This window comes from Podarcis bocagei, assembly GCF_964188305.1.
Source record: "Podarcis bocagei genome assembly, chromosome: 12".
NCBI classification, from domain to species: Eukaryota; Metazoa; Chordata; class Lepidosauria; order Squamata; family Lacertidae; genus Podarcis; species Podarcis bocagei.
The window spans coordinates 53,643,580-53,715,405 of record NC_138137.1 but is presented as its reverse complement, the minus strand read 5'-3'; the positions used below and the strand labels follow the sequence as shown (position 1 = coordinate 53,715,405).

Here is a 71,826-nt window from a genome sequence, read left to right as displayed (position 1 = left end):
TTCAATCTGTTATAAATGTTCAACTGAATGCAAGACTACCATTCCCCACAAAAAAAAAAAATAGAAAAGCACCTCGCCACTTCAGTAAACAGGAGAAATTACTTTCCTCCTGCGTATTCAGCATCATTTCCCCCTCCTCCGTCCTTTTCATTCCCTTAGTACAATCATGTCCTTATAAAATGCAATCACTGATATAAAAGGCCTTCTTCATTATATCTTTTGTGTGATTCGGGGAAGGGGTGGGGAGAGAGAGAGAGCTGTCATAATTAGAAAACAGGACACTTGTTCTCCATCTATAGAGGGTTTCTATTGTTGGGCGATGGGATTTGTCTAGCCTTAGGTCTGCATTACCTGCAGGCACAAATCCAGACACTCATGCATGTGCTGGACCACAAACTCCTGGAGCCTGGCTCTGAAAGGTAGACCCCTCAGTGGATCAGGGCCATGCCAGCTGTCACAAGCTTCTGAATACCAGTTGCTGGAAACTACAGGAGGGGAAGTGGGACGCGGGTGGTGCTGTGGGTTAAACCACAGAGCCTAGGACTTGCCGATCAGAAGGTCGGTGGTTTGAAACCCCACAACGGGGTGAGCTCCCGTTGCTCGGTCCCTGCTCCTGCCAACCTAGCAGTTCCAAAGCACGTCAAAGTGCAAGTAGATAAATAGGTACCGCTCCGGCAGGAACGTAAACAACGTTTCCGTGCGCTCTGGTTTCCGTCACGGTGTTCCATTGTGCTGCATGCTGGCCACATGACCCAGAAAGCTGTCTGTGGACAAACGCCAGCTCCCTCAGCTTGAAATAGATAAATAGGTACTGCTCCGGCGGGAAGGTAAACGGTGTTTCCGTGCGCTCCTCTGGTTTGCCAGAAGCGGCTTAGTCATGCTGGCCACATGACCCGGAAGCTGTACACCGGCTCCATCGGCCAGTAAAGCGAGATGAGCGCCACAACCCCAGAGTCGGCCACGACTGGACCTAATGGTCAGGGGTCCCTTTACCTTTACAGGAGGGGACAGTTGCTCTTGCATTCAATTCCTGCTTGCAGATTTTCGGCAGGCATCTGGTTTGCCCCAGTAAGAAAAGGACACTGGACAAGATGGGTCATTGATTCAACTGGACTCTTCTTAAATTCCCTCATACAGACCTGCTCCTTCTTGGCCGTTGGACCCACTATCGGTCTCATCCACTCAATCTACCAGACCCTGTCTTCGCATGCAGGGGAAGACCCTAATTCACTGAGGGTTTGAGACCCATCAGATACCCTCACCTGGTTTAGCCGGCCAGTCAAAGCCGTTTCCTAGGATGTGGCTGCTGTCGCATGCTGACAGCTTCTCGGAGCCACAGGTGAGAGCTGAGTAAACCCCATGTAATAAAACAGATATGAAGCATACATGCACATGTGGCGTGTCCTTTCTGCCAAGAACAAGTGTAATTAAATTCACATTGTCACCTTCCGACGCAACCTCCAAAATGACCATATTTTTCCGTTTATAAGACAATGCTTTTTGCTATATAAAAAAAAGTAAAAAAAAGCTATGGCTTTCCCAGTAGTGATGTATGGAAGTGAGAGCTGGACCATAAAGAAGGCTGATCGCCAAAGAATTGATGCTTTTGAATGATGGAGACTCTTGAGAGTCCCATGGACTGCAAGAAGATCAAACCTCTCCATTCTGAAGGAAATCAGCCCTGAGTGCTCACTGGAAGGACAGATCCTGAAGCTGAGGCTCCAGTACTTTGGCCACCTCATGAGAAGAGAAGACTCCCTGGAAAAGACCCTGATGTTGGGAAAGATGGAGGGCACAAGGAGAAGGGAACGGCAGAGGACGAGATGGTTGGATAGTGTTCTCGAAGCTACCAGCATGAGTCTGACCAAACTGCAGGAGGCAGTGGAAGACAGGAGTGCCTGGTGTGCTCTGGTCCATGGGGTCATGAAGAGTCGGACATGACTAAACAACAACAAAAAAAAATTGGTGGTTGGCTTATACAGGGATGGTGAATGCTCTTGAGGTATGGTAACCCCAACTCTGGGCGAACTCTGCAAAAAATAAAGGCTCAACTTTGGTCAATGTCCCTCAATAAAGCTCAATGACTTTGGGTGACCTCCCCAATAGAAGCTCAGAGTTGTTCTGTTTGATGTTTAAAATGTTGGTTTCTAATTTTGGGTTCAAAAAAAAAGGTGGTCGTCTTATACATGGAAAAATATGGTTATTGTTTTTTTAAAGTAGCTTGACAAAGTGAATTTGGGATGGGTGGCTCAGTGGGGTAGATTATAGCCTCTTTGCAGTCTGTCTGCATGTATGGTTCATACTGGGAGAAAATGTCAGAATATCAGTGATGCTGTCTCTTGGGGACTGACAAAAGATTACTTTTATGCAGCAGGAGGTTGGGAAAGAACCAACCCTTTCATGTCCTTAAATTAGTCAGATTTGGGCACCATTTTTCCGTGCTTTGAGGATATCCCCCTAAGGATGATGAAAGCTCCTCGGTGCCCCATCTTCTGGGAGATCAAAAGCTGCTTTGAAGTTGTAAGTACTCCCAAATCCATGCAGGGACCACAAAGCTGCCCTGGGGAAATATTATTTTCATATTTACCCAAGGACATATAAATAGAAGAAATGGGCCTCGTGGGATTAGAGCAAAAATCCCAGCCCCTCCGGTGACAGTGGCCACCAGATGACGATGGCCCCTGCCTCCGAAAAGCAGGACTTCAGACATTCCGTTGCCTGAAACGAAGCAGCAAACAGGACCCGTCTGCATGGCAAGCCAAGGTAGTACCCAAAGCAGGCCCTGTCATTTTGTACGGAAACCCTACAAACGTGTCTCCATCTCCTGGCAGTAAAAATACATTTTCAGAGGCTAACAGTTTGCTGCCTTTCAACGGCACACAAAAACAGCTGGCTATGGCACCAGGAGAAAGGGGAACATGCCCCCATCCAGATGTTACTAGACTCCTCCACCAATTGTGCTTCTCCTTGGCCATGCTGGTTGGCTGAGGCAGATGGATGTTGGAGACCACATCTGGATGGCCAAGCGTTGCCCATCCCTGCTCTACCATATGGTAGGGCTGGCTCTGATCTTCCATTTTTAAACTTTTTGCTGTCACAGCTAACAGCCGTTGATGATGGCGATTTATTTATTTATTAGCCGCCCTCACCCTAAGGTCCCAGGGTGAGCCACAGCATTACAACACAATATTAAAAACAATTTGAAACAACTCACTGGGCCTGCTCTCCACAGAATGGGCTGGATCCTTTATTAATGGCTTCTGAGCTAGTGACCATTGTTGCATCCTGTGACAATGAGTTCCACCGGTGAGCTGTGCACAGTGGGACGGGGCCTTCTCGGGAGTGGCTCTGAGCTTGTGGAAGTCCTTCCAGGCTCCTGTGTTTTAGATGCTTGACTCAGGCAGTTCTCTTTCACAGGAAGGCTTGAGTGTTCGCTAGTTGTTTGTCCAATGAATTCCCTGTTCAGATTGGATGGCTCCCCTTCACCACCGCCCTGCTCACCTTATATTGAATTATATCATATATTTCATTTTTTAAAAATAAGATTTGCCAGTTGCTTTGTAGCAGAGAAATTTTGCTACTGCAGGTCCCTGGCAATACAACATCTCCCTTCTTTTCCATGTGTTTTGTGATTTTGGAGCACCTGCCCTAATGAAGCATTCAGGGTGATTCAAAAGCTTCCTTTGAATAATAATAATAATAATAATAATAATAATAATAATAATAATAATATATTTATTTATACCCCGCCCATCTGGCTAGGTTTCCCAGCCACTCTCAGCGTCTCCCAACAGAATATTAAGAACACAATGAAATATCAAACATTAAAAATGTCCCTAAACAGGTCTACCTTCAGATGTCATCTAAAAGTCAGATAGTTGTTTATTTCCTTGACATCTGATGGGAGGGCGTTCCACAGGACGGTTGCCACTACCGAGAAGGCCCTCTGCCTGGTCTGTAACCTGAAGTGCATGTAACCCGAGGTACCACTGTAGCTGTTTATTTTCTTGACATATGATGGGAGGGTGTTCCACAGGGCAGGCGCCACAACCGAGAAGGCCTACAACCTAGTTCCCTGTAGCTTCACTTCTTGTAGTGAGGGAACCGCCAGAAGGCCCTCGGCACTGGACCTCAGTGTCTGGGCAGAATGATGGAGGTGGAGACGCTCCTTCAGGTATACTGGACCGAGGCCATTTAGGGCTTTAAAGATCAGCACCAACACTTTGAATTGTGCTCTGAAACGTACTGGGAGCCAATGTAGGTCTTTCAGGACCGGTGTTATATGGTATCGGCGGCCGCTCCCAGTCACCAGTCTAGCTGCCGCTTTCTGGATTAGTTGTAGTTTCCGGGTCACCTTCAAAGGTAGCCCCACGTAGAGCGCATTGCAGTAGGCTGAGCGGGGATAACCAAAGCATGCACCACTGTGGCAAGACAGTCTGCGGGCAGGGAGGGTCTCAGCCAGCATACCAGACAGAGCAGGTAGACAGCTGCCCTGGACACAGAATTGACCTGTGCCTCCATGGACAGCTGTGAGTCCAAAATGACTCCCAGGCTGCACACCTTTGGGGGCACAGTTGCCCCATTCAGGACCAGGGAGTCCCCTACAACCGCCTGCCCCCTGTCCCCCCAAAACAGTACTTCTGTCTTGTCAGGATTCAACCTCCAGTCTTTGAAACACTTGTTGGTCCTATAAAGTCCCTTTCAGTCTAGCACCTTTTAACAGCATCCCACCGCACAAGGATTGCTTTATGTTCATGCATCTCTTAGGTGACAATCCAACATGCACTTTTCTTGGAGTAAGTTCTACTAAATAAATGGCACTTACGTAGATGTACACAAAATAGTGATATTCATGGTCCAGGAGTTTGGGAGGGGAAAGGATTCTATGTGTACCTTCCCTGCGTCAGAGATTTCTGCTGTTACCATTGCCAATCTTGTTGGTAAATGCTTTAACAGCGATTTATTGTAAATAAGTCAATCCTACTACACACTTTCTGTGGGTTAAACCACAGAGCCTAGGACTTGCCGATCAGAAGGTCGGCGGTTCGAATTCCCACGGCGGGGTGAGCGCCCGTTGTTCGGTCCCAGCTCCTGCCCACCTAGCAGTTCGAAAGCACATCAAGTACAAGTAGATAAATAGGTACCACTCCGGTGGGAAGGTAAACGAAGTTTCCACGCGCTGCTCTGGTTCACCAGAAGCAGCTTAGTCATGCTGGCCACATGACCTGGAAGCTGTACGCCGGCTTCCTCGGCCAATAAAGCGAGATGAGTGCTGCAACCCCAGAGTCGGCCGCGACTGGACTTAATGGTCAGGGGTCCCTTTACCTTTACCTTTATTACACACTTTCAATATCAAACTTATTGATACAATTCCCCCCTCTCGCAAACTCTTCCTATCACCTCTGCGAACCATTTTTAAATCAAAAATTAGGTAACACAAGATCAAAGAGACATTTCTGTAACATGGATTGTTAATCCCTAACATAAACAAATTAAAAAGACAACAATAACTGACTTGCATGTTTTGTTTTGTTTCTAAATGCATTAAGTTTATTTTCAAAATCCAATAAAACCCGCAATAGACATGGTTAGTTGCTTATTTGATTAAAGGGGGCATTAAATTCATTTTTTTTAATTACAAACAACCCTTACAAATGTGCAATTTAAGGTTAGCAGACTCTTATTGGATTAAGGATTTTGACTCTTAATCTTTTTATTTTTGATCAGTGTGGAGAGACGCCACTTTTGTCGTTGCCTAATAAGCTCGCTGTAAGATGTTTGTGAAAGATGAACTTTTGCATCTTCTCCTGCTGTGCGAAGAGCCTGACTCCCCAAGGTGATCACAGCATCCATGTTGTGAAAAGGTTGGATGCGCGCACAGGTCGAGGGCAGAGCTTTGTTGACAAGGGGACCCCAATGACTCACTGGAAAATCTGTGGCGGAAGAGGGGTCATCTGTATGTGGTGAGCGAGGGGAGAGACTGGGCACCAAGAGGCGTTTGGGTGTTCGTAGGAGGAACCGCATGAAAAACGGGCAATGTGCGGACAGAAGGTCACCAGGTTGATGGACAATATGGAATTGATAGAAAGGACTGACAGAATCCGAGACCAGGGAGAAGAGACGGTGGAAGAAGATTGGGAGGGGGGGGAAAAGCTTTTAAAAAAATTATTTAGAGAAATGTTGCAAAATTAATGAGTGTTAGAAAAATGTTGGAATGAAATTATATGGCTTTAGTAGAAATGTTATAAGGAGCTAAGTATAAAGAAGTTTTAGGGTTTTAATGGTAAGATAAGGTTAAAATAAATTAAGATAAATAAATGACAGAAAACAGTGAAAGATGGAAAGGATTTGCTGAAATAATTAATAACTAGAACACAAAAAGGGAGGTGTGAGGAGGTCGATGAAACAAGTTAATGAAAGATAAAGATATGGAAATATTGGATGTGCTTTTAATTGTTTTTGCTTTTGTTTTTGTTTTGATGTATCGTGTCTTTTGCTTTTTTATTTTATATGTACTGTAATGTATTGATTTGTATTGCTTATTTTTTCTTTTTCTTTTTTACTCCTTTCTTTAATTTTTAAACTTTTAATAAATATTATTTTTTTAAAAAGGGCAATGTGAGATAGGAAGCCTCTTGGAAGCCTGTCTTGACACGCAGAGAAGATAAGCTGCATTCCGTTCTTCTGGGCCCGGAACCAAAAATGTCGGAACCTGCGTTCAACCGAGCTCCTCCGAACTCCTCTGGAATTGCCCTCCAACGATAATTAACGACCTGAGCCTCTGATAAGGCTCCAAGCACGTTCCCATTCCGCAGAGTTTCAAAGCAGCAGAAGTGACGAGATTTATGAGCTACATCCCCAGGTTTTATTTTCTAGCTACGCAGACAGAAAAGTAAACATCCTCTCTCTGTGAAAGACAGAGAGCAACTGAAACAAACAAAGGAGCAAGGAACCAGTAACGTCGCATCCATCTCCTGTCTTCTGTGAGACTTCCAACAGTCTGGAATGTGTGGGATGTAAACAGACTCTTGTGACTCCAAAGCATTGCACAGTGGCACAAACAGAAACTAACAAACCCATGTAAACGGGACTAGCCGGCCGCGTCTGTTTCAAATGGCTTAGAAAAGAGAAGCGGGCTTGGCTCTGGAAGCGGGTGCAACCCTCCCGAAGGTGGGTAAGGTACAGAGAAGTCCTGTCCAAACAAGGTCACAGAAGAAGATTGTTTGTGGAGATGTAGGTGGTCCAAAGAGGGTTTTCCATTCACCTTGGGGAAATCAGGTGAAAGAGGAACTTGAGGAGACTAATAAATGGAGGGTGGCCGTGGCAGAGGACTTTGAGTCTCCTTGTGAAGATGGACCACCAGAACCTGCCTATCAAGGCTACCACCAAAGACCAGATATGTCTCCCACACCTCTGGAAATTCAGACAGGGTGCAGATTGGAAGGTCCCATGACTTCTGCAGATCATTTTGGGGATGTTCGGAAAATGTGCATCAAAGCAGAAGCTCTGGAAGGTTCTGGATACAAGAGCATCTGCAACCCACATCCCACTCTGGTGAAAGCCCAGAGAGACTCAGGTCAAGGATGAGATGGGTCCAGGGAACGAATATCCTTTCGAAACTCAACAGGAGGAAAACGTTAGCTCACCGCCAACCCCATTTTTCAGTGGTAAAGACACAGCTGTTCTTGAGTTTGCCAACGACCTTGCAAGAGGCGAGAAAGGTACCTCCGTAAGGAAGAGCGAGAGGCTATTCTCGTGCCCTGTGTGTGGGAAAGGGTTTAATCAGAAATCCAACCTTACCAGGCACCAAAAAATCCACACCACGGAAGGGCCTTATAAATGCGGCGAGTGCGGAGAAAGCTTCTGGATGAACCGGAAGCTTCTCAGTCACCAGAGGACACACGTGAGCGAGCCTTTCAAGTGCACAGAGTGCGGGAGAAGCTTCAAACAGAGGTCCAATCTGGTTAGACACCAGAGAATCCACACTCAGGAGGCCCCTTACCAGTGTCCGGAATGCGAGAAAACCTTCAACCAGAAGGGCAACCTTTTCCGACACCGGACAACCCACGTCCGGATGGGGCCGTGCAACTGCACCAAATGCGGGAAGCCGTTTTCCCAGAGGAGGAACCTCATCAAACATCAGAAACTCCACGTGAGCGACGGGGCCCACAAGTGCTGCAAGTGCGGGAAGCGGTTCCAGCTGAGAAAATACCTCCAGCGACATCAGAAGATCCACAGCCAGGAAGCGCCGTATAGCCGTAAATTGCGCAGGGATGGTTTTGGTCTTGGGAGGTCTCCACGTAGTTAACAAAGAGCAGAGGGCATCTCTGTCTGTGGACAGCGAGGAAGCTTGAGACTATCATGAAGATGTCTAGACCCGTGAATTCCCAGTGTAACACAGAGATGGACCAAATTTCTGATTTGGAATCAGGGATCAGGAACTTGTGTGTGATGGCCTGGGAATCTGATTCAGAGGCTGAACTGGAGGTATCCCAGCCTGCACAGGAGTCCCCGCCTCCAGGGCTGGCTGAGCCGGGGCAGGGCCTTGATTCTGAAGCGCCTGCACCTGTGCCGGATCCTCAGGAGCAGACACCAGATGAATCCACTCTGCTCCAGAGGTGATTGAGGGCCCATTGCCTACAGGTGCGCCTCTCCCAGCCCTGTCAGGAGAAGGTGAGGCTGCCTCTGGGTCCAGTAACCCTCCAGCCTCTCCTGAGCTGCAGAGGCTCAGGGCAGAGAGGCGGAGGGAACTAAGTTCCCGCAGGAGGAGTGCTCGCCTTAAGGCCAGGAGAGGCGAGTCTCCTGTGGGCCGGGACCACCCTAGGCCCCAGAGGAGATAAAGGCCAGTCAGCCCAGTCCCAGGTTGTGGGAGCAAGGACGTTGTAAACCTGTTTCTGCCAGCACCCAGACCTGTTTTTCCGGAGTTCCCGACCACGCCCGGCTTCTTGCTTTGGATCCCGCTTCCCCCTTGGTGGACAGTCTCCAGACCCTCGGCCCAGGACCAGACTTTGACCACGCCTCACGGTAACCCCACCCCCCGGGACCAGCACACTGTGGTTCTCTAGCTCCCATCATAAGAACTTAAGAGCAGGACAATGGCCTATCTAGTCCAGCATCTTCTACTCATGGTGGCCAACCAGAAGCCTATGGGAAATCCACAAGAGCCCTCTCCCCTCCTGCCGTTACCAGGAGCATATACTTTCAGAAGCATAGTACCCACAACAGTGGATCATCTCTGGCCATTGGCCTTTTGGGCTGTGGATGATGGGAGTTGTAGTCCCGCAACATCTAGAGCAGTGTCTCCATCTCTTTTTGGAGGACAAGTCCCATCATCCCTTGCTCGCAAGATCAGTGGGTCCGGGATGATGGGTTTCGCAGTCCCAAAATAGATGGAGACCCAAGTTTGACTAGAGGGACATAGGTTCCCTGCCCAAATTGCTCAGATCTGCTGTTGAGAAATGTGTTGGGACTTGGGAAAGAGTGGGTTTGGGCCGGGTAGTACGCCAGCCTTCCCCAACCTGGTGCCCTCAATTCCCATCAGACCCAACCAGGTTGCCAAAGGCTGCAGTTGGGCAAATTCTCCCAGCTTTGAGTGTTTGCTGCAAGGATGCAGAAATTTGCCTTGGGCACAGATTCCAGCTATAACTTCCTGCCTTTTTCTAACTGTGAAGAGATCCTTCAAAACATGAATTCGCCAAAGCGGGGGTTATTACAATACCACAGGGGTAGCCAAAACAGCGGTTTCCAGATGATGGACTCCAGTTCCCATGAGCCTCAGCCAGCTTGGCCAGTGGCGAGGGAGGATGGGGGTTGGAGTGAAAAACAGTTGGCTGGTCCTACTGTATTAGCATCTTAAAAAGCAGAGACATCACCTTGCCAACAATGGTCCGTATAGTTAAAGCTCTGGTTTTCCCAGTAGTGATGTATGGAAGTGAGAGCTGGACCATAAAGAAGGCTGATTGCCGAAGAATGGATGCTTTTGAATTCTGGTGCTGGAGGAGACTCTTGAGAATCCCATGGACTGCAAGAAGATCAAACCTATCCATTCTGAAGGAAATCAGCCCTGAGTGCTCACTGGAAGGACAGGTCGTGAAGCTGAGGCTCCAATACTTTGGCCACCTCATGAGAAGAGAAGACTCCCTGGAAAAGACCCTGATGTTGGGAAAGATGGAGGGCACAAGGAGAAGGGGACGGCAGAGGACGAGATGGTTGGACAGTGTTCTCGAAGCTACCAGCATGAGTTTGACCAAACTGCGGGAGGCAGTGGAAGACAGGAGTGCCTGGTGTGCTCTGGTCCATGGGGTCACGAAGAGTCGGACACGACTAAATGACTAAACAACAACAACATCCTATCTCCTCTCATTCTCCTGTTTTCCAATCTACGAAGAGTCGGACATGACTAAACAACAAACAACAACTGTATTAGACTTTCATCAGCTAGGGGACCTGTGTCTTCACCCTCTTGCATAACTCCTTAACTCTTCCCCCCCATGGCTAGCAAGAATGGAATAGATTATGCAAATGTTGACGTTTATACAAATGTGCCCTGTTTGCATAATTTATACAGGATTGGCCAGAATTTGATTTTTCTTGGCACGCACTTTGGATGGCACAGATGCAGCATTTACATTTTAAAAATAATAATAGATGAACCACTGCATACACAAACATTGCTGCCCATTTACCAAGTGGTATCTATGGTGCTAACCGCTTGGGAAGCTAATTGCCTGCGTTGTCCTGCTGAAGAAGCAAAGAGGATTTCATTTGCCTCAATGCAAAATGGTCCTTGACCATTGACAGCAATATTCAGTGCCAAGGTGAGCTGCAGGTAGCTGTCCGGGTGAGCCAGGATCCGTGCCAGAGACTCAGAAAGCCAGGAGTCTAAAATTAAAAATATAATTAAAATAACCATTCCGCTCCCAGCGCAACAATTCCCATAGTGGTTTAACCGTTAATTGCACTTCCCAGCAAACTCGGAATTGTAGCTTAATGGAGTGAGGTTGAATCCCAACAATACAAAATTACCTTTTCTGGGGGAGTAGGCAGGGGGGTGGGACTCCCTGGTCCTGAATGGGGTAATTGTGCCCCTAAAGGACCAGATGTCAAACAGATAAATAACTCAGTGACTTTTAGAAGACATCTGAAGGCAGCCCTGTATAGGGAAGTTTTTAATGTCTGGTGTTTTATTGTGTTTTTTAATATTTTGTTGGGAGCCACCTAAGGGGACTGGGGCAACCCAGTCACATGGGTGGCATATAAATAATAAAATTATTATTCTTGTCGTCGTCGTCTTTGTGAGGTGGCATATAAATAATAAAATTATTATTCTTGTCGTCGTCGTCTTTGTGAGGGAAACAGGGGTCTCCTAAACATCTCTCAGGACCCTTAACAAGCTACACCTCCCAGGGGAACACCATAACTGTGGTATCGTGGTGCTTTAAATGTACAGCGGTACCTCAGTTTTTGAACGTCTCCATTGACGAACATTTCGGTTTTCGAACGCTGTAAACCCAGAAGTAAATGCTTTGGTTTTCGAACATGCCTCAGAAGTCGAACATGCAACATCTGCTGAGTGCAAGATCCTGAGGCTATTGAGTTTTCGGTTTTTGAATTGTCTTCCGGATTGGATTAAGTTCGAAAACCGAGGTACCACTGTAAAGTGCAAAGGAGGCCCTAGTCTGAAACAGGGAAAAGGCTTTCAGCGTCATGCATGCTTCCACCATGGGAGAACCATCTCTGACTCTATATTGAGAACCCTTATGCTTCTGTTTAGCCAGCTAAAGGCTCACCAATGCGATATACAGTGGTACCTTGGTTTTCAAACTTAATCTGTTCCGGAAGTCCACTCCAAAACCAAAGCGTTCCCAAACCAAAGCATGCTTTCCCATAGAAAATAATGCAAAATGGATTAATCCGTTCCAGACTTTTAAAAACACCCCCTAAAACAGAAATTTCACATGAATTTTACTATCTAATGAGACCATGGATCCATAGAATGAACGGAATAAACAATGTACTGCAGTCACACAGTCAATCAATCAGTAGATGAACTGGGTTCCACATGGTCACAAAAACGAAAGAGCTGCAAAAACAAAAACGCAAAATAAATAGCAAAAACAGACAGATCTCAGCGTAACACTTAAAATGGAAGTGTGGCACTCAAAACAAAAGTGTGCCACTCAAAACGGAAGCGCAACAGTCAAATTGGATGTGTAACACTCACAATGGAAGCATGGCACTCAAATCAGAAGTGTAACACTCAGAACAGGGCATGTTCAGCTTTTGAAAAAAGTTTGCAAACCAGAACACTTCCAGGTTTGCAGCATTTGGGTTCCAAATTGTTTGAGTACCAAGGCATTTGAAAACCAAGGTATCACTGTATTTGAACAGCAAGAAACCTTGTTGCGCCTTCAAGACTTAACAGGTTTATTATTATAGACTCTGGAATGGACTCTAGTCCACAATAGCTTGCTCCCTAATACATGTGTATGTCTTTAAGGCCACAGGGCTGCTCTTTGAGCTTCAACAGACAACGCCTCTAGGAAATGTTTATATAGATGAAGAACGTCTCCAAAGCACCCCTTGTGCAAGGCTGCCGTGGATTCCTAGTCCCTTCATAAAACTATAGTTCCCAAGGTTTCTTTGTTGGGAACCAGCGCCAGTTGAAAAATCTGGAAAGTGTCTTACATTTATAGTGTGGCAGTAAATTTCATTTAAGGGATGCAGGTGGCGCTGTGGGTTAAACCACAGAGCCTAGGACTTGCTGATCAGAAGGTCGGCGGTTCAAATCCCCACGACAGGGTGAGCTCCCGTTGCTCAGTCCCTGCTCCTGCCAACCTAGCAGTTCAAAAGCACATCAAAGTGCAGGTAGATAAATAGGTACCACTCCAGCGGAAATGTAAACGGCGTTTCCGTGTGCTGCTCTGGTTCACCAGAAGCGGCTTAGTAATGCTGGCCACATGACCCGGAAGCTGTACACCGGCTCCCTTGGCCAATAAAGTGAGATGAGCACCGCAACCCCAGAGTCATCCGCGACTGGACCTAATGGTCAGGGGTCCCTTTACCTTTACCTTTAAATTTCATTTTACGTTTATGGAAGCAATAACGAAAACTGCCGTTAAAAATCCTCACATCATCTGAGGCCACTGATGCATCTAGCTCAGTCTAAACCACACTGAGCCTCTTGGGCTTGCTGATCAGAAGGTCGGCGGTTTGAATCCCCACAACGGAGTGAGCTTCCGTTGCTCTGTCTCAGCTCCTGCCAACCTAGCAGTTCGAAAGCACGCCAGTGCAAGTAGATAAATAGGTACCACTCCAGCGGGAAGGTAAACGGCGTTTCCGTTACTTAAGAAGAAGAAGAAGAAATCCAACTCAAAATAAGTCCCAGCACAAATCTCACCCTGGTTGCAGAAAATGTGAATATAATTCCTCTCCCCCCCCCCAAAAAAAGCACTTCATTTTTCACTTTCCAATATGTTCTTATGCAAAAGTTTGACTCATCCCTCAAGGGCGCGTTCAGTTTGTGAATAGTAAAGATTGTGCATAGTTTAACAAAAGGCCCAGGGAGAACTAATTAGCATCCAAGACACAGTAAATGGATGACTTGTTCAATCAAAGGGGGTCGAGAGAATCTCGTTTGCTAATTCCCCATCTGATTTGCAAAATAAATCAGCTGCACAACAGGTTGTGGTGAGCGGTGCAAGCAGTCAGATATCAAGCAAATAAATATGGAGGGTGAAAACCCAGGATCGCTAATGCCAGCAGATCAGTTGTGTAATCCCTCCCAACCGAGAATATTCGATGAGCGACGTGCTCTGTCCCATTCTGGCTCCTTTGCTTACGGAAACAGTCTCATGTTTGAAAATAAAGGTTGCCTTTATGTAACTTCAATCATGTTCTATAGATAACGGAGAGGACAAAACTGTTCGGAAACATTTTGTCCTCTGAGCACAAACGTTGGACAAGATTAACATTAGATTAACGTTGGGAACATCATAATCCATCATCTAGGAAGAGAGAAAACTCTTATTTCCTTGGCACTTGTCAATTTGGAATTTAGTCATATTTTACTACAGCAAATACATCTTGCTGGCTTTCTCCACAAGTTTTCTAGAGCCACAGTCACTTTGCGGTTTGAGTAGGATTACAAACTTTCACATATTAACTAGGGTGTTTGATGAAATCAAGGATGGAGAAGTTGGACAACTACAGCTCCCATATTTCATCATTATTGGCCCTGAACGTTGAGGCTGATGGCAGCTGGGAGTCCCAACAACATCTGGAAAGGTCGTTGTGCAGATGAAGTGGAATAAATCCATATTAGCAGTCTGCATTTGAGTTGTTGTTGTTTAGTCGTTTAGTCATGTCCGACTCTTCGTGACCCCATGGACCAGAGCACGCCAGGCACTTCTGTCTTCCACTGCCTCCCGCAGTTTGGTCAAACTCATGCTGGTAGCTTCGAGAACACTGTCCAACCATCTCGTCCTCTGCCGTCCCCCTCTCTTTGTGCCCTCCATCTTTCCCAACATCAGGGTCTTTTCCAGGGAGTCTTCTCTTCTCATGAGGTGGTCAAAGTCTTGGAGCCTCAGCTTCAGGATCTGTCCTTCCAGTGAGCAGTCAGGGCTGATTTCCTTCAGAATGGATAGGTTTGATCTTCTTGCAGTCCATGGGACTCTCAAGAGTCTCCTCCAGCACCACTGCATTTGAGTAGCATGTAGAACTATCGTGAACTATCACTCCCAACAGAGTTGATTACAATTATCTACATCCTGCATTTGAGTAGCATGTAGATAATTGTAATCGACTCTGTTGGGAGTTATAGTTCACGATGTCTAGTGGCCACCAGAGTGGGGGAGATTGCACATCCATAAGGCGGGGGGGGGGGACAGAAAGCAACTTGGGTTGACCTCTTAAACGTAAAGGGTAAAGGGAGCCCTGAACATTAGGTCGTGACCGACTCTGGGGTTGCAGCGCTCATCCCACTTTATTGGCCAAGGGAGCCGGTGTACAGCTTCCGGGTCATGTGGCCAGCAGGACTAAGCCGCTTCTTTTTTTTTTAATAAAATATTTTATTAAGTTTTCAAATACAAAATAAGAAATGTACACACAAAATCCCTTCACCAAGAAGATAACAAACAAGAAAACCAAAACAAGTACACCAACGAACAATATAGAAAAGAAGAAATAAAAAAGAAATAAAAAACCCCAACCATTCAAAACATTTTTTTATATAACTAACTGGACTTCCTCACAACTCCCATACCCTGCGTTCTTTATAATAAAAGTATCAGCAAATTATTACCTTGTTTCATACCTTATTTTATACTTTTCAAATGTTATACTTCTGAATTTTAAAGTAGTTTTTATCAATTACTTGTACCTTAAATTAAACATAATATTACTTTAAATTTTGACCTTTTCTTACTTATAACTTAATTTTCCGTTTCACAAAATTTAATTGCTGGAGCCGAAGCTTTCTGGATCGTGCAAGTTCTTAACATTCATACAACTTATATTGTTTTTGTAAATAGTCCTTAAATTTTTTCCAGTCCTCTTCCATTGTTTCTTCTCCCAAATCTCGGATTCTGCCGGTCATTTCAGCCAGTTCCATATAGTCCATCAGTTGCGTCTGCCATTCTTCCAGTGTGGGCAAATCTTGTGTCTTCCAGTGCTTTGCAATAAGTATTCTTGCTGCTGTAGTCGCATACATAAAAAAAGTTCTGTCCTTCTTTAACACTTTCTGGCCGACAATGCCCAAGAGGAAGGCCTCTGGTTTCTTGACAAAGGTATATTTAAATACCTTTTTTAACTCATTGTAAATCATTTCCCAGAAGGCCTTCACTTTTGGACAAGTCCACCAGAGGTGAAAGAATGTCCCTTCAGCCTCCTTACATTTCCAACATTTATTATCAGACAGGTGATATATTTTTGCAAGCTTGACTGGGGTCATGTACCACCTATATATCATTTTCATAATATTTTCCTTCAGGGCATTACATGCCGTGAATTTCATTCCGGTGGTCCATAACCTTTCCCAGTCCTCAAACATAATGTTATACCCAATATCCTGAGCCCATTTTATCATGGCTGATTTGACTGTCTCATCCTGTGTGTTCCATTTAAGCAGCAAGTTATACATTCTCGAAAGTACCTTAGTCTTTGGTTCTAGCAATTCTGTCTCTAGTTTCGATTTTTCCACCTGGAATCCTATTTTTTTATCCAGTTTAAAAACCTCTTGAATTTGAGCGTAATGTAGCCAGTCTCGCACCTTATTCTTTAATTTTTCTAAGCTCTGCAACCTCCAATTATCTCCGATTTTTTCTATTATTTCCCAATATTTCGGCCAGCCGGCCTCCATATTGAGTCTTTTTCGGGCCTTAGCCTCTATTGGTGATAACCATCTCGGGGTCTTGTTTTCTAGTAAGTCTTTGTATTTTGTCCAGACAATAAATATTGCTCTTCTGACAATATGGTTTTTGAACCCTTTATGAACCTTAACCTTGTCGTACCACAAATATGCATGCCATCCAAAAGCATTATTAAACCCTTCCAGATCTAAGCCGCTTCTGGAGAACCAGAGCAGTGCATGGAAATGCTGTTTACCTTCCCGCCGGAGTGGTAGCTATTTATCTACTTTGATTTATTTTATTTTACTTTGATTTATTTTTGATTTATCACACTTTGATGTGCTTTTGAACTGCTAGGTGGGCAGGAGCTGGGACCGAACAACGGGAGCTCACCCCATTGTGGGGATTCGAACTGCTGACCTTCTGATTGGCAAGTCCTAGGCTCTGTGGTTTAACCCACAGCGCCACCCGCATCCCCAGGTTGACCTCTTAAAAATAAAAGACAAGGTGCGTGTGAACCAAATTTCTATGATAGGCGCCACATTTTAGAGCTGGCCACACAGAAGTTGGTGGACACAATCAGAAGCCTCCAAGTGCCTGTAGCTGCTGCTGCCTGCTATCTATAGATCGATCTTCTGTCTCTCTTAACAATGCCTGATGCCTTCCACTCCCTCAGGAAGTACCTGGTCTCTTGCAGCCAAGCAGAGCAAGCAAATTATGGCTCCCCCGGGGTACCAGCTTCTGGGAGCTGAGTTGTTTTGGGCCCCCTTGATATCTTTTGAGAGGGGGCCATGCCCTTCCAATGTTGAGGGGGTGGAGGAGGCTGGGCGGCTCCAGGGGTTGGCTTTTTCTCCTCCTCCTCCTTCCCCCAAGGGGAAGAAGGGTGGAAGAAATCACCTGCCAGTAGCAGCACCAGGAAGAGGAGCCTCTGGCCAGTGACACATGGCTAGTGCCAGTTTTACGTATAAGCTAAACAAGCTATAGCTTACAGTCCCACTCTCTTGGGAGCCCCACAAAAATGTAAAGGGGGGAAAAACTGGATGTACATTTCCAAAATATAAGATAAAAAAGAAATAAAATAAAACCTACATACAGCAAGAGTGTTTTGTGTTGTGTAGGCTCCTATGAGGTAAGTCATGGGCCCCACCTGCTAGCCTGCTCCCTAAAATATCACTGATCTGCTCATTTCTCTATATAGGGTGCCTACATTCTAGGTTAGAGCTTAATGATGATCTCACTACAGTGGTACCTCGGGTTACAGACACTTCAGGTTCCAGACTCCGCTAACCCAGAAATAGTACCTTGGGTTAAAAATTTTGCTACAGGATGAGAACAGAAATCGTGTGGCGGCAGGAGGAGGCCCCATTAGCTAAAGTGGTACCTCAGGTTAAGAACAGTTTCAGGTTAAGAACGGACCTCCGGAACGAATTAAGTTCTTAACCAGAGGTACCACTGTATTAATATACTTCTTCTTAATTGTATTTCAGTTCAACAATTACTTTGATAAAATACATATTTTGTTATGTGCAAATGGCTTTAGATACCTATGAGGTCCATAAATGACCATATAGCATATATTCGACACAAAAAACAGCGACAATTTGTTGTTGACGAAGGACAGCTGGACATATAAAGGGCCCCATTACCTTCAGTAGCTTGGGCCTCATCAAACATAAATCTGGCCCTGCACATGGTCACCGCATTCGGCTCCTCCCAACATCTTGATGTCATGCGCGCAACAACGGTACAACACGTCACGCAAGTGACATGCCCTTCCCCCAAGCTTTTGCCTCTGGGCCTCTTTTATTCCTCTTTGCTTCCATAAAATGCCACGTTGTGGTGAAGGAAACGTGAGTGGATGCCGGTGCTGGTGACAGAGACTGAAGATCGCTGGGTGAAGCAGCAACAGCCAGCACCAAGAGCTGCTACAGGCCACTTGAGGCTTCCTAACACAGATGGGCTTCTGCCTGACTCAGCCATCACCATCTCCTTCTGAGCAGCGCACTCCTGTTTTCGGAGGAGCGCCTGTCCTTTTTGGCCGTTGATACATTTAATCCTTCCGTGGCTTTCTCCGAAAAGAAGGAGGCGAGGACTGAACGGGCGCAGTCTCACGCACTCCGAGGGGAAGCCAGCTGCGGATTAAAGCAGACAGCAGACATGCTACACAGTCGCCCAGCGCATGAATAAAGAAGGGGTGCATTGGCAGGAGCGCACTGCACCGTCTTGAGCCTCTTATGCATATGGAAGAGTTCATCCCTCCCCTGAGCGGGGACAGGAGCAGGCTGAGCAAATAAAGGAATTGAAAAGGGATTACGGTTGAGCAAACCTGGATTTCCAAGGTACAGCTTGCCTGTTTTGCGATGTTCCCCTTTGAGATCGGTAGCATTTCATCCCCTGGCTCCAACGATGCTCTCCGGACCAAGAAATACACCGCCTTCGCCTCTTATCGCTTTCCCGGGAATGCATGCTTCTTATGCGCTGCCAAGCACACCAGGACATTGTCGGTGCTCATTTCCTTCTGAAATGGCCCGAGAGAGCATCAGATGCCACTCATGGGGGTCCCCTGCCTTTCTGGAGGGGCTTTCCTTCTTTTGAAATAAATTTTTGATTTACAAGAATGTTGTTTAGTCGATTAGTCATGTCCAACTCTTCGTGACCCCCTGGACCAGAGCACGCCAGGCACTTCTGTCTTCCACTGCCTCCCACAGTTTGGTCAGACTCATGTTTGTAGCTTCAAAAAGACTGTCCAACCATCTCATCCTCTGTCGTCCCCTTCTCCTTGTGCCCTCCATCTTTCCCAACATCAAGGTCTTTTCCAGGGAGTCTTCTCTTCTCATGAGGTGGCCAAAGTACTGGAGCCTCAGCTGCAGGATCTGTCCTTCCAGTGAGCACTCAGGGCTAATTTCCTTCAGAATGGAGAGGTTTGATCTTCTTGCAGTCCATGGGACTCTCAAGAGTCTCCTCCAGCACCATAATTCAAAAGCATCAATTCTTCGGTGATCAGCCTTCTTTATGGTCCAGCTCTCACTTCCATACATCACTACTGGGAAAACCATAGCTTTAACTATATGGACCTTTGTCGGTAAGGTGATGTCTCTGCTTTTTGAGATGCTGTCTAGGTTTGTCATTGCTTTTCTCCCAAGAAGCAGGCGTCTTTTAATTTTGTGACTGCTGTCACCATCTGCAGTGATCATGGAGCCCAAGAAAGTAAAATCTCTCACTGCCTCCATTTCTTCCCCTTCTATTTGCCAGGAGGTGATGGGACCAGTGGCCATGATCTTCATTTTTTTGATGTTGAGTTTCAGACCATACAGTGGTACCTCGCAAGACGGATGCCTCGCAAGACAAAAAAAAAGTGGGTTTTCAGTTGGAGAAATCGAAACTGGAGACGGAGTTACTAGAACCAAAGACTAAGGTACTTTCGAGGATGTATGACTTGCTGCTTCAATGGAACACACAGGATGAGACAGTTAAATCTGCTATGATAAAATGGGCACAGGATGTAGGACACAACATTATGTCTGAGGACTGGGAAAGGTTATGGAACACCGGTATGAAATTCACGGCATGTAGTGCCTTGAAAGAGAACATTATGAAAATGGTATACCGGTGGTACATGACCCCAGTCAAGTTGGCTAAAATATATCATCTTTCTGATAATAAGTGCTGGAAAATGTAAGGAGGCAGAAGGGACATTCTTTCACCTCTGGTGGACCTGCCCGAAAGTAAAGGCCTTCTGGGAAATGATACATAATGAGCTGAAAAAGGTATTCAAATATACCTTTTCTAAGAAACCAGAGGCCTTTCTCCTGGGCATGGTGGACCGGAAGGTGTTAAAGAAGGATAGAACTTTGTTTATGTATGCAACCACAGCAGCAAGGATCCTTATGGCAAAGTTCTGGAAAACACCAGATTTACCCACACTGGAGGACTGGCAGACGCAGCTGATGGACTACATGGAGTTGGCAGAAATGACTGGCAGAATCCGAGATCTGAGCGAAGAAACAATGGAGGAGGACTGGAAAAAATTTAAGGACTATTTGCAAAAACACTATAAGTTGTTTGAATGTTAAGATTTTGCACGATTATGAAACGTTATGCTTCTGCAATTTATTTAAGTAAATGATAAAGTAAATAATGACGGAAAAATGAGAAAAATTGGAAACAAAATATTATGTTTATTAAAAATATAGAAACTAAATTACAAACTTCTGAAGTTGGTAACATAATAAACTCAAAGATATAATAAGATTTGAAACAAGATAACAAATTGCTGAACTGGCTAGAATAATGAATGCAATGTCGAGAGGATGTGAGGAGGTCCAAAAGAAAGTGAATTGTTGATGTTTGACTTCTGTTTTTCTTTTCTTTTCTTACTCTTCTTTATATACATAAAAAAAAAATGTTTCCTGCATGTTGCTATGTAAATTAATCTGTTAACCTATGGAAAGAAACACAATAAAAAAATTTTTTTAAAAAAAAAACAAAAGCATCAATTCTTCGGTGATCAGCCTTCTTTATGGTCCAGCTCTCACTTCCATACATCACTACTGGGAAAACCATAGCTTTAACTATATGGACCTTTGTCGGTAAGGTGATGTCTCTGCTTTTTGAGATGCTGTCTAGGTTTGTCATTGCTTTTCTCCCAAGAAGCAGGCGTCTTTTAATTTTGTGACTGCTGTCACCATCTGCAGTGATCATGGAGCCCAAGAAAGTAAAATCTCTCACTGCCTCCATTTCTTCCCCTTCTATTTGCCAGGAGGTGATGGGACCAGTGGCCATGATCTTCATTTTTTTGATGTTGAGTTTCAGACCATACAGTGGTACCTCGCAAGACGAATGCCTCGCAAGACAAAAAACTCGCTAGACGAAAGGTTTTTCCATTTTCGATTTGCCTCGCAAGACGAATTTCCCTATGGGCTTGTTTCGCAAGACAAAAACGTCTCGCGACTTTGTTTCCTTTGTCTAAAAACAAAGACATGTTTTGTTTATAAAGTTAATTTATTTTCCCTTCAATTTTTGAACTGCTCTTTACAGTATGTGTGACTTTAAAGAGCAGTTAAGAAACTGTTGTTGTACCAAATTTGGCTTTGTTTGGACTTTTTTTGACCATAGGAACGCATTAATTGATTTTCAATGCATTCCTATGGGATTTCGTGATTCGCAAGAGGAAAAATTCGCTAGACGACAAAACTTGCGGAACGAATTAATTTCGTCTTGCGGAGCACCACTGTATTTTGCACTCTCCTCTTTCACCCTCATTAAGAGGTTCTTCATTCCCTTTCCTGGATCACTGCCTTGCTGTGGCGAAGGGGCTTGAATAACTCAGAGAAGCTATGAGCTATGCCGTGCAGGGCCACCCAAGACGGACAGGTCATAGTGGAGAGTTTTGACTCAACGTGATCCACCTGGAGCATGAACTGGCAAGCCAGTCCAGTATCCCTGCGAAGAAAACAGTGATCATGGATCCCAAGAAACTGAAATCTATATAACAAAATCAATTCTGAATCCAAATATCGAGATTACTCGGAATCTCCTTACTTCCCCCCATCGCTTCCATGGATCCTATTGATACTGTTTTCCACTGCATATCAATACTTCTCCAGTTTTTAATCTTTCTAAAATATCCGTACATTCCGTTACAAGTGTGTTAAAAATCCTGCTAATGTTTTAACCTGCTTGCAATGATCTTGTATATAAATTATAAACTTTCCCCATTCTTTTTTAAAGTTCTTGTCTTCTTGGTTCCCAAGTTTCCCAGTTAATTTCAGCATAGTCCATCAACTTGGTTTGCCATTCTTCTCTAGTCATGGTTCCCTCTCTGGGCTAGTAGCGTCTGTGCAGCTGTTGTCACGAACATAAACAGTTTTTTCTGGTCCTTTGGGATCTCGATACCTATAATTCCTAATAAAAAAAGCTTCTGGGTTTTTTTTTAGCAAACGTTATTTTGAACATTTTTTTCATTTCATTGCATATCATTTCCCAGAATTTTTTAATTCCTTTACAGGTCCACCACATATGATAAAAGGTACCTTATTTTTCTTTGCATTTCCAGTATATATTTGTACATGTTCTACACATTTTTGCTCATTTAACTGGGGCACATCATTTTCATATAGTTTTCTTTCAGTAAAGACCACGCCGTAAATTTCAGATCTGTTTTCCAGAGCATCTCCCAGTCTATCTTTTGATTGCTCGGCGGAGATAGCTTGACTACAGTAGTTCGGGCATTGGTGGTTTCAAGACAGGGTTAATGCAATATACTCTTTACGTGGGGCTTCCCGGAAACTGCAGTTAGTGCAAAATGGCACAGCATGGTTCCTGACAGGAGTGAGACCTTGTCAGCATGTGCCGTCTCTGCTCAGAGACTTACATATTTGTTACTGGCACATGTTTAATATTGAGCCCTGACCGGCTTATGCAGTGCAGGGAAAGAACCCAAGAGATAAGGATTTAATCCCCAAAGGAAGTCCAGCCTTCAGGTATATGTTCTCAAATTCAAAATTTAGGACTCCTGTAATGTTCTTTTATTGCTTAGTGTTATACATTTAGGTCTGCGGCCCCCTCTGCTGGAAATATAGATTTACTACACTTCTCAACTTCAGGCATCCTTTGTCAATTAGGATGGAAACTTTGAAGACAATTAATTTGCTTGCTTTGTCAATTGAACATTTTGAGGGGGTTTTTTTAAAAAAAATCTAGGGTCACCTTTTAAAATCAAGTAGTTTATATTACTAGTTATTACTGATAGTGTTTATTAGCTTGGCCTTGTTTTTTTCAGAGTGTGCTGCTTCTTAAAAAAATAATTATGCATGCTAAACATGAATGCTGGGCACTGTTTCACTTTGTGCAACTGTTGTTTGTCTGGTCGGCTGTCTTTGATTTTGTGTTTGAGCATATACTTGAAATTCACTTCTCAGAAAAACAGTTCATCAGTGGAAATTGTACAGTGGTACCCGGGGTTACTTACGCTTCAGGTTACATATGCTTCAGGTTACATTCTCTGCTAACCCAGAAATAGTGCTTCAGGTTAAGAACTTTGCTTCAGGATGAGAACAGAAATTGTGCTCCGGCAGCGCGGCAGCAGCAGCAGGCCCCATTAGCTAAAGGGGTGCTTCAGGTTAAGAACAGTTTCAGGTTAAGTATGGACCTCCGGAACGAATTAAGTACTTAACCCGAGGTACCACTGTATTGCAATGTTACCAGAGAGCAGAGGAGCACTGAATTCCCCCAGAAAGGGGGGAAGTTGGCATATAATTGATGTTGATGTTGACACATAAGTGAAAGGCTCAGTTTCACAATTTTGTTGAACTAAGAGGTTGATGAGGTTGAGTTTTGGCAAATTCCTGTTTCGGAGTTTGTGTCAGCACTTACATTTGGGAATACCCTGCCTATTGCTACCAGGCACCTAAAACATTTTTGTTTAGACCAGCCTACCCAGATATTTAGAAAGTCAATGACAGTTTTTATCTGCTTTCAGTCCATTGTTATTCAAACTTTCTGAAAGTCTTAGATTGTTAATTTTTCTCATTGATGCTTTTCTTATCGATCATTTTATCGTTTTTTATGAGCCACTTGAATGTTTGCCTGTTTTTACAGCCAAGCAGTGTATAAATTTTATGAAATGAATAAACTAGATAATAACATAGCCATTGGGCTGACTGCTGGGATAAATGAGAAACTGTTGCTGAAGAATGTACTGTAAGTAATCAAGTTAAATTGCATGATTACGTCCAGAACTTACATTTCCCAAAAGCGGCCTGTTAGCCAATTGCAACTCAGAACTGCACACAATGTAGTATTTTGCTCCATTAATGGACTGGGATGGGTAGGCAACCTAAGGCTCAGGGGCTGGTTGCAGCCCAATCGCCTTCTCAATCCAGCCCATGGACGGTCCAGGAATCAGCATGTTTTTACATGAGTAGAATGTGTCCTTTTATTTAAAATGTACCTCTGGGTTATTTGTGGGGCATAGGAATTTGTTCATATACAGTGGTGCCCCGCAAGACGAATGCCTCGCAAGATGGAAAACCCGCTAGACGAAAGGGTTTTCCGTTTTGGAGGTGCTTCGCAAAACGAATTTCCTATGGGCTTGCTTCGCAAGACGAAAATGTCTTGCGAGTTCCTGCGGGGGGGGGGTTTCCTCCCCCCCTTTCCCCAAGCCGCTAAGCCGCTTATCAGCTGATCCTAAGCCGCTAAACCGCTAATCGGCTGATCCGCTAAGCCACTAATCAGCTGATCCGCTAAGCTGCTAATCCTTCAATGGGCTTGCTTCGCAAGATGAACAAACCGCAAGACGAAGAGACTCGCGGAACAGATTCTTTTCGTCTTGCGAGGCACCACTGTATTTTTTTCTAAATATAGTCTGGCCCCCCACATGGTCTGAGGAACGGTGGACTAGCCCACGGCTGAAAAAGTTTGCTGACCCCTGGACTAGGACAAGAACAAACCTGAGTGTGAAATCACCAGAATGAGGACTAAGCTATTGAGAGGTTCGAGGTTTGTGCCATCTAGTCAATCTCCTTGAAGGTGGATTGAGACCCATGTTTTAATCTGTAGCTGGTGTCACTCCCAAGAGGGAAGGAAAATCTCCCCCAAATTATGGCATTTACCTGCTTGAAACCCATCTCAACATCTCGAGGTGCAAACTCAAGACCTATCAAAGCTCTAGTATGAGTTTGAATTTGAAGGATCTTTGCATTGAAACTGGTGTTTTTTTTACAGTTTGACATGCTCAAAACTCAATTTAAGTCCATATGTGTTAAGATCCATTCCAGTTTTAGTGAACCACTGGAAGCTGAAGAATATAGCCCTCTATTATCTGCTACATCTGCACATCTGAAACAGTCATTTCGGCTTCCTGAGCAGAAAGAATCAGTGTGGAGGGTGTGATGTGTTTAGAAAGGAAAGGAGACAGAGGAATCAGAAACTATGAATAAAATACACAGTAACCATGGTACTGGCTTCAGAAAGTGTGTTAAAGAGTTTGGGACAGCGGGTGGCGCTGTGGGTTAAACCAGAGCCTAGGACTTGATCAGAAGGTCAGCGGTTTGAATCCCCGCGATGGGTGAGCTCCCGTTGCTCGGTCCCTGCTCCTGCCAACCTAGCAGTTCGAAAGCACCTCAAAGTGCAAGTAGATAAATAGGGATCGCTCTGGCGGGAAGGTAAACAGCGTTTCCGTGCGCTGCTCTGGTTCGCCAGAAGCGGCTTAGTCATGCTGGCCACATGACCCGGAAGCTGTACGCCGGCTCCCTCGGCCAATAAAGCGAGATGAGCGCCGCAACCCCAGAGTCGGTCACAAATGGACCTAATGGTCAGGGGTCCCTTTACCTTTAACTGATGAATGCACTGACCCCAGTACACAGCATAAACACAACAAGCCCTAGATTTACACATCAGTTCAACCAGTGAGGTAATGAGATGAGCTCTATTTTGGGTATCCTATCTGTAAAATAATTAAATGGATGTTTGCATAAGACTGGGTAAAGGGATGGGTGAGCAAAGGAGCACACATTATTGCTCCCAATTCTTTATAGTTCAGAGAAAACCATCCATGGCTATGGTTGGTTTAACAAGTCACGAGTTAACCACGGAATTCTCCCACAGATGAACAAAGCATGGCTTCTCCAAAGCTTGGGTTTTCCCCCATCTGCTCTTACCTTCTACCTTTGTAGCTTGGTCAAGTTCTGGGGTGGAGTGACCAAATAAACCATGGGTTCACACATCATGTCAAGCCTTTGTTACAACAAACCAAGGTTTTGCAAGCCAGTAACAAACCACAGCTTCAGACCATGGATTGTTGGCAGTAAACAAACCATAGCTGAGCTGCTAACCAGGGCTCATTCATCATGGTAAGCCACGGTTTAATGAACCATAAAGTAATATAGGTAAAGGTACCCCTGCCCGTTTGGGCCAGTCTTGCCAGACTCTAGGGTTGTGCGCTCATCTCACTCTATAGGCCGGGAGCCAGCGCTGTCCGCAGACACTTCCGGGTCACGTGGCCAGCGTGACAAGCTGCATCTGGCGAGCCAGCGCAGCACACGGAACGCCGTTTACCTTCCCGCAGGTAAGCGGTCCCTATTTATCTACTTGCACCCGGGGGTGCTTTCGAACTGCTAGGTTGGCAGGCGCTGGGACCGAACGACGGGAGCGCACCCCGCTGCGGGGATTCGAACCGCCGACCATGCGATCGGCAAGTCCTAGGCGCTGAGGTTTTACCCACAACGCCACCCGCGTCCCACTATAAAGTAATATAAACCATGGTTTAATATTATCTGGAAACCAGGCCACTGAATATCTGATGGTGACAGCACCAAGGAGAAAGGAGACAGAGAAAGCAAGCTTAATGCGGCAGTGTTTTTAGTCTTTTAACTGTGTTTATTGGAGCTGGGAGTTAAAATTAGGCAGCAATTGGAAGTGAAGGGGGAAATAACCAGACGGTCCCTGTTTTGAATAATACACATGATAAATTTCATATTAACATGAACAGTAAAAAGTCGACTTCTTGTTAAGTTTCCGGGGAGTTTGTTTCATTCCTCTATTGTCTCCTTTTTGCCAGTCTCTTGTCCCTCGAAGAGTGGATACTTGGCCTCCACGTCAGCCCAGGTTATGTTGCCGTTTGCAAGGTCGCGAACTATGGTGGGAAGCTCAGAGATCTGGAAGCAGGAAGAAGAAAGTGCACTTTCAGACTCCAGGATCAACACAGAGCTAATCAACTTTCTCCGAAGAACCGCCGGGCTCAGTCCCCTTGAGACGGCACTGTTGCAGAATGTAGGCAGCCAGTTGTACCCAGCAATAGGTGAGCTCCTTCTTAGAATTGTACAGTTGGAAGGGATCACGAGGGTCAACTAGTCCAACCCCCTGCAATGCAAGAATCTTTTGCCCAATGTGGGGCTTTAACCCACCTCCCTGAGATTAAGAGTCTCGTGCTCGACCGACTGATCTACACCTTCAAAGGCGCATTGGACAGGATAAACACACACCAGACCACAAGTTAAGATTCTTGCGTGCATTCTCTACTTCACCTGGCAAAACTCCCATCAGTCTCACTGCGTGGGCACTGCTTCCTTTTTTCTCAGCATATTTCTGGATTATAATAAGGAGCCCAGGAAAATCCTATCCTTACCCTTGAAATAAAGGTATCTATTGAGGCTCAAGTTATAGGCATGTTGCAGCTGGTGTTTGCTCCCCCACGAACACAGAAGGGTCATGGTTCAGAGGTATTAATAATAATAAATATAAATATAAATATAAATATAAATATAAATATAAATATAAATATAAATATAAATAATACCCTGCCCATCTGGCTGGGTTTCCCCAGCCACTATGGACAGCTCTCTACAGAATAATAAACACAATAAAACATCAAATATTAAAAACTACCCTAAACAGGGCTGCTTTCAGGTGTCTTCTAAAAGTCAGATGGTAGTTTATTTCCTTAACATCTGATGGGAGGGCGTTCCACAGGGTGGGCGCCACCACCGAGAAGGCCCTTTGCCTGGTTCCCTACAACCTCACTTCTCACAGAGGGAACTGCCAGAAGGCCCTCAGAGCTGGACCTCAGTGTCCGGGTAGAATGATGGGGGTGGAGATGCTCCTTCAGGTATATTGGGCCGAGGTCATTTAGGGTTTTAAAGGTCAGCACCAACACTTTGAATTGTGCTCGGAAACGTACTGGGAGCCAATGTAGGTCTTTCAAGACCAGTGTTATGTGGTCTCAGCAGCCGTTCCCAATCACCAGTCTAGCTGCCGCATTCTGGATAAGTTGCAGTTTCTGAGTCACCGTCAAAGGTAGCCCCACGCAGAGCGCACTGCAGTAGTCCAAGCAGGAGATTCTAGAGTATGCACCACTCTGGCAAGACAGTCCATGGGCAAACAGGGTCTCAGCCTGCATTCCAGACGGAGCTGGTAGACAGCTGCCCTGGACACAGAATTGACCTGTGCCTCCATGGACAGCTGTGAGTCCAAAATGACTCCCAGGCTGCGCACCTGGTCCTTCAGGGGCACAGTTGCCCCATTCAGGACCAGGGAGTCCTCCACACCTGCCCGCCCCCTGTCCCCCAAAGACAATACTTCTGTCTTGTCAGGATTCAACCTCAATCTGTTAGATGCCATCCATCCTCCAACCACCTCCAGACACTGTGCATGCAGGAGCAAGGACCCCAGCATTTCCAGGCTGGTCCAGAAATGGACGCAGCCAGAAACCCTAGAGAGCTGCTGCCAGCCAGTGTAAGCAATACTGGACTAGATGGACTAATGACCAGACTTAGGATGAGAACATAGGACAGCTGCCTTATACTGTCTTCCCCACCATCAGTGGTTATAAGAGGGGACTTGTCTCATTCTCTCCATTCAACGTGGCGTGTTTTTAGGTCCTTCTGCTTCTACCTGCACCCACACAGATCCTGGCACCAATCGGGCCACAGTTCAAAGCAAGCAGGACTTTCCACATCTTTCTCTTCTGGTTGCTTGTCTCGAACCTCCAACTTGCCCCCCGCCCCAACGCAAAGGGCACAGCCTACCTCAGCTCGTATCTGGCGCATGGAGTCGCGGTCTCGCAAGGTGGCCGTGTGCGGCGACCGGTTAACCGTGTCAAAGTCAATCGTGATCCCAAAAGCCACGCCGATCTCATCCGTCCTGGCGTAGCGCCGGCCGATGGATCCGGAGGAGTCGTCCACCTTGTGGGAGACCCCGTTTCTTGTGAGGGCTTCGGCTGCGAGAGGAAACAAAGGTGAGCATTGTTTTATTGAGTCGGCCGGCTTTATAGCGAAATGGGCGCAGAGAAGAAATGGGCATCCCCCAAAGATTGCCAGAAGGATGACTGGAAACCTCAGCTGATCCAAGGCAAGCCCAAGTTTGTTTTATTTAAAGGGTTGGATATTTGCGCAGCCCTTGATAATTGGGTGGATTGTCTAATTTAAACCACATATACCCAGAGAGAGAGCTGCAACTGCAAACTAAATTCAGCAACGTTGCCATGAACTAGAATACAGTGGTACCTTGGTTTACAACCATAATCCGTTCCAGAGGTCTGTTTGTAAACCAAAACAGGTTGTAACCCAAGGTGCATTCGCCCATGGGGCCTCCCCCCAAAAATTGTCCGTAATCCAAAAAAAATGGGTTGTAATCCAAAAAAAGTTTGCAAACCGGGACACGCACTTCCGGGTTTGACATGTTTGTAATCCAAAACATATGCAAACCAGACTGTTTGCAAACCAAGGTACCACTGTACAATATATGAGACCACGAAGCCCTTTGGATACATTATGCCTTCCCTAATGCCAAAAGGAAAAATCATAGAATTGTAGAGCTGGAAGGGACTGCAAGGCTCATCTGGTCCTGCAATGCAGGAATCGTTTGCCCAATGTGGGACTCGAACCCACAACCCCCGAGATTAGGAGCCTCGTCCTCTAATAACTGAGCAAAGGGCACCTGAAGCCAAAAGGGAAGCGTATATCCTAAATATGAATCAGTTTCCACAGCCAGTTGTGGTTTTTTCCTGTCGGGGAATGCTCAACCACAGGCGTGGGGAACTCTTTCAAGCCCAAGGGCCACATTCCCTCTGGGTTAACCTCCTGAGGGCCACATGCCAGCAGATGGATGTAGGGTAAAGGGACCCCTGACCATTAGGTCCAGTCGTGGCCGACTCTGGGGTTGCAGCACTCATCTCGCTTTAGTGGCCGAGGGAGCCGGCGTACAGCTTCCGGGTCATGTGGCCAGCACGACTAAGTCACTTCTGGTGAACCAGAGCAGCGCACGGAAACGCCGTTTAGCTTCCCACCAGAGCGGTACCTATTTATCTACTTGCACTTTGATGTGCTTTCAAACTGCTAGGTTGGCAGGAGCAGGGACCGAACAACGGGAGCTCACCCCGTCGCAGGGATTCGAACCGCCGACCTTCTGATCGGCAAGTCCTAGGCTCTGTGGTTTAACCCACAGCACCACCCGCGTCCCTGCAGATGGATGTAGCCAGAGGCAAAAGCAAGCAGAGCAACAGGTGCAACTGCAGGCTACATTCCACACTTGTGCCAGTGGTTTCTGCATCCACACATCTCTCCATCCAGCAAGCAAGAGGCACGATCACAGTTCAAGCATGCATGCTGGTCAGCTAAAGAAGAAGAGGAGTTTGGATTTGATACCCCGCTTTATCACTACCCTAAGGAGTCTCAAAGCAGCTAACATTCTCCTTTCCCTTCCTCCCCCACAACAAACACTCTGTGAGGTGAGTGGGGCTGAGAGACTTCAAAGAAGTGTGACTAGCCCAAGGTCACCCAGCAGCTGCAAGTGGAGGAGCGGGGAAGCGAACCCGGTTCACCAGATTACGAGTCCACCGCTCTTAACCACTACACCACGCTGGCTGAAAGCACTCCAGGATAGGGCAAGGCAAGGCCAGTGAGGGGCAAGGTCTGGGATGAAGAGTCCTGAGAGATAAACGAGTCCCAAAGGGTTGCATTCAAATCCTGCCCCTGAGGTTCCCCACCTCTGCTCTAGCACAATGAAGTCGCATCAGTGAAACAAATAGTGTAAAAAAACCTGGTCAATCCCCTTTCCTACTGAACACCCTCAATTCATCGATGCAGTCGCAGCTTTGTTCACACAGGGCAGCCCGGAAGCATCGGAAGCTACTCACATAGTTCCTTCACGAACGGAATGAATTCCTGGTTTTGGCTCAGAGGAAGGACAGAGCACTTGAACGGTGCCACCACAGCAGGGAAACTGAAGTACTGGGGAGAGAGAAAAGCGAGACAGGTGATCAGGCGGGGGAAACCGACAGATCCAGAGTGGAAGAGTCTTCATCTGAATTTGATGGGAATTAGGGGGGAAATTGGAAGGTTCCCCACCACCACCAACTCTGCTCTACATATGCTATGAATTATGTGCCCAGAAGACTCTGATTTTGTGCTCTGATTAAGTAGTGAAAAGAACATTCATTTTGATCTTGCAATTTGGACCTTCGGCTGCAGATGCTTATCTTTTCTTTCTTTTTTTGCCAAGTCCAGATTCCTCCACCCACCCAAATTAATGGGAAAGGAAAAGCTGAACTTCAATCTTAAGAGGGGCAAAGGGCACAGAAAAATAGGCAGAATGGAAGCTACTGAGGGTCAGGGGGAATTAAATACAGAAAGCTAGAACCTAGGTTTGTGTTCATACAATCTACTCCAGGTGACCAAATTGTTCTTTCCATATACAGAGATAATTTATTACGGTCGGAGAGCAGCTTATAAAACACACTTGGGGGTACATTGCCAGAAAGAAAACAAACAGTTAAAACAATGTACAACAATGAATTTAAAATTTATAAGTGCAATAAGCATATAGACACTTAAAACTTTAAGATAAACTACCGCATAGATATGACCCAGAGTCACCCATGGAACCGAGTTTGGGGATTTTGTTCACGAACTAGTTTGAGTCGGGGGATGGTCTGCGCCTACAGATCTGCACACAGAATCTGGTGGCCATCCGTGTCGTCTTATGATCCTTGCCTAACAGGAAAAGGCTTTGCATATATACAAATATTGGATATGTGCATAGAAACATAGGACCATTTAACATATGACCATTCAAAAATAAGGCTGGAAGCCTAACTTTTTTTACAACACACACACACCGGAGTTAGAGAGCTACCATATTTTTTGCTCTATAAGATTCACTTTTTCCCTCCTAAAAAGTAAGGGGAAATGTGTGTGCGTCTTATGGAGCGAATGCAGGCTGCGCCGCTATCCCAAAAGCCAGAACAGCAAGCGCGATCACTGCTTTCACTGCGCAGCGACCCCTCTTGCTCTTCTGGCTTCTGAGATTCAGATTTTTTTTTCCTTGTTTTCCTCCTCCAAAAACTAGGTGCGTCTTATGGTCTGGAAAAATACGGTATTTCATACATTTCAGATTTCCTACAAAGAAATATTCTGAGTAGGAAAATGCTTATCATGACATGTGGAGTGTGGAGTGGGGGTGCAAGTGTTTCACGTGCCGCAAGCAAACTGATCAGGTAATCAGTGGATACATCACCTGCTCTTGTGCTTGTAGCTGTCACACTTGTTTGCACACTCCACACACATGAATTGCATACCTGGAAATGAGTTGCGTGCAGGAAGCCTGACACAATTGCTGCTTGTCTATGAGGTTACTATTACTCCCATTTTACAGACGGGAGAAACGGAGCGGAGAGAAAGAGCTATGACTCAAGGCCGCTGGGGGCTCAGCAGGGCTCTAAACTAAGTCTGCAATGCCCAAATCCGGCCCACAATGCCGGGGCTACAAAATCCGCAGAGCCTCCCATAGGAAGCCATCGACATACATCAACTCTGAAACCAAACCAAAGTCACAGGGGGGAAATCCTACCGTCCGTTGCTCATCTCCCTCCCGGATGCGGAACGTGTGCTCAAATATCGTGTACATGATTCTTCCGATACCAAACGAAGGCTCAATCACATTGGGGACAATCTCTTCCACTAGAAAACAGATAGGCAAAAAAAGGGGTATGTTTTGCTAGGCCAGCTCAGGTTGAAAGGCGTAGAAGCTTTTCGCGTTCATAACAATTCTGCCCAACAGCAACAGGGCTCAAAGGTTGCCACTGTAACGCCCACAAACATTTATCTCTCAATTTGACTGTACGGAGCAATTATATCAGGCTTCCTCAACCTTGGCCCTCCAGTTGTTTTTGGCCTACAACTCCCATGATCTCTCGCTAGCAAGACCAGTAGCCAGGGATGATGGGAACTGTAGTCTCAAAAACATCTGGAGGGCCGAGGCAGCCTGAATTATATCAGTGCTAGTGGCCCCAGTGGAGGTAAGGCACTGCCTGGGAACTGTGCATTCCAGTCAAACCAAGTGAATGGCGTCTGATCACATTTATAATGGTGGTTTGCGTCCCCTGACAAAAAAAAAGCCATTTCAGTGCTTGTCACACTGCCAATGAAAAACAGCCATTCCAGCATTTCTCAAACTTGGGTCCCCAGCTGTTAATGGACTACAACTCCCATCATCCCTGACCGCTGGGGTCCTGGTAGCTAGGGAAGATGGGATTTGTAGTCCAACTACAGCTGGGGACCCAAGTTTGAGGAACACTGCATTGGGCTGCAATTAGATGTGCTACAGTGAATGGGAAGGAAGTCTCCCACTGATTTGGGGCAGGGGACAGTCTTCGGGTTGTGATCTTTACTATTTTATAGCAGCAGGTATGGGGAGACCTACCATGTAAGGTTTTCTGAAACCTCTTCACGCCGACCATGTCCTTTGTTAGTTGAAAAGTTTTCCCTTCCGTTTCAAAGGTAAATTCCCTGAAAAGAAAAGGGGACTCAGAATCAGTATCAGGCTCTTTTCCTTCCAGAGGACGCTGTGGAGTTAAAGGAAAACAGCAGCAGCAGTGCCATTCCAGTCCAAAAAGCAGGTCCGGCAGATGCCAGGAGAAGTTGAAGGTCATCAAAAGTATTCCAAAATTCCAAAAAATAGTTATGAATGAACAACCAGGTCAGCTCAAGTATTCCTAACAACATCCTGACTAGGTTCATACTTCCTGAAAGTAAACAGCTGAGGACAAGCAGGTAATCCTTCTCTGCAAGCTTCATTCAATGGATTTAGACAGTCCAACATCATCTCCACAGGCTTGGTGCTTGGGTGCCAACCCCTAACCTCTACGATCACTATGCTCACGAAGTTTAGAAAACTGCATCTTGAGATTAGGGATTATAGAAATTAAATAAATATTGCAAATGCTAACAAAAATGGTGGTTACGTATTTATCTATAGGAATTACTATAAACCTCCAACTCAAAATATTACGGTGGTGTACAATAAAATCATTAACGTCTCATAAAATACAGAGCCAAGGCCAAATCAAATTATTTCTCCCTTTTGTTCTGAGAGTGTTTGGGGAGAAATTTGCTCCTTTTTTAAAAGGCACTAGTAGGGAAATGCAATCCATGAAATGAAGGGGATTATGGAAATTGGAGGAAAGTATTGCAGATGGAGAACATAGAGGGGGAAAGACTCAGTCAAATCAATTTTGCAACATACTGATTAGCCTAATAAAGGTATTGCTCTATTGTGGATGTATGCCATAGGTAGGCAAACCAAGGACCGCGGGCCGGATCTGACCCAATTGCCTTCTGGATCCGGCCCGTGAACGGTCCAGGAATCACCGCGTGGATCACCAGGGCGCACGTTCTTTCCCTCTCCCTTACACGATGATGATGGCGGCGGCGCCTCCTCCCTCCCTCCCTCCTCCTGGCTTCTCCCCGCCCTGCCCAGAGAAGGAAGGGGGCTGGGCTTTGTTGGAGGCCAGCAGCAGCAGCAGCGCTCAAGCGACTGCCATCTTAAGCAGCCCCTCTCCAGAGCCCTTTCACACGCTGCTCATCATCCCTCCACCAGCACCGCCACCCCCTGCCGCTCACAGGACACAGGTAAGCAGCCACCAGGGCTCGTGCTGCTCTTGAATCATTTTTATTTTTTCAAAATATAGTCTGCCCCCCCCAAGGTCTGAGGGCCAGTGGAGCAGCCCCCTGCTGAAAAAGTTTGCAGACCCCTTGGCAAATGAGCATTTCCTGATACTTCTATGGATTTAGGGATTTACAGTGGTGCCTCGCAAGACGAAATTAATTCGTTCCGCAAGTCTCTTCGTCTTGCAAGTTTTTTGTCTTGCGATGCACGGTTTCCCATAGGAATGCATTGAAAATCAATTAATGCGTTCCTAGGGAAACCGCCTTCAGACCAGGTCCGGGGACAGTCTGTCCCCGGACCTCTTCTGAAGGCTGGGGGGGGGGGGGGACAAGGGCTTTTCTTCCCACCCCCAGCATTTTAAAAAACCCTGGGACAGCGGAGGACTTCTCCGCTGTCAGGGCGATCTTAAAATGCTGGCGGGTGGCATTTTAAAATCACCCCGGGACAGCGGAGGACTTCTCCGCTGTCTGGGGCGATTTAAAAGCCCCTGGGAAGGCAGGCAGGGGGGGACAAAGACTTTCGCCCCCCGCCCGCCTTCAGAAGGTGTTCCCGCCCTGCCGCCCGGCTTCGGAGCAGCGTTCCGAAGCCCGGCGGCGGTGGGAGGAGGCGTTCCCGCCCCACCGCCCGGCTTCGGAGGAGGTCCGAGGACAGTGGGGAAGACGCGCTGCGCTTCCCCGCATATTTCCCTATGGGCTGTCGTCTTGCGAAGCAAGCCCATAGGGAAATTCGTCTTGCGAAGCGCCTCCAAAACGGAAAACCCTTTCGTCTAGCGGGTTTTCCGTCTTGCGAGGCGTTCGTCTTGCGAGGTACCACTGTATTTATTTTTAATGAAGGAAAAGGAGTGTCAATTGGGAGCCTTTGCTGATTCAGTCTCCTTTCATCTTCTAATCCCAATTTTTATGTAAAAATTTCTCAGGCTTTTTCAGATCTTTCACAAGCTCTTTCGCCCTTGCCAAAGCTCTTGAGTGTGCTGGAAGAGGAGCTATGTACAACTGGTTCTTGTGATCCAAGAGCAAATTTCATCCACGAAAAAACAAAGATTTCTGCAGACATACTACAGAGCTGACACAAATGACAGTTTGCCAGCCGCATCGTCAACAAAACCCGAGATGGTCCGAGATCAGAAAGCGAAGCCCCAGAACCAAAGCGCTCTCTGGGTGACAATTCAGTCTCAAGTTATTTGTGCTCCAATCTGAGCATCACGGCACAAATTGGTGGGTGGAAAGTGCCTGATTCACCTCCCTCAGGCTCAAACACTTACCCTTTTTCGTTCAACAATTTCTCCATCTCATTGATGTAGCACTCATCGCAGATGGCAAGGTATTCCAGCACCAGTTTGGCGTCCTTTTTGTAAGCCTTGCCAATGGCTCCCTTATTTGCTTCGAACTGAACGACGTTGGCTGTTTTGTGCAGGTTACGTTAAGGAATCACAAGGGAACAGGAGGAACATGAAAAACTTAAAACAAATCCTTATTTCCAGATGAATAGGCCTTGGACTCTAATGTAACTGAAATAGAAAACTATCTTTAGAAAGATGGTTCCCGCAAAAGCATTTTATTTTAAAATCCGATTTAAATTTTAAAAAAATCTGTTTTAAATAAAAAGAATCATATCTGTGTGTGTTGTGTGTGTATGTAAAATATCATTGATTTTTCAGGAAGCTTCAAGAGAGCTTCCTGAATTTACTCCCAGCAGCCTCACAAACGGAAAACCATTAGTTGAACCCACACATCCTCCCAGCTCGATTCCCCGTCAGTTAGAACTGTTTTATTTCTGAAAGGATATGGGTTCCTTCAGAGGCTTTTCAGCTACAAGAGGAACTTTGGTGGCTCTGGCGTGGCAAGAGAGGTCGTAGCAAGAGCGGTCAGCACAGCCAACAATTTCAATCCACCCCTGAAAGAAAAAAGGATTCGCCTCTGTTCAGCACACCGCCGTGTGAGTTAGCCAAACTCTCTCCTCTCCCCGCCTCCCCTCGATTAATACAGAAGCCTCTGCAGCTATCAAATCACTTACGTAGGATGTTTTGGACTCTGCATCCCAGCAGTCGCAGGCGTAGTGGGCCATTTCGTTCTCCATGTGTTGTCGGAAGCGCAGCTTGTTTGGAGAGATGCCGACTTTGACAAGGTAGAGGTAGATGCGGCCAATGAAGTAACCGAGCACCGAATTATTGATTACACCCTGAAAGGAGAGAGAGAGAGAGATGGGATGCCCAAAGCCAAAAACTGCTTCCTCAAGTAAATGTGCACTGAAGAATTGATGCTTTTGAATTCTGGTGCTGGAGGAGACTCTTGAGAGTCCCATGGACTGCAAGAAGATCAAACCTATCCATTCTTAAGGAAACCAGCCCTGAGTGCTCGCTGGAAGGACAGATCCTGAAGCTGAGGCTCCAGTACTTTGGCCACCTCATGAGAAGACCCTGATGTTGGGAAAGATGGAGGGCACAAGGAGAAGGGGACGACAGAGGACGAGATGGTTGGACAGTGTTCTCGAAGCTACCAGCACGAGTTTGACCAAACTGTGGGAGGCAGTGGAAGACAGGAGTGCCTGGCTGCTCTGGTCCATGGAGTCACGAAGAGTCGGACAGGACTAAACGCCTAAACAACAACAACAGTGCTGCACACCTTGTGTTCAGTGTTAGAAGCTCAGATGTACTGTATAAGCTAATCGCCAAATGGCACCTTAAACCTAGGTTGCAGTTGCCACAATGGAATGTCTAGGTGCCTCTTTTTTCTACAACAGTTTTTTCTATTGCAGTTGTTATTGTGGCTGTTGTTCATTTCTATACCGCTTTATATTTTATATTTATAAATCTCAAAGCGGTATATAACACATTCAAACTTCAAATTGAATCATCCAGAATTAAACAAATTCAAGCTTCAAGGACAATATTTCAGAACCTCCCGAGTGGCATTTTGCTTTCTCCGGTCACCAACCAGAGATCTCCACATGGTCGCAACTGGACCAGTGCCAGTAGCAAATCGTGCCTGGTGCCTAGGGAGTTTCGAACACTGCTTGAGTTGTGGTACAAAATACCGGGCCCTTTTCCATGAAATATCAACAGCATCCTCCATGTATTGAATAAGGAAAGTTAAGTTAGGACCAGTCTATCAATTCCACAGGATTTTGATGCTGAGGTTTTTAAGGGCTTGTTCACAGCTGGGCAGCAGGCCCACAACCAAATCTCAACAATGGTTATCAGAAGCGCATTTTTTTGTCAACGTGAAGATTCCTACGTGTAGTAACGGCAAACCCAACATGGCTCTGCCTTGGAAAATCAGAGGATTTTAGTTCTGGAAAGGTGCTGAGACGTTCCATCATAGTTGCAGGTAGGTAGCTGTGTTGGTCTGCCATAGTCGAAACAAAATAAAATAAATTCCTTCCAGTAGCACCATAGAGACCAACTAAATTTGTCTCTAAGAGCCTAGAGCCTAGGACTTGCCAATCAGAAGGTTGGCGGTTCGAATCCCTGTGACGGGGTGAGCTCCCATTGCTCGGTCCCTGCCCCTGCCAACCTAGCAGTTTGAAAGCACGTCAAAGTGCAAGTAGATAAATAGGTACAGCTCCAGCGGGAAGGGAAACGGCGTTTCCGTGCGCTGCTCTGGTTCGCCAGAAGCGGCTTAGTCATGCTGGCCACATGACCCGGAAGCTGTATGCCGGCTCCCTCAGCCAATAAAGCGAGATGAGCGCCGCAACCCGAGTCAGCCACAACTGTACCTAATGGTCAGATGTCCCTTTACCTTTAAGTTTGTTATTGGAATGAGCTTTCGTGTGCATGCACACTTCTTCAGATACCAGGTGCTTTCCATCATAATTAAGGCTAAACTTGTAGAGTGAATACAGAATTAATCTGTGTTGCTTCTTGTTCAGAAATTGCAATATGCAGACCTCATCTAGTTCTCCACAAAGGTGAGTATCTAGCAGAATTCATGGTGTTCTCTTCCACATTTTCTACTGCAAAACACACTTTCAGTACCTGCTCAACAGCATCCCCCAGACGCATGGAATGAGCCGACTGCCCACTGGTCTGGGCTTTGGAAGAGTACAAGAGGATGTGAAGGTCTGCTACATTCTGGAACTTAGGGTGATGCTTCTCACTGGGATCCACAAAATGCTCAATTTCTGCCATTGTGAATTCTCTAAAAGACAAAGGCATGCCCTCAGTTTAGTAGCTATTCTGCTTGAGAGCCACTATAGCATCTCCCATAAAGGTGAGATAACCCACAAGCTCTGCACAACACCACGTACACAGGTCAATCCATCTCAATGTCTCGTGGCCTCCCAGACTCAGAGAGCTGGAGTCACCCAGTGGACACTGGGATAGGGAACCCAAGGGCAAAGTTCGTGCTAAAGCTGCGAGCATTTGGCACCATATATTCAATTATAAATTATACAATTATAAATTATACAATTATTTATTCAACTGTAAAGAGAACGAACAGAGAACAGAGAATATATAAAAGGTCCACCACTTTTTAGCCACCCAAAGAACAAATAAGTGCAGTGAAAATCTCAAGACAGTTGCAACAGTAACCCGTCTACCTAAAACCATTTCCCCTTTCTCTCAAAAAACCCACACCAAATATCCGCACTGTGGAATGTTCTACTTCTGGGGATCCAGTTAAAGTCAATGTGGGAAAGCAAAGTAAAAATGACAAATATTCACAAATTTATGATATGCCACAGACGGTGCTGTTGATATTTCCAATGATTATGCAACAGAGTCTTTTTAGAAATCAAAATGTAGAGAGGTGACTGCATGGGGAACATTTTAGGAAGACACACCCATGGTTCCATTCCCTTACAAGTTGAGAGAGAGAGAGAAAGTCTATAGTTTTAACAAACTCTGTCATAGAAGAATGCTTACAGTACCTGACTCTAATGAGGCCTGAGCGAGGAGAGATCTCATTCCTGAAGGAATTCCCAATCTGAGCAGCAGCAAACGGAAGTTTGCCTTGGTTAAATTCCAAGAGGCGTTTAAAGTTCAGGAAGATCCCCTGCGCAGTTTCCGGTCTCAGGTAACTTTAAAAAAAAAACACAAATGAAATCCAACAATGAAAGCAACTGAGAAGCAGGAAAATAACTCTCCTGAGAGCAGACGGGCCTAGTTCCGCAACTTTTTATCTGGGGCAAATTGTCTTGCAATCAAAAAGTACAACCAGCATCTCTCCCCCGACTGCTCAGACTCCCTTTGCTGCCTTGCTTGGCTGGGGTGAGGGGAAAAGGTTCTGAGCCTCAATAATTCCCCCTGACCCAATCCCAAATTTATTATTAAGGCTTGCATCTGGTTCCATGTTCTCAGTGTCTTCCTGCTCATGTGCTTGTTTTTCTAGGAACAGGAACACTAAATACTGTTCGATTTTAAACCAATTTTCACTTTATTGCTTTACTGCACCCTATGATACAAGTAGCTGACAGCCTGAGGCATCACTGCTGCTTATCCGTCTTAGGGCCACATAATTAAACACCGGGAAGACCTTTCTAACAGCAAGAGCTGTTCAGCAGTGGAACGGATTCCCTCGGGAGGTGGTGGACTCTACTTCCTTGGAGGTTTTTAAGCAAAGGTTGGGTGGTCAGCTCTCATGGATGCTTTAGCTGAAATTCGTGCATTGAAGGGGGTTGGACTAGATGACCCTCAGAACCCCTTCCAACTCTGATACTTTTCTAAGCTTATAAAATTTAAAGATTGCAAGGCTGGTCTAGTCAGAGAGATAATCTGCTGCAAATAACCCACACAGCAGTAAATTTGGTCACCTTTATGTTATATTAGGATAAGAACAAAAACACCCCACATGGAGCTGAGTTGACTACCATAGCCTCGTGTAAATATTTCCTGTCAAAGGCTCAGGATCGATTCCCAAGCCGCTTCTTGAATTTAGCTCATTCCTAGCTCCATGACTCCTAGCCCTTGCTAAATCTCCCCACCCCAAAATTCCCAAATCACATGTGGGAAAACATCACTACGCTTGAGCATTTGCGGGTTTGGGGTGCGGGAAGCACTCTTACTCGTTTTATATATCACTACCCCAGTCCCTCCTCCATCTTTGGTAGGTTCAGCAACACACACACACCACCCCAAACAAAGATCCCCAAGACCTCCTCCCGGGGAGGGTTAGTTGACTATAAGAACACCACAATGGAATGTATTCAACTGTAGCACGAGTCAGTCACCCTCGCCAAGCCCAGTAGGTCACAAGAAATATGTCAACATCCATGCTTAATATACCCTGGCATGTTTCCTCCAGGCCCGATAGAGGTCTTGAACATAAGATTGAAGGACACCGGAGGACTGAGGTCATTTCCAGTAATGGGAGACTTCACGTTGTAGTTCACAAACAGATCCGCAAGCTCTTCCTGGCCGTAGTTGTCCAACTAGGAGCAAAACATGAAAGGCACATCCATTTAACAGGAAACTGCAGCAAATACTTAACTCTATCCACCCTGTCTCCTCTTTAAAAGACACCAGCCCCTTATGAGAAACTGCAACGGATTAATCCTGGCATTTTATTGGGGGAAGCAACAAACATGGATTTGCCAGCGCAGCCTCTTACAAGGGCATTCTGGTGATGGGATAAGGGGCCAGAGCAACACAGACAAACAGAAACACTGTCACGTGTTTCCCAAAGCATGCTATGAAGAGGGCTGGCAGGGAAAGAGCCAGGCTGGGGAAGCTGTGGCCCTTCGGATGCTGCCAGACTACAACTCCCATCATCCTTCACTGCTGACCATGTTGCCTAATGGGAGTGAAGGCCATCCAGATCTTGAGGGCCACAGATTCCCCCTCTACCTACTTCAGAAAGTAAATTAAAAAGCCCACAATCCTCCTATATTTTCATGCCCCGACCCAATGGCAGCTGTTTGTGAGGATCAGGAAACCAAATCTGCAAGTTGAAGGACGTTGAGATAAGTGCACAATGGATACGAGGAGGAACAACCCCTTTTGCTTCTCTTGCGAGGTTATGAACTGCTGCAAATGCCTCCTAGGAAGGAGGGTGGTCCGTCTTTCCCTTTCTCTGGCCAACAGCTACTTCTACAGGAGGACCCAGTCAGGAGAGGATGGGCGACAGCAGTGCAAGTGTCGACTGCCTACACTGCAGATATCAAGTCCCGCTGTCTGTTTCCGCCACACACCCCTCTTGCACCTGCTTTGACAAACGGGGAGTTCTCTTCGGGGAAGCAGACATGGCTGCGGGGGCTCCAGCTGCTTATTTCCATTCCTTCCCCTTCTTACTCACATTGGGTCAATGAAAAATGAATAAGCCAATTCCCGCCAAGTGAGCCAGGGCCACAAGCCGACTGCATCTTGGGCCGCCCTCAGCACAGGCAGGTGTCACAGCTACAGCTTGCCAAATTTCAGTTCCCCCACCAGGTGGTTGTTATTATCCCAGCATCCACCTTGTTTTATCCAAAGCAAAAGGAAACAGATATATAGGCATGGATCAGCTAAGAGCTCCCTTTCAGCTTTGCTCAATCTACGGAAAAGCAAGTTTCACAAACGTCAGCTGCACAGATTTGGACAAGCAGGACTAGAAATTATTCAAAGGCCAGAAACAGGGGAGGAGGAAGTTTCTTACTTGATAGGCTTCACGCTACATGTGGAGCTCTGAATTTGCCTGTAACGGAACCACAGAACCAATTGCCCACCACTGTGCAATTGTAATAGATTCCCAGCAGGTATGCGGAAGAAACCTTTACAATCTACACACCGCAACGCAAAGCACACAGCCACTCCACCAAATGAATTCGCCCTGTAGAAAACTCATTTGTGAGATGTCAACTTCCAAGTTCGTCCAGTGTCTTAATTCTTCCCAGGGAACCCAAAGTAAATAATTGAAAGCTTGCGCCTCCGTTTCCGTTTGCACAGCCACATACTGACCTGTGTCAGAACATTCTCCATTTCAGCCTTCTTCTCAGCTGTACATTTCTTGTCAGACATCAGCTTCTGTAAGTGAGCTGCAAGAGAAGGCAGAAAGAAGCGTTCGTGGCCTACCACAAAGCCCACCAGAATGCAGATTCTAAGAACTAGATGGGCAGTTTCCAAATATAGGTCTCCAAGGAGCCCCCAAGATCCCCAAAGTGGAGATCAGTAATGATAGGTATCTCAGAGAAACATGTCTATCATATCCATCATTAGTGACTTCCTTCTGCAAAGCACAGCTATAGGAGAGAGTCCCATGCTCCCAGTTCAAGGTGAGCCTGAGGCCCAACCGGTCTGACTTGTGCTCAAAAACCATTCAGGCTTCTCTATAGTGCATAGGTAAAGGTAAAGGTACCCCTGCCCGTTCGGGCCAGTCTTGCCAGACTCTAGGGTTCTGCGCTCATCTCACTCTATAGGCCGGGAGCCAGCGCTGTCCGCAGACACTTCCGGGTCACGTGGCCAGCGTGACAAGCTGCATCTGGCGAGCCAGCGCAGCACACGGAAACGCGTTTACCTTCCCGCTGGTAAGCGGTCCCTATTTATCTACTTGCACTTAACTGTGCTTTCGAACTGCTAGGTTGGCAGGCACTGGGACCAAGCAACGGGAGCTCACCCCGCCGCGGGGATTTGAACCGCCGACCATACGATCGGCAAGTCCTAGGCGCTGAGGTTTTACCCACAGCGCCACCCGCGTCCCTACTATAGTGCATAGAGGGTTCCTCAACTCAAGTGTCAATGTAGAAAGAGTTTTTGAAGATAAATGTCTGAAAGCAACCGAATCAGGGAAACCAATTTGGCTCTGCCCTTTCTCCCAACATGTTCAGGGAGAGAACATCCTCAGCCCTCCCAGAGCTGGCACAATTTAATGTTTCTAGTATCATTTTCACAGAATAAGAACAAAAAGTAGAAGCTGCTTGGGTTTGGGCCAAAGGCCCATGTAGTCCAGCATCCTGTTTTCACAGGAGCCAACCAGATGCAACAAATTCACCAAACCTGCAGTTCCCAGCAGATGGTATTGTGAGGCATACAGTGGACATAAGAGCGTAGCTGTCGTGGCTAGTAGCCACTGACTGCCTTATTCTTCATGAATTTGTCTAATCCTCTTTGAAGGCCACCCAAGTTGGTGACCATCATGCCTTGTTTTGAAGCTATAAGCCATAGTTTCTGGGTTTGTTTTACTTAACTACCTTATCGGTGGTGACGCACAGGTATGCCTTTATAAAGGCTAGATTCAATGTTTTCCCATCAAACGTAACAGACTCTCCAACGGACAGATCTCACTCCTCTGTGACTGTAAAAGTGGATCTATAGAATCGTTATATCATATAATCTTCTGTTGTCCATTACATTCGGCAGCACGGTCCAGCTTTCTGGCCCCATATTTATCGAGAATTGCTGACGGTCCTCAGGAAGCCCAAATAATATACTTATTAAACGACGAAGATACAAGTAGATCCCTTGCAGTCGCTAGATACCTGATATGTTTTATTTCAAAAGAGGAGAAAGGGATCGCTGTATGTCTCTGACAGCTTAGCTAAATTTAAGAACCATCAATAAGTGCCAGAACTAAGACGTATACCCCCCAAAATCTGATGGATCTGAACTGCGGTTTACATAGAGGGAGCTTATTGTGTATAGTGTTTACTTAACTGAAGTAAAATTGGTTCTATATGGGTGTTTTAACTTGGAACTGTTTAAACTGTATTGTTTATGGATAAATTCTGATGTATTGTTTTCGATATGGGCCAATGGCCGCAATAAATCTATCTATCTATCTATCTATCTATCTATCTATCTTTCTGGGTTTGTCCATAAGAGGAAGTTGCTGGTTAAGTGCTGGGTCCTGGTTTGTTCCAGGCATAGGCAAATTCTGGCCCTCCAGATGCTTGGGACTACAATTCCCATCATCCTTGACCACTGGGTCCTGTTGGCTAGCAATGATGGGAATTGTAGTCCCAAACACCTGGAGGGCCAGAGTTGGCCTATGCCTGGTTCAGCCGCTTATGCAAAGGGGGAACTGAAGTGGCCAGGAAGAGTCTCCCAGCATCCCACATACAGCTCATTCATATTCTTGGCTTGTTGGGTAGGAGTGTGCCCTGTATCTGTATCTGTATGGTGACCGTCACTATTTCTTGTGGGAGCGAATTCTAGAGTTTATGTGCTGTGTGAAGAAGACCATCTTTTCAGAGCACGTAGTTAAACTGTGGCATTCACTCCCACAAGAGGCAGGGATGGCAACCAACCTGGAAGGCTTAAAAAAGGGATTCGAAACTGTCTAAGTCACTCTTAAGACGGCATTCCGTTTCCAGGCAAATTTCTAGTCCTGATAGCTGCAGAGAAAGGAGGGAGGATATTGAAAATATGGTGCTGAAGATATGCCAGCCCAGCATAATACATGGCTTATGCTAACTTGGCTTTCGCTTGGGAGAGGAGAGAGATTATAACTTTCAATCTAAAAACATTTGTTAGACCAATGCTGAGGCAAGGGGGGAAACATGCGAAACCAGTCCTGCTCTCGCAGCACAGCGTACCTTTCAGGAGGTGATCAGCTCGAAAACACTCCCCGTTTTTCACATCCTTCACCATGAAGTCTGCAAATTTGTCTACGTGGCCCGAGGTCCTGCAATGGTCAAGAGCAGCGTCAACACGGAAGGCATCAAGATTTATTTTATTCATTGGTGGATTTATAAACCGATTCACAATGCAATGCTACCCAAAGAGTGTGTGATTAAAAAGATATATATCACAGACTTAATGGATTGCTTTCAGTAAACCAAAAGCAATACTACTGTGGTAGAATTCACATTCCGCAAAATGTCAGGGTTATACTTCAGGAAACATCCTGAGCAGCCATCTACCTTCTCGCCGCAGCGATACCTATATACGAGCAAGCGCATGCATATACACAGAGAGAGAGATACCTCAGTTTAAGAACAGTCCTGTTTACGAACGATTCAGTTTACGAACCCTACAAAACCAGAAGTAGTGTTCCGGTTTGCAAACTTTACCTCGGTCTACAAACGGAAACTGAATGGTGGAATAGCACTGGCGGCGGGAGGCCTCATTAGGGAAAGCACGCCTTGGTTTAAGAACAGATTCGGTTTAAGAACGGACTTCCAGAACGGATTAAGTTCGTAAACCGAGATACCATATATAACACTTTTTTTCCACTTTCTTTTGTAGAACTGAGAAAACTTCTAATAAAATATTAATAATAAAACAGTAGGATGACATGCTACTTACTTCAGAACAGGCTCCGGCGTGAGCATGGTGCAGTCTATCTCAAGAATCTGCTCTTCTTGGATGAAGTGCTGCCTCCAGGCATGAACTACATTGTTCTTTAAAGCACAACCCACAGGACCAAAATCATACAGGCCACTCACACCTGCAAGAGAGACAAGCTGTGAACACACACACACACACCATTCCAAATAAATAAGTAAAAAAACAGGATTCTGGTCTGCAATCTACAACATGAGAATTATAAAAAAAAAATGCAACATTTTATCACTGCCATAATATAGAACATAATTAATTGTTATCTCCTTACTACTGCTGGCTATTACACAGTTCAATTTTTGCAGATTAAGGCAATTAACGCATCCTACCAATAACCATGAGAAACTTCCTTTTGACATTGAGAGAAGCATCTCCTGGCAATTTTTACTAGGATGCAAGCACCACTGAGCTCAAGATCAGTGAGACACACTCCAGGTAAGTGTGCATAGGATTACATCGCAAGTATTTTGCTCCACCAGTGGAGATTAAAAGGTCTGTTACAGTAATACCTGTCTAAAATAACCTACAAAAACCAGATATAATATTTGTATCGATTTAAGTAAAGCAAAGGCTCTCCTCAAAGGGAATTTACAAATTCCTATAGAATTCCTATAAAGTTTAAACCCATAAAAAGAATTTGCTCGTGATGTACTATGGAGCTGTGTTAGAATTAGACCCAAGCAACAAATTGCACTAAATGACAGTATCATAAAAGGAAAAAGGTAAAGGACCCCTGACAGTTAAGTCCAGTCGCAGACAACTCTGGGTTTGCGGTGCTCATCTCGCTTTACAGGCCGAGGGAGCCGGCGTTTGTCCGCAGACAGTTTTTCCAGGTCATGTGGCCAGCACGGCTAAGCTGCTTCTGCCTCAAGGGAACACCTAAACCAGAGCAGCGCACAGAAACGCTGTTTACCTTCCCGCCGGAGCGGTACCTATTTGTCTACTTGCACTTTTTGGTGTGCTTTCGAACTGCTAGGTTGGCAGGTGCTGGGACCAAGCAACGGGAGCTCACCCCGTCATGGGGATTCGAACCGCCGACCTTCTGATTGGCAAGCCCAGGAGGCTCAGTGGTTTAGATCACAGCGCCACCCGCATCCCCTGACAGTATCATGCACCCACCTAGAATTTTTAGCACCATTCAGCTTAATGCAGATGGTAAGCTAGATCTCTGACATTTTTCAATATTTTTATTGTTAAATCTGATTTCTATGCTACTGCTTGCTTATGTTTAAAACTGACCATTACATCCTGTATTTTTTTGCATTTTATCATGGCCTAAGACTGCAAAAATAAATAAATGGTGAAGAACACAGGAAATCATGCTCTAAAGAGCCCACAATTACAATTATAAATTGTGTACCTCCATAAATAGAAAAAGCCTGGTCGTAGAAAAACCTTCGCTTCAGAGTATCTTCCATTTTAGCTCTGTCCACGATATCATCCTTTGGCTGCAAAGCCAGCTCCTGAAAAAAAACGAATGATAGATTTCAACTAAAATAGTTCTTCCCTGATCCGATTATTCTCTCTCTTTCTCTCAGTAGCACACACACCTCCCTCTTTAGAGGTACATTGCCCTGCATAAAGCAGAATAGTGCTGGACGTCTTCTGCTTGTATCTGAAGCTGCCCAACATCTGTAAAAGCTATTTTTAAACACTGTCATAGGGCATGCTGCTTTCAGCTGCATCGGAGCCAGGACTCTGAAGCGCACATGACAAGGAGCCAGTGACGGAAAAACCTCCAGAAAAGTAGCTGAAGTCCTCAGTTAAGTGTTTAGGGGAGCTTCTCACAACCTGGTGCTCGCCAGATGTTTTGGACTACAAGACCATCAGTCCCACCCAACACAGGTGCACTTGCACCCAGGGCTGATGAGAATTACAGATCAAAACATCTGGAGGGCACCAGCTTGGGGGAGGATAGCTTACAAAAACAGATGGCTTAGAAAGCAGCCTATAGACATGGTGCAATCAATAGACACCCTTCAAGAAATTTCCTGATAACACAGGTGCTACTGAAAAAAAAGGATCTCAGTGTTAGTCCTATTACTAACATGCTTTTATTTAGCACCAGAAGGAAACTGACCAGCTCTCCTCAAAGATAATATAGCACCAACAACATTGCTAAATATGTTTTTAATAATGTCCGTTGATTATACAGTGGTGCCTCGCAAGACGAAAAGAATCCGTTCTGTGATTCTCTTCGTCTAGCGGTTTTTTTGTCTTGCGAAGCAAGCCCATTGACGGATTAGCGGCTTAGCGCTATTAGCGGCTTTTAGCGGCTTATCGGATCAGCTGATAAGCGGCTTAAAAAAGGGGGGAAGGGGGAAAAATCCGCAGGAACTCGCAAGACATTTTCGTCTTGCGAAGCAAGCCCATAGGAGATTTGTTTTGCGAAGCACCTCCAAAACGGAAAACTCTTTCGTCTAGCGAGTTTTCCGTCTTGCGAGGCATTCGTCTTGCGGGGCACCACTGTATTTCCGTACTTTACTGTGGTTGCAGATCACTGTGTGACTTACACATTGGGAATCGATGCAAAATTTTAATAAGCCTAACATAGCTGGGATGCCAAATTCCAAAAACTTAAATGATGTTTAAAAGAAAGAAGAAAAATGCAAATGGTGTTTATACGGCCCCCAAGACATGACAGTCTCTGCCCATGAGTACCAACACTTAGAATCTGGCATGCCATCACTAGCCATAATCAAGAAGAACCACAGTTTGGCATTTGAAGGAAATGCTGAACTATGGTTAATCTGGAAATAGACACTGAAACTTCCAGCCACCTCCTTGAAGACACAATGGAGGAAGAAAAGGGGAGGGGAAGCACAAAAGTCTGAAGTTCATTGTAACTCGTCAGTGCAACCCTAAACCTTGGTCATTTACGCTGGCATAAAGGGGAGTGGGAACCAAAAGTCAACCAAAAAATTGACTCCCAACACTCACCTTTGCTTCGAGGATTCTCTTGCGAGCCTTGAGTTCAGCTACTGCTTTGTCTACATCCACCTGGGGAGCCTTCTCTTCCTTCAACTTTCGAACAAGTTCGCCCTAGAAAAAGAATTGCAAACAGTCAGTACGGGTTCAGTTCTGGAAGAAATCCCATGAACATAGCGGGGGGGGAGGAATTGCCAGCAGAAACAGCACTTTTCTTCCACTTAAACTCACAACATACACATGGATTTGAGGGACAAGCGATACCTGACCCACAATGATGTTTAAACCAGTACAACTGCCTTCTGAAGGCGGTGGGGAGGTGAGCTCTCACAAAGAAATGCACAGCGTGTGGTGCGTCACAGTCTATGTACGTTTACCAAGAAGTCAAGTCCCACTGTGTGAACGCAATTTACTTTCTAGGAAGTGTGTCCAGCATTTCGGTATCATTGATTTTCTGAAAGATGTGACAGTAAACCAGAAAAAAAATTGACAGAAGCAAGTTATTACGGCATTTCAATAAAAGCCGTACGATTTTGAAAGACAGCAATGCAACTGACTGCAGACATCTTGATAAAGGCTTAAGGATGGTTTCACCGTGGGTTGATAAGAATGTTAGAAAAGTCATTCTTACTAGGATTTCTTATCTCACATTCACAACAGTCCTGCGAGGATAGGCTATGACAAATGTCCCTTCCACATGGTATCTACTGGGTCCCATGGCTAAGAACCACCATAGGTCTTATATCCCACACTTCAATTTCCACACAAAATTCAATACTAGTTTTTCGTTACATGGAAAACAGGGCAGGGCAACATTACTGTGAAACTTAGGTGGATACAACTCCAAAAGTCCCAGGTTCAATCCACAGAGTCTGCGTAGAACCTTGGAACGCCTACTCAGAATTCCCAAGTAGTTTGTCACAAATTATGCATATGGAGTCTTGCAGTGAATATATACACAAAGGGTACAAACCGTGGTGAGTCACAATCACAGTTCCCCAGATTTGGGGTGTGGGTAAGTGCATATATGGGGAGGGGCATACACAAAAGTCGACACTCAATAAGTCCACTGTCTTGATTCCATGGAGAGAGGCTCCCAGCAGGCGAGATTGTATGGAGCTGAAGAAACCAATGCAAGGGCTTAGCTGGATATATCCCATGACAGCCTTTGCCAACCTAGTGCTCTCCAGATGTTTTGGACTATAACTCCCATCAGCCCCCGCCAGTTGTTGTCCAAAACATCTGGAGGGCATCGGACTAGCAGAATGCCTTAAGGATTAGATTCATTTTTTAAAAAAAGACTAAACTCCATCACCTTCCTAGTTTCACACATCACAGTTTAGCACCAATCTTCCCCCTAAATAGATTTCCCTTATTGAAGGTCTCAAATGGGACTGCATTTTTTATAATAAGTTCTTTCTACACTGGTAAACCGTTCGCTCCACCGACAAGAAGCTGGCAGGAAGAGCAGAAGTCGAGGGCAAAGGAAAATATGAGCAGGAGGGAAAGAGCTTCAGATGTGGAAAGAAATCTCCATCCTTATGAGATTAATCAAAGAAGAGGCAGGCACGCCAAGCATGACAGACCACAAACTCATCAGGGAGGAAGCGAAAGAGAAACCCGACAGCATCCATTGCTGCAGCCAGACTAACAACGAGCTTGATTCTGAATGTAAAAGTTTGACTCGAAGTCACTGCAGTTGCAGGCTAACGTGGCAGAAGGGAGGGAACTGAAGGTTGTTTTTTAAGCTAGAAAAGAAGGGAGCGAGAAGAAGGGAGGAATAGGGGGTCGGCTGAGAGATAAAATCTCAGGAAAGCAATATTAAAAAGACATTTGAAATCTGCAGTCACCAGTAATGAAAGGGGGGGGAGCATGCATTTTTAAAAAGCCAGCAGCATTTGCCGTTTCGCATGTCAAGAAAGAGAAAGTCCGGAGCACACAGGAAAAAGGCAGAAATTGAGGCGGGGGGAGGAAGGAAATGCCGACAGGATTCATTTATTTGAGAGACCTGCCCAACCCAAAGAAAGTGCAACAGAGCTAGACTGATGTGGCAGATTTCACTGCAGCTTTGTCCCTTATGGCAGGGAAAGGGATCCACCCCCTAACACAGAAGCCTATTGCATCAGGCACTGCTGCAGGAGGAAAACATTAACCCAGCCCAGGACTGATTTCTCACTCAAGGAGATCTGTCCAGAGGTGTAATTAAAGTGTTTCTTCCTTCCCTAATGATCGGGACAAGCCAACAGTCCATACAACCTCCTCTTCATTGACCAGATCTTAATCTCTGCCAGGCTAATTTCACATCACACAGCACACTCTCTGTGCCTGGCAAAAGTCCCTTGTCACACCAAGCTTTACTTTCAGCATTTCCTTATTGCAAATATGAGAAAGCAGGAAGATTCCTGTTTAAGAAAACGTTCTGTGTTTGTGTGTCAGCTATTGAGATTCCTTTTAAAAGGATAACCTCCGACTCTTGCATCAAGCCACCCGAACCTGATTCAGCAAGATCTCCTTATAACCAGGTAATTTGGGATGGTGTATGATGATTCACAAGAAAAACAAAGCTGAAGCACACACTAATTAAGATGCTACCCATCCAGTTATGTAAAGACACCCATCTGAGTCCATTTTACATGACTAGCTAAGCAAGAATAGACTGAACTTAGTGGCATAATGGAGAATTTACACAAAAATAACCATGTATCTAAAGATCAGGTATATAAATAATCTGAGTATGCAGGGCCTTCTGCTCAGTTGTGAAACAACCAAACAGATCCAATTTTGCATTAGACTGGAATATATAGACATACACCCTCCAGGATGCAAAGATATAAAAGAGTATTGCAAGAACCAAGCAGATCTGAAAGTCAGATGGTATGTGGGGAAGCACAGCTCATCTCCACCATGTGAAATCCCCCACACAAAAAGTTAAGGAAATTTAACAGTACAATGCTTTAAAGCAGCACTGTCTATCAATAGGCATTCATCCCTAGTGGGAGTCTAAATATATCCCCAAATCCTTACAACCATTGTATTATTACAACTACAATTTATTTATATAATCTGCTTTTCAGCCCAAAGGCCCCCAAAGCAGTGAGCAGCATATTAAACTAATAAGAACATATATTATGCTTGATCTTACCCGAAAGGTCATGAGAAAATGCTTAATTTGCTTCTTTTCAAATGAACAAAAATGGCTACAGATCAGAATCAGAAAGCGCAGAGATTCAATTCTTTACTGCAAGGTATCACATCTGTCTACAAAAGGAGTGTCATAAGGTGCAGGGTAAAGATTCATTAGGAATAATGCATTCCAAGTGAAACAACTCTGTAGAAAGTGCAATCCCCGACTAACCTAGGACCACTGAACCCTTCTTAATAGCTTACTTCTTAATAGACAGGTATAGAGCATTGTGCTGTGCAAGACATGCAGGAGAAGAAAACGATGCTCTCTGTGTGGACTCCACTCTGCTAAAAATGGGTTTGAATCATCATTTCACACTGTAGGGGGGAAAGGGGACCTTAAACACATCCCTCTAGAGCAGTGTTTCCCAAACGTTTTTGGGCAACGGCACACCTGTTTACTGAAAAAAAATCTCGCGGCACACCATTAAAGCCCCGCCCCGTGACGTCAGCGCGCAGCGTCACGCCGGGAGGGACGCACAAAAGTGAAAGTTTTTCCCCTCCCCCTTGCCGGGGAACCTCCAAGCTTTGGGCAGGCAGGCAGGCAGAGCTGGGAAGGGGGTTTCCAGGGGACACGGCAGCTCCTCGAAAGGCTTCTCTCAGCTGCGCTCAATCCTCCTCGGAGAGGATTTCCCCTCCGGTCCCATGCCTTCGTTTGGGGCATCGCTCCGGCTGCTCCCTCTCCCGCCGCGCAGGAGCGATGCCTCTCTCTGGCTCTCCCTCCGCGCAGGCTGAGGGAGGGAGGGAGGTGCGCGTGTGACCCGTCTCTGCTGGGAGACCAAACCCAGCGAGGCAGAGTCGCACGGAGGCGCCCAGGCAGCGCTGCCGGCTGCGAGGAGGAGTGCCAGGCAGCAGCAGGAGGCGCGGCCTCTCCTCGCCGCCGCCGCCCCGCCTCTCGCAGCCCGACTCGCCCGCCTCCCTCCAGGCATCTCGCGGCACACCAGCCGATGTCTCACGGCACACTCGTGTGCCGCGGAACACCGGTTGGGAAACACTGCTCTAGAGAGTAAACAGCTGGAGCAATCCAACTGAAGAAAATGAGAGGAAAGACCATCCACATTATATGGGACATCAGGGGGAAAGAGTTCATATCTATCTTGCTCTCAGCTCAGCTTATCACAGTGGGAGAGGAACTGCAGAGAAGCATATGAGTTTATAAAGAGGAAGGCAGGAATCTCACAGAAGACCCAGATCCATGTGCAGGTAAATCTCACCCACCCAAATGGAATATAGGAACCTAGTTATATGAAAGAAAATGCAGCAGAGAAGTTAGCTGTAACACAAGACATATCTCAGGAACCTGGGGAAAGGACCCACTGCCATACACACAAAGACACACAACTGGCTCTCTATGAGAACAGGAATGCTGCAAAAAGACACAGCACTTTAATTGAAATGTACATGAGGACTTTCCTCAAACAGAATTAAGGAATGTCTGTATGAATCCAACTTTAGGTAGATACAGATCAGTAACTAAAGGGGGGTTATTCTAAAGCAATGGTGACTTCCTACACACCTCAAAGCTACAGTGGAAAGCCTTGGAGAATAACCAGGAATTAAGCGTTTGTATGTATCTCTTAATTCTACAGCTACACCGTGAATGGGGGGCAGAGTGACATGCAAGTCGGAACAGAGAAAGATGACTAGGATGAGAAAGCTTCAAACAAAGGAAGGATCCAGAGGAAGCACCTGTCCTAAATCAAGTTTTGAAAGGACGCCACATCACGACACGCAAATCAAGGGTTGGTTAGGATCCCCCGAAAACACCCAGGATCCAGAATCCCAAGCAAATCCCACCCAGAGTTCCAAGCGTAAAGGACAACCGGGGGCAGCTGCATCTTGTCACTGGGTATCCTCAGATCAGAAGGCTCCCAGGACAATCCTATACGTGTGGTTGTTCAGAATCGAGCCCCACTGCACCCAGCGGGGCCTTACACCTGTGTAAAGCATCTTTGCAGCCTGACAGTATTGCTGTCAGGTGTGATTATTCACTTCTTTCCCACTACACAGATCCAGACTGCAAGGGGAAGCCTATTGAAAGGGGGGAAAGAGAAGTCCTCTATAGGCATATCCCTGTGTGTTTGTAACTATATATGTCTCTCTCCCTCTCTCTCTGTGTGTATCTCCAGATATATGTGTGCATCCCTATTTATATGTATGTGCATCTATTTATCCCTATGTGTTATGTGCATATATATATATATATATATATATATATATATATGTGTGTGTGTGCGCGCGCGCGCGCGTATGTATGGGTATATAAGTATGTGTGCATATCTGTGTATTATGTTTATATGAGTGTACAGTGGTACCTCGGGTTAAGTACTTAATTCGTTCCAGAGGTCTGTTCTTAACCTGAAACTGTTCTTAACCTGAAGCACCACTTTAGCTAATGGGGTCTCCTGCTGCCGCTGCACCACCGCCGCACAATTTCTGTTCTCATCCTGGGGCAAAGCTCTTAACCCGAGGTACTATTTCTGGGTTAGCCGAGTCTGTAACCTGAAGCATCTGTAACCCCAAGGTACCACTGTATGTGTGTGTATACACACACACATATATATATACACGGTATATATATATAGATAGATAGATATAGATATAGATACACACACACACGGGAGAGAGAGAGAGAGAGAGAGAGAGAGAAATGCAGATTCTAGAGACCCTCATCCAGATTGGGGGGCAAGATCCTAGGATGAAAAGGAGAGAAGCCCCCGACCCAGAGTATGCGGAGTCCCCCCTCCTCTTTCTAACACAGGCAGCCAGCCCCCCCACTGATGGACAAAGGACCCCCCCCCTCCAAACATGCCCCCCGTCCAGCCTCACCTGCTGCCGCACCGCCTGCCTGAGCGGGGCGAGCAGCGCCTCGGCGGCGGGCCCGTCCATGCCGGCGCCGGGGTTGCTGGTCCACTGGGAGGGCGAGAAAGAGGAGGAGGCAGGGACAGCGGAGGGGGACCCGGGGCGCCTGGTGACCAGGGTCCGGCCGGCGGGGCTGGGCTGGAGGCCGAGGGGGCTGAGCAGGAGGCTGCGGATGCTGCTGCTGCTGCTTCTGAGGCGGCCGAGCGAGGCGGCGCGGAGGACGCTAAGGGGCCACGGCATGGAGCGCAGGAGGGCGGCGGCGGAGGCGGCGAGGCCCGGCCCCCAGCATGATGAAATCCCAGGCCGGCGAGGCCGCCCTCTCCGCTCGCCCCGCCTCGAAGCAGGCGGACGCGGCGCCCGCTCCGCCGCCGCACTTTCGCTCCTTCTCTGCCCCGCCCCGGAGTGGCAGGCGCAGATTCGACACGGGCCAGCGGGCGGGATCTAATCCACGCAGGCCTCGCCTTTCCCCTGGGACGGAGTAGGCCGCGCCGGTTGCTAAGGCAACGGCCAGGCCTCCCGCCGCCTCAGAGGCCACGTTGGGGCGCTGCGAGGCCGAGGGAACGGAATAAAATAAAAATAAACGGAGGGTTGGCGGGGAAGCAGGAGCACTTGCTACCTGGAAATGTTGGGGAGCAGGGGGAAATATTATGGGGTGGGGCGTGTTTGTTTTTTTAAAGCCAGGCCTCGGTTCAGCATTTCTCAAACTTGGGTTCCCCAGAGGTTGTTGGACTACAACTCCCAGCATCACTGATCACGGGCTCTGGTAGCTAGGGATGATGGGAGTTGTAGTCTTCAGAACAGCAGGGAAGCCAAGTTTGAGAGACACTGATGAAACACTGCAGGAGGACAGGAGTAAACACCACAGAGGAGATACATGACCTTGTACCACATATGTTCACCCAATGCAAGAAACCCTAGTCTGAATGAGTCCCATATTTAAGAATTCATCAAGCACATTTCGAAGACTACAGATCCCATGCTGCAGTGCAGCCTCGCTCAAATAGTCTTTGTCAATAAAGAAGCATGCAAAACTGGCAGCTGCACAATGCCGAAGTCTTTGGTGCTTCGTCACTCCCCATCTCCCTCTCTGAAAACTGCAGAGACTCCACTTCTGGAGTCCACACAGGCACATGACAGCAGTCCTTCCCACTGGCTGCTACCACCACTGCTAGTCTCCTCCTTAAATACTACAAAGTCCATGTTGCAGGGCAAAGGCTATCAAATGTGTGTACTCAACAGGTGCGTGCAATCATGGTTCAGTTTCCCCTCATTGTTAACCACCATCCGATCTATGCGGTGGCACAAATCCTGGCAGTTTTAAGTTGCCCACAACTCACTTCCATAAAGCAGCGTGCTCATCACACAAGACTGGCAGACCATCTTGTTGTTGGGCATGTCATTCTCTCACACCCTTTTGGAGAGGCTTGTCCAGCTCAGCGTTGATGGAGAGGTTTCTGGTTATGGTGGAACCCAGGTAGACAGAATGGCCTTCCACCTCAAGCATATGGTCGTCAATGCTGATGTGTGGAGTGCCAGCGACGTCCTTACCCAGGTTGTTGGTTTTCATGAGGCTGATGGTATGGCTGAGCTCCCTGCAGGCTTGAGCAAAACAGCTGATGAGTCTCTAGAGAGCTTCCTCAGAGTGTACAGTCAAGACAGCGTCATCTGCAAACAACATCTCTCAGGTAAGGACCCACCACACTTTTGTGTTGGTGTGGAGACTTGCCAGGTTGAACAGACCCCCATCACTCCTTGAATGGAAGTATGGACCACCTTCTGCAATGGTCCAGTTTGCGGGCGGTCAAAGTCCTGGCGGAGGATGGCGGGACCTGGGGCAAGATGGCAGGGTGGGAGCAGGAACGAGAGTCCGGAAACCAGGAGTCAGGAAGCCAAGGGTCCAAGGATCAGAAAGTAAGGTGTCAAGAAGCCCAAAGCAGGAAGCATGTTGCTGTGGCAAAGAGCCAAAGGGAAATGCTGCCCTTATATCCCTTCTGGGCTCTTGCCACCAGGTGCTGTGAGTTACCAATCGGCCTTACCTGTGCGGCCGCACCTTGCCTCTTGAGAACAAACTTAGGAAAGCCCCAGTCCTGCAAATCCCTACCAGACACAGGGCCTGGCTCCTGCACGCACTCCTGACACCTTCAGTCAAGCTGAAGGCATCTGAAAGCACCATCAAGAAGAATGTGCCAAAGAGAGTTGGGGCAAGAAAACAGCCCTGTTTCACACGGCTCTTTGTAGGAAAGGTGTCTGAAGATGAGCCATCATACTGGAGAGTGCCAGGCACGTTCTTGTGGAGGAACACAATCATCTTGTGAAGTTTAGGTGGGCATCCTATCTTGTTGAGCAGTGTGAAGAGTCCTTTTCGGCTGACAAGGTCAAAGGCCTTCGACAGGTCTATGAAAGTGATGTACTAGGGCTGTCATATGTCTGGATTTTCCCGGACATTAGCAGGATTTCAAAGGCAGAATTGACGTCGGGGGATTTCTGAAAGGCGGTGCTTTCTCCTGGATCTTAGGCAAGTCAATCAAAAAATCGCGTTGTGGCACAGATCCTTGTTCTCAACGCTGTAAGAGGAGGCCGTGGAGGTGTGGCATGAGGGAGGAATTGAAGGAATTTCTGCACTTCTGTTGGGATTTTGGCCTGTCCTGGGTCTTTCCCACATGCCTGAGAGTTGATGGCACTGTTGATTTGAGGCCTCTCTTTCTCCTTTGTGCTATGGGCTCTCCTTAACCTGAGATGGACCTTGCTTGCCACCAGGGAGTCATCCATGTGGCAGTGGCATAGTGTGGGGGGTGCAGGGGGGGCCGACCGCACCGGGCACAACATCTGGGGGTTAGGGTTAGGGGGCGCAAATCCACGGGTTAGGGGGCGCAAATTACTTGCCTTGCCCCGGGTGCTGACAACCCACGCTACGCCACTGCCATGTGGTATCTCCATGTGACCCGAATACAGTTCAGTGCTGATTTCCTGGTGACAATCAAATCCAGCTGGTGGACTTACTATCCTTGAATTTCTCTAATCTTTTGAAGGGATCTAAGCAAGAAGCTGTCAAAATTTGCTGTGCCTTGCAGCAAATTACATAAGTAAATTATGCATTGTACAAAGAAGTACTTGCCTTTTGTCTCCCCTGACTGTGCTGCCAATGGGTTCTTGAATTATAAGTGATGGAGATAAATTTCACTCTCATCACAAAGAGTTTTATAAGCTTCTATCCTGCCTCTTCCTGAGGTTCAAAAGTAACTTTCCTCTTTTGGCATATTGCTACGGTAGCTCAAGCAATTCAACACTGGGACTTACTTTATCAGAGTATTTAGTTTAAGATTCCCTGACAATGTACGGATAAGTGACCAAAATAAAAAGTAAGAACAGTTTGAGAAAGTCAGTAGAGAAAATCTCATTTATTGGGGAGGGGGAATTTGCCAAAGCTAGAGTTTTCCTGGGATATGCAACCACTGGGTATGGATTACTTGGCTTGTACAAAAGTAGAGATAAGTGCTCTTTGGGAAATGCAAAATTTAAGGCAGCGACAACATTTTTTCTGCAAAATTGAAGAGTACAATATTTAACCGCAGATGTATTTGAAGGAAAATACTGGAAAGTGTCCGTAAAGTTAAAGCTATGGTTTTCCCAGTAGTGATGTATGGAAGTGAGAGCTGGACCATAAAGAAGGTTGATCGCCGAAGAATGGATGCTTTTGAATTCTGGTGCTGGAGGAGACTCTTGAGAGTCCCATGGACTGCAAGAAGATCAAACCTCTCCATTCTTAAGGAAATCAACCCTGAGTGCTCACTGGAAGGACAGATCCTGAAGCTGAGGCTCCAATACTTTGGCCACCTCACGAGAAGAGAAGATTCCCTGCAAAAGACCCTGATGTTGGGAAAGATGGAGGGCACAAGGAGAAGGGGACGACAGAGGACGAGATGGTTGGCTAGTGTTCTTGAAGCTGCCAGCATGAGTTTGACCAAACTGCGGGAGGCAGTGGCAGACAGGAGTGCCTGGCATGCTCTGGTCCATGGTGTCACGAAGAGTCGGACATGACTAAACAACAACTACTGGAAAGTGTCCCTACGAATTGTGAGGAAGAAGAACATACATCATCACCACCAGGTGTTTTTTGAATCCTGCACAAACACACAAGAAGAGGGTGTGTTGCATTGTAAGCGAACACTGTTGTCTCCATCTGCTCATTGCAGACTGGAAACATACGGCTGATCGACACATGCTGTAAGGGGGATGTTCAGGAGAGAGATGTGGCGTTAAACAAACCCGCAGTCTTAATGCAAGCAGCAATCCTGGCATATTCTCCAGCATCCCCAATTGCAAATGCCACTTTTTGGTGCAGGATCAATCTGTCATATCCATCACAGCAAGACCTGAGGGCACCTTGCTGTGAAGCCATAAATCATCCCCACTGTACGTTACAAACCTGAAGTGGCAGAGGAAACAAGCAGATATTATGATCTTGGTAAGAAGATTACATGTCTTTCCAGGACGGCATCCTCCAATCTGCTGCATTCTAGATGGTGATGGAATCCAAACCCCCCATCATCCCTGATCATTGGCTATGCTGGCTGGGGCTGATGGGATTTGAAGTCCAAAAACTAGAGTGCACCAGGGTGGGGGAGACTGTTCCAGGAAATGGTGGCCTTTGGTCCCACGGCTAGTTGCAAAGCAAGAATTTCCATCACACTTGCTGTTGCTTTTTGCTGCATTCTATATTTTACTTGGCACTGTTTGGTTTTTGGCTCCTGGCCCTGATAAATCACTGTTTTGTACAGTGGTGCCTCGCAAGACGAAATTAATTCGTTCCGCAAGTCTCTTCGTCTTGCGGTTTTTTCGTCTTGCGATGCACGGTTTCCCATAGGAATGCATTGAAAATCAATTAATGCGTTCCTAGGGAAACCGCCTTCAGACCAGGTCCGGGGACAGTCTGTCCCCGGACCTCTTCTGAAGGCTGGGGGGGGGGGGACAAGGGCTTTTCTTCTCACCCCCAGCATTTTAAAAAACCCTGGGACAGCGGAGGACTTCTCCGCTGTCCGGGCGATCTTAAAATGCTGGCGGGTGGCATTTTAAAATCGCCCCGGGACAGCGTAGGACTTCTCCGCTGTCCGGGGCGATTTAAAAGCCCCTGGGAAGGCAGGCAGGGGGGACAAAGACTTTCGCCCCCCGCCCGCCTTCAGAAGGTGTTCCCACCCCCCCGCCCGGCTTCGCAGCAGCGCTACGAAGCCCGGCGGCTGGGGCAGGTGTTCCCGCCCCCCCACCCCGCTTCGGAGCAGCGTTCCGAAGCGGGGTGGCTGGGGCAGGTGTTCCCACCCCCCCGCCCGGCTTCGCAGCAGCGCTACGAAGCCCGGCGGCTGGGGCAGGTGTTCTTGGAAACTATGATTGGTAGGTGAAGCCTCAAGGACTGCCTCTCTGCATATGAACCTACCTGGACCCTGAAATCATCCTCTGAGGTCCTTCTTCACATGACTCCTCCATGAGAGGTCTGGAGGGTGGCAACACGAGAACGGGGCCTTTTCTGCAGTGGCTCCCGCTCTATGGAATGCTCTCCCCAGGGAGGCTTGCTGAAACCTTCATTATACAACTTAAGGCACCAGACAAAAACATTCATCTTCAACCAGGCTTTGGGTTGCCCTTTTAAACGTGTTGTGGGATAGGGGATTTAAAAAATAAAAATATAAAAATTTGGTATTTTGTGTTTTTTATATTGTAATTTACAATCTGAGATTTACAATTTAAATAAATGAATGAATGAATGAATGGTAATGCTGCCACTGGGGGCTGCCCAGCTGGTGTTGAGCCATGGCAGGGACTTTTTTGTGATGGCCCCCCCGTTTCTGTATACAACAAGATCTGTGTTTCACCTGTGAAATGTTGTTCTTTTAGGGCTACCCCACGTGTTACCTGGCACACTGTTTAGATCAGACATGCCAACTATTACACAGCAAAGCAGCAATGCTCTTCCCAGAGGTGTGAATGTTGCCCCCGTTTTATGAAGTGTGCCTGAACCGCACAGTTAGTTCCTCAAGGGTTTCTGGTTTGCGAAGGTCTAGGGCAGGCTTCCTCAATCTCGGCCCTCCAGATGTTTTGGCCTACAGCTCCCATGATCCCTAGCTAGCAGGACCAGTGGTCAGGAATGGTGGGTTATTGTAGTCTCAAAACATCTGGAGGGCCGAGGTTGAGGAAGCCTGGTCGAGGGCCCACACAACAAATCCTAGCTCAGGAATGGGTGACCTGCAGACCTCCAGAACTCATTGAACTCCCATCATCCCCAGCCAGCATGGCCCAATGGTCAGGGATGGTGGGAACTGTAGTCTCCAGGAGGTCTACTTATGGGGTCTTTCTCCATACTGGGACCCTCCAGAGGTCTCCAATATCTCCCCCTCTGATGTTCAGGTTCATGAGAACCGGATCATGAGATACTGGTTGGCCAACTGGTACTCTTCAGGTGGGACGGATTTGGCCACATGGCCCCTAGTTGCTGACTGCTATGGTAGACAATATGTATGGAAGTGAAAGCTGGCCCATAAAGAAGGCTGGTTGCCGAAGAATTGATGCTTTTGAATTATGGTGCTGGAGGAGACTCTTGAGAGTCCCATGGACTGCAAGAAAATCAAACCTATCCATTGTGAAGGAAATCAGCCCTGAGTGCTCACTGGAAGGACAGATCGTGAAGCTGAGGCTCCAGTACTTTGGCCACCTCATGAGAAGAGAAGACTCCCTGGAAAAGACCCTGATGTTGGGAAAGATGGAGGGCACAAGGAGAAGGGGACGACAGAGGACGAGATGGTTGGACAGTGTTCTCGAAGCTACCAGCATGAGTTTGACCAAACTGCGGGAGGCAGCGGAAGACAGAAGTGCCTGGCATGCTCTGGTCCAGAGTCGGACACGACTAAACAACTAAACAAGAACATGGTAGACAATAACAGGGCCACATTCCACAATGGGCAGAGTCCCCAGTCCGCAACAAACTGTCGCCATCAGGAAAATCCCAAAACAATGCTGAAGTCCTGAATTTCCTGTGGACCAGTACCTGTCCCCCACCGTCCTGCCCAAATAACTCTCCCGTACTGCGCAACTCTGAAGTTTGTTTGTTTTCTAAGGGTTTTGAGACCACAGCTTGTCCTGCTTCGAAGAGCTTGTGCGAGTGCAGCTTCCTAACCGTTAAAACAGCTGGGAGGGGGGGGGGAATTAAAAATGGAAAGAACTTGTCGTTCCGCACAATGTAGGAAAATTCCTTTGTGTTTCAACTCCCTCGCTTCATTTGCATTAAAAATAATCCCTTACCGAAGAGGGGTTATGTAACTGTTGATGTGAAGCGGCTAATCGAGGCCGCTAGATGGCAGACCTCCTCCTTCCTTCTTTCTTTTTACAGATGTATTCTTCCTGCTGTCCCTTTTCCCCACACACAAACCATACACACAAACTCCGCTCCCCCTTTAATGAGGCCTCTTTGGGTTTTGAAATTTCATCTGGCTTGGTTTTGCTCCCCACCCCACTTTGCACAGAATCTACAGCACATACCAAAGTTTCCGCGCTAGGGTGCCTCACAGGAGGAGTGGTCCTTGCAACAGAAAACACCCCAAATGCCTCCAAAATGGATTGCGGCAATTCTAGGAAACTACTTCGGATGCCTCGCCGCCCCCTATTTCCACTTCTTCGTTTTTGGAAGGGTGGGGAATTCGTGTGGTTTTGCACACATAGCATTGGGATCACACTAACACCATACATTTAAAAGCACTATATTACCACTTTAAACAGTCTTGGCTTTCCCCACCCCCACCCCCTGAAGGATTCTGGGAACTGTAGTTTGCTAAGCGTGCTAGGAGCTGCTATTCTAATATGAAGTAGAAGAGAAGAAGAAGAAGAAGAAGAGTTTGGATTTGATATCCCGCCTTTCACTCCCTTTAAGGAGTCTCAAAGCGGCTAACATTCTCCTTTTCCTTCCTCCCCCACAACAAACACTCTGTGAGGTGAGTGAGGCTGAGAGACTTCAGAGAAGTGTGACTGGCCCAAGGTCACCCAGCAGCTGCATGTGGAGGAGCGGAGACGCAAACCCGGTTCCCCAGATTACGAGTCTACCGCTCTTAACCACTACACCACACTGGCTCTCAGTGGCCCAAAACCACAACACCATCTTCCAGGGCTGCATTTCCGCATGAGACACGTAACCCATGCAAGATCACAGCACCCCCAAATTGTTTTTTCAGGACACTGATTTTGCACGTGTTTGGGGGGCACTGTGCCTGAAAAAAGTGCAACCCGAAATTCTACAAGATTGCTGCAGCCATTTTGGTCACCGTCCCCTCACGGGGGGAAATAGGATGTCCCGTTTTTCCCAGGGCAGCTGACGGGTTTGTTATTCCTCCTCCCAGAGCTACAATTCCCAGAGTTCCCTGCGATGAGAGATTGATGGTTTAACCATGCTGGGAACTGTAGCTCTTGGTGGGGAATGGGGTCCTCCTAGCAACTCTCAGCAACGTTTAATTTTATTCATCTATTGCATTTATATACCATTTTTATTTTCTTTAATTCGCTCAAGGCAGTATACATGGTTCTCCCCGTCCTCACTCAACCCCTCACAAGGACCCTGTACGGTAGGTTATGTTAGAATTCCTGCTCCGTGACTGCAGTCATGGGATTGTTGTCTATCACATGACAGTGTACCTTATTTTTCGTCCTATAGGGCGCACCGGCCCATAGGACGCACCTCATTTTTTGGGGGGGAAATGAATAAACCCCCACCCACCCTGGCTGCCGCCCCAAGCCTTGCACTCACCTGCCCGAAGCACGGGACACCCTCCGGAGGGCTCCCCGTGCTTCGGGCGACAGGCTGCCACCCCAAGCCTCGCACACCGGGCGGGACCTCCTGCCGGGCGTGCAAGGCTTGCAGACACTCGCCCGAAGCACGGGGAGCCCTCCTGAGGGCTCCCCGTGCTTCGGGCGACAGGCTGCCGCCCCAAGCCTCGCGCGCTCAGCGGGACCTCCTGCCAGGCGCGCAAGGCTTGCAGACACTCGCCCGAAGCACGGGGAGCCCTCCGGAAGGCTCCCCGTGCTTCGGGCGACAGGCTGCCGCCCCAAGCCTCGCGCGCTCGGCGGGACCTCCTGCCGGGCGCGCTCGGCTTGCGGACACTCGCAGGGGCTGCAGGCTGCTGCCCGCAAGCCTTGTGAGCCCGCGGGTACTCCCACCGGGCTTGCAAGGCTTGCGGATAGCTTCCTGAAGCCTGGAGAGCGAGAGGGGTCGGTGCGCACCGATGCCTCTCACTCTCCAGGCTTCAGCGAAAGCCTGCATTCGCCCCATAGGACGCACACACATTTCCCCTCCATTTTTGGAGGGGAAAAAGTGTGTCCTATGGGGCGAAAAATACGGTATGTTTTGGCTCCACAAAGTGGGAAGTGACGGAGACAGGATATTTGTGTTACTGTGTTCCGTGAAGTAGGACTATTGTCCTTTGTTCTTTTTCTCTTTGCTGTCTGATGCTAGAGAGAGAGGGAGCCATGTTGCAGTGCTCCATGTGTGCTTATATGTAAATAGATTAGCCAAAATTCTGAGTTGCTGAGGTCTGTTACGCAATTTGCACAAACTCTGCGGATCCCTAGGTGTGCCGGTGTCTGTTGGCATTGGTCGCTGTGATGTTCGGGCTGAAGAAAGCTTTTGAAGCTCCCGAACGGTCGACCAGGAGGGAGAGAACATGCCAGTCGGGCATGTGTCTCTGCCAGGGTCCTACTCGAGTGTAGGCTCAGCTCCTGACAGGTTAGGCTGAGAGGCAGTGACCAGCCCAAGGACACCTAGTGAGCTTCGTGGCTGACGGGGGCTGTGAGTCCCATATAACCCCTCGCAGGGACGCGGGTGGCGCTGTGGGTTAAACCACAGAGCCTAGGACTTGCTGATCAGAAGGTCGGCGGTTTGAATCCCTGTGACTGGGTGAGCTCCCATTGCTCGGTCCTTGCTCCTGCCAACCTAGCAGTTTGAAAGCACGTCAAAGTGCAAGTAGATAAATAGGTACCACTCTGGCAGGAAGGGAAACGGCGTTTCCGTGCGCTGCTCTAGTTCGTCAGAAGCAGCTTAGTCATGCTGGCCACATGACCCGGAAGCTGTACGCCGGCTCCCTCGGCCAATAAAGCGAGATGAGCGCCTCAACCCCAGAGTCGGTCATGACTGGACCTAATGGTCAGGGGTCCCCTAAAATAACCCCTGGCTTATGTCACAATGAATGTGTTGGCATTTCAGGCGCCCAACACTATTAGTGGATCTTGCTGGAATTTTCAGGCAATGTGGGTTTTTGAAAAAGATAATTTCCTCCTTGTAGGCCAGCGATTTATCACCAGCCAACACAATAGGAGAAGTAAGGGAGTGGGAGGAGGCAAGGAACCGAGGGGAAGAATATGTTCTGTACTGCGTAAGGGTTTGTAGAAGGAAACTCAGAACCAAAGAAGAGGGCTTGAAGGAGCTTTCGAAAAGTAGAGGTAAGACTTTTATTAAGAGGCAGAGAGCAGTGTTCGCAGGGAGAGGTCAAGGACACAGAAATTGAAGGCCTAATTGAATATTAGATGGAGCAGAGAGAAGGGAACAAGAGGGTACTTGAGCCAAGAAAGGAAGGAGCGTGATGTCGAGCTTTCAACAAGGCCAGCTCTACCATTAGGGAGAGTGAGGATGCTGCCTTAGGCGGCAGATTCAGGGGGTTGGGGAGCAGACAGAGCTGTCTGCCAAGTGCAGTGGAAGCCAACCCATCATCACCAGTACAATTCAGTTGCCAGTCTGGTTGGCTTTTCTATGTAGGTTGGCGAAGCCACCACCTTGACTTTTGCCTCGGGCAGCAAAATGTCTTGGGCAGGCCATGGCTTTAAAAGTATGAAAGGGGCATTTATAGTAAGTATGGCAAAGAGAAGGAAATCAGTAGACCAAAAGAAAGAACTGATTTGACCCCAGGATGCCGTCGCTCAGTTTTGAGGATGAGAATTCTCCAGTTTCCCTCTGGGCGTGCAGATATTCACCCTATGTGTCTTTTGTTGGGTGTCAAGCATTGCCTTTGGGTATCAAATGATTGTGTGCGGGAGTCAAGGTCAGACAGTAAGCCAAGAGTGGGCAGGAGGAGTGGCTATGAGAAGGAGGGTTGTCTTATTGACTCTCTTTATCATGTAGGAGTCAGGAGTCATTGGGCCCAGAGATGTGGGGATCCTCTAACCCTCATGGTTGCCCACCAAGGCTGTAGTTAGGTGCATATCCTTGAGTAGTGTCCTTAGGCTTCAGCCTTGCTCCATCCACTAAGACTGGCTTCCTGTTTTAGCTGGAACACTGAGGGCAATCCTCTTCCTGACTACTCTGTGTTGACTCCTGGCTTGGCCACTGTCAGAACAGTATGCTGGACTGAATGGGCCATTGGCCTCATCCAGTCGGCGCTCTTCTTCTGCTTCTGACTCTCCCTGTTCTGATTATCAGATCAGATCTGACATCACTCCTGGTGTTATGTACTGAGTTGAATAGGATCCAAAATGCAGCAGTCTGATTGGTCCTAGAACAATAGGATTCAGAATGCAGCAGTCTGATTGGTCCACAGGAGCCACCCAATCCAGATCATGTGAATCTGCAACCTGATTGGCCTACAGGAGAATCCCGGAATTAGTCAATCACGTGGGGCCAATTGTGTAAATAATTTATATAAAGCAGACATTCTGGGGGAACTTCCATTCCTCCTCGCCACTATGAGCTGAATAAAGAGCATGAAATCCACTCTTGACTCCGAGTATATTTCATCTGGATTTACTCTTGACAGTTGCCCGTCATCATACTTGCGCTGTCTTGATTACTGCATCTCTCCAGATGTATCTTTTTTTTAATAAGATATTTATTAAAGTTTCCAATTTTATACAAACAAAAAAGAAAAAACAAACATAAAAATATTAAAAACACATAAATTTCACAACTTATTTTCTTGTAACTTATTTCCCCGACCTCCTCATACCTCCACTTCTTGTATACCCAGTTTAAATTGTTTATACAGCAAATCCTTATCTCAACATCTTAAATTATTATAGCTTTAAATTCTTGCTTACAAAAAGAAAATCATTTTATCATAGTTACAGCTTGAAACTGCTTAATTTCAATCCAGCATCATTCAACATTCCTTAATTTTACAATATTTTTGTAGATAGTCCTTAAATTTTTTCCAGTCTTCTTCCGTCGACTCTTCTCCCTGGTCACGGATTCTGCCAGTCATTTCTGCCAGTCCCATACAGTCTATCAGCTTCATCTGCCATTCTTCCAAAGTGGGTAGGTCTTGTGTCTTCCAGTACTTTGCGATCAGTATTCTTGCTGCTGCTGTAGCGTACATTAAAAAAGTTCTATCCTTCTTTGACATGATGTATCAGACTACAACTTCCATCAAGCCCAGCCACAGGGCAGGCTGCAGAATCATAATCAAACTGTTATGTTTACACACAGCAGTGGACTATCCTGTGCTGAAATGAAGGCCTTTGCCAAGAATGGAGGGGTTGGCTCACAAACAGACTCCCCAGGCTTTTCGCCAAGGCCTTATGGAACAGAGGAATGTTCAGCCTCTACCTTAAAGCTTTGACTCTTGACCAGCTGCTTTTAATGGTAAGAACGAGCTCCCGGTGAGAAGTTCTGGACATCTGATGAAAACTTGGTAATTTATGTTCTAATGCTTTGGTCCGCTGAAGATCAAAACCCAAATCTGTTTTCCAAATGAAATCCAGATTCGGCTTCTGCTGTGAGCTAGACTCCCCCCCCCCCCAATGATGTCACCAGCAGCGGATCTGAACCCACATTCCTCCAACTCAGCTGCAACCCTAATGACATGAATCATAGCCCAAACAGACAACCTCTACAGTTCCAGTTGGTGGCTCTCAGGGCTTCTATACACCTGTGGTGCATTTAAGCATCATGGTGAGCAATTCTCCAACCACTTCCATGTTTGCATAGGAGCACCAAAAAGCTTCTGTGAAATCTGTGGTGTTCAGGGCATGAATAAAGTCCCTCTGGCTATTCCCCTATACAGTGGTACCTCGGTTTATGGACTTAATCTGTTCCGGAAGTCCATTCTTAAACCAAAACCATTCTTAAACTGAGGCACTCTTTCCCTAACGAGGCTTCCTGCCGCCAGTGCCCTTCCACCGCTTGGATTCCATTCTTAGACGGAGGTAAAGTTCTCAAACCAAGACACTGTTTCCAGTTTTGCGGAGTTTGTAAACCAAATCGTTCTTAAACCAGACTGTTCTTAAACTGAGGTATTGTGGACGCTCGGGTTGTCAACGTGATCTGTGCGGGAGGCATGTTCGCAATCCACAGCATTTGCAACCCTCAGCACCGCATCTGCACATGCGCAGGTTGCAATTTGGTGCTTCTGCACATGTGCAAAGCATGATTTAGTGCTTCTGCACATGCGCGACCACCGAAACCCATAAGTAACCCGTTCCGGTACTTCCAGGTTTCGGCACATCCGTAACCCAAAAGAACGCAACCTGAAGTGTCTGTAACCCGAGGTATGACTGTACCGTTTTACTTTAATTGTCCATTGAGAGCAGAGCTGGAGAATGGTTTTTTCTGGCTGAGGGTCACATGCCCTGCTAGGCGGAGCCAGAGGCCAAAAGTGTGTAGAAACAAACTGGAACTCCTGGTGGGCTGGGTCTGTGCTGGAACATGTGCAGAGGGGGTCAACCCAAATGATCAAGGATCTGGAAACCAAGCCTTAGGAGGGACAGTTGAGGGAGCTGGGTATGTTGAGAAGAGGAGACTGGGAGGTGATGTGATAGCCATTTTCAAATATCTAAAGGGCAGGTTTTTCTCCTGCTCCAGAGACCAATGGCTTCAAGTTACAAGAAGGGAGATTCCGACTAAACATCAGGAAGAACTTCTTGATGATAAGAGCTGTTCAACCATGGAATGGTCTCCTCGGGAGGTGGTGGACTCTCCTTCATTGGAGGCTTTCAAGTAGAGGTTGGATGGTCATCTGTTATGGATGATCTAGCTGAGATTGCAGGGGGTTGGAGCCTTGGGCTCCCTTCCAACTCTTCAAGTCTATGGCTCTATCGTTGAGCCAGTGCTGGCATCTTTGTGCCCTAAGTGGAGGAGGAGATGTCAACACCAGCTCAGAATTCAACTGGGTATCTGGTGTGTCCTTTGTGGGCAGCTGGAGATAATAATAATAATAATAATAATAATTTTTATTTATACCCCGCCCTTCCCAGTTCAGAAAACAGGGCTCAGGGCAGCTAACAACAAATTTTAAACGCTTAATTGATGCAACAAAAAACAGCATAAACGTGAATAAGAATAAATTCAGAATTCAAAAATCAATTTAGGGGGAAAGTCCATCCAATAAATATTAGATGATCACCAGGGCTAGCTGGCTAAGTTAGTCCTATTTGGGCCAGCGAGGAGACCAGGGGAGAATTAGCTGTGGGATCCCAGAGCAGGTAATCTTCAAAAAAAGGGGAGGGGGGGAAGGAAGGGGAATAAAAGATCAGGTTAAGTTCAAATTGAACGCCAGGCGGAATAGCTCTGTCTTACAGGCCCTGTGGAAGGAAGTTAAATCCTGCAGGGCCCTGATCTCATGGGACAGAGCATTCCACCAGGTTGGAGCCATCACTGAGAAGGCCCTGGCTCTGGTGGAGGATAATAGGACTTCGTTAGGGTCCGGGACCTGGGGGGCAGGCTCTGGAGGTGGACATAGAGGTGTGTATGTGGCTGGCACAGGACTTTTCACTGCTGGGATGGCAGCACAGACGGGCAGAGTGACAACCCGCTGGAACCTACCCTGGGATCATCCGCTGGCAGCTCCTCAAGCCCCTCCCACCTGTCATCCTGCTCTGACCAGCACCTCCAGTCCTCATGGCAGCCCCCTCCCCAAATCCCATACAGCAGCTCCGGCTGGCTCACCATGTTTTGAAGCGAAGTAGAAATAATGCACAGTGCCATCTAAAGACCCTTTGCACAAGAAGCTGCTTTCTACTGAGTCAAACCATCTAGCTTAGTATTGCCTGACCGGCAGTGTCTCTCTGGGAATTTAGGCAGGGTGGTCTCCCATTCCTACCTAGAGATGCTGGGGATTCAACCTGCAGCCTTCTGCATGCAAACAACTGCTCTGCCACTGAGTTATGGCAGTTCCCTCAAAAGTATGAAGCCCAGAGTCTATAATTAACTAATTCTGGGGAGTCTGAAGTCCAACCCCAAACGATATCCTTGTCTTGTTGGACCTCTGGAATCCATAAAGTGTGTAATCCTCCGAGGGTTGTGCTCAAAGGAGCACTCTGCTCTGTAAATCTTTTACTCATTCTTGGTGTCTTTTTGACGATGTGGGTGAAGCACAGCCTAATAGTAAAACTGGCTGGTCTCCAAGTTCTCACACACGGCGATGAATTCAAATCTGAATTCTCTTTAATGCAGGAAATCCGAAGATGCAATGCTGAAGGTCCTTTCTTTATTCCCTGCGCCCCCAGTGAATGCCTTGCAGAGCATATTAAAACTAATTTAAAACACCGCCCCACATTAATGGTTTTTGGCTCAGGCACCTTTGAAATGGTTTTGGTCTAACTGTCAGTTGTTTTGTGCCTATACATATAACAGATAATATCTTAGCTTTCTCAAAATAAGACTGTGACCAATTTCAGTGCCACCTGCGAGTTATCAGGAAAGATAAGAAATATACAAATGTAGGGAGAGACAATGGCTTGACCCCCACTAGTGCAGCCTTTGTGAACAGGTGTGTGAATCCAAATTTATTTCTATGGTTTATCTCTGTAGGCCATTCCATAAGTGTAACTCAATGGGATTTACTTCTGAGTAGACACTTTTAGTTAAAGCTATGGTTTTCCCAGTAGTGATGTATGGAAGTGAGAGCTGGACCATAAAGAAAGCTGATCGCCGAAGAATTGATGCTTTTGGATTATGGTGCTGGAGGAGACTCTTGAGAGTCCCATGGACTGCAAGAAGATCAAACCTTCTCCATTCTGAAGGAAATCAGCCCTGAGTGCTCACTGGAAGGACAAATCCTGAAGCTGAGGCTCCAATACTTTGGCCACCTCATGAGAAGAGAAGACTCCCTGGAAAAGACCCTGATGTTGGGAAAGATGGAGGGCACAAGGAGAAGGGGACGACAGAGGACGAGATGGTTGGACAGTGTTCTCGAAGCTACCAGCGTGAGTTTGACCAAACTGCGGGAGGCAGTGGAAGACAGGAGTGCCTGGCGTGCTCTGGTCCAGGGGGTCACGAAGAGTCGGACACGACTAAATGACAAAACAACAACAACAGACATTTTTAGGACTGTACTGAAAATACCCTTGTAAATACCCTGTAAATGTGATCTTTTTGAGCCCTACATGAGCCCAAAGTGTCACAACACAGTTCTGTGCTTTATCTTCTGTGCCTGCGAACTAATAATTTTGCTTTAATTTTTTCCCTTTCCCTTTTTAACTTCCCTTCCCTCTCCGTTATTGTCACCCGAGTGCGATCAACCATAAGTTCAAGGCTTTATTTCAGGCAAGACTGAAACGTATTTTTCTGTCTCAAGGGCAGGACTCGGGATGCAGAAGGATTTTAAAGCGGGGAGGGGGATAGAACAATTCTGAGAGACGGGAAGAAAGCAGTCAGGGGAGAACGGGAGCTCTCTATTTTTACGGCGCCTTCTTTCATCTGTGTCTCTCTGCATGCGCTGTGAGCTCTGGTCCTTTTAATCTAGCTGTAGTCTCTTCTGCGGACGATTTGCATGACAAGCTTTTCAACCTGACAGCCGAGCTTTCGCATTAAAAATAGGCACTTCCACATGGCCAAAAATAAAAAGTAAAAAATGCAACTTCATTTCTCCTCTGCTTACAGGTTTGGAGCAAGGGACTACTGAGAACGCAAGTAGAACA

The 71,826-nt window shown here is 46.7% G+C and overlaps 1 protein-coding gene across 1 annotated transcript; it reads right to left on the bottom strand.

Moving 5' to 3' along the window:
• Window positions 1–26,702: 26,702 nt before the first annotated feature.
• Window positions 26,703–55,278, bottom strand: GARS1 (glycyl-tRNA synthetase 1). The gene is made up of 17 exons (XM_081163990.1): window positions 54,922–55,278; window positions 48,922–49,023; window positions 47,342–47,444; window positions 45,946–46,087; window positions 45,234–45,322; window positions 42,661–42,737; window positions 41,011–41,156; window positions 39,657–39,806; window positions 38,761–38,923; window positions 36,801–36,965; window positions 36,573–36,680; window positions 36,049–36,194; window positions 33,543–33,628; window positions 32,691–32,800; window positions 30,979–31,072; window positions 28,871–29,061; window positions 26,703–27,001 (listed from the first exon to the last, which is right to left on the bottom strand). The coding sequence occupies exons 1-17, from the start codon at window positions 55,192–55,194 to the stop codon at window positions 26,876–26,878; spliced, it is 2,271 nt and encodes a 756-aa protein (XP_081020116.1). The 5' UTR covers window positions 55,195–55,278; the 3' UTR covers window positions 26,703–26,875.
• Window positions 55,279–71,826: the final 16,548 nt, after the last annotated feature.

Excerpts from the sequence above, each read along its gene's own strand:
- GARS1 (XM_081163990.1), bottom strand. The coding sequence starts at position 55,194 with ATGCCGTGGCCCCTTAGCGTCCTCCGCGCCGCCTCGCTCGGCCGCCTC. Across the intron at positions 38,924-39,656 it reads TCAGGCCTCATTAGAGTCAG|AGAATTCACAATGGCAGAAA; the intron begins GTACTGTAAGCA and ends TTTGTCTTTTAG. Across the intron at positions 32,801-33,542 it reads GTTTCAGAAAACCTTACATG|TGGAAGAGATTGTCCCCAAT; the intron begins GTAGGTCTCCCC and ends TCTGTTTTCTAG.